The sequence below is a fragment of the Colossoma macropomum genome, unplaced genomic scaffold, assembly GCF_904425465.1.
Source record: "Colossoma macropomum unplaced genomic scaffold, Colossoma_macropomum, whole genome shotgun sequence".
Classification (NCBI taxonomy): domain Eukaryota; kingdom Metazoa; phylum Chordata; class Actinopteri; order Characiformes; family Serrasalmidae; genus Colossoma; species Colossoma macropomum.
In genome coordinates this window covers 40973850-41045938 of record NW_023494784.1, presented here as the reverse complement: position 1 = coordinate 41045938, position 72089 = coordinate 40973850, and the positions used below count along the sequence as shown (strand labels likewise).

General features: G+C 40.1%; 4 protein-coding genes across 10 annotated transcripts in view; 2 read left to right on the top strand and 2 right to left on the bottom strand.

Annotated features, from left to right (window-relative positions):
• The window catches only part of ptpn4a (protein tyrosine phosphatase non-receptor type 4a), a 94045-nt gene extending 76398 nt beyond the window's left edge, over positions 1-17647 (bottom strand). For 2 of the 3 annotated variants that reach the window (XM_036571629.1, XM_036571638.1), the window contains exon 1: positions 15745-16437. In XM_036571629.1, the coding sequence (XP_036427522.1) occupies positions 15745-15748 (4 nt within the window). In that variant the 5' untranslated portion in view covers positions 15749-16437. Of the gene's footprint in view, positions 1-15744; positions 16438-17246 lie in introns of those variants that run through there. The other variant, XM_036571640.1, reaches the window with a different exon arrangement.
• Positions 17648-23226: 5579 nt separating this feature from the next.
• On the bottom strand, positions 23227-32070 carry tmem177 (transmembrane protein 177). Of its 4 annotated transcripts, none has more exons than XM_036571598.1 (4): positions 31961-32016; positions 31269-31319; positions 30579-31082; positions 23228-25666 (listed from the first exon to the last, which is right to left on the bottom strand). In XM_036571598.1, the coding sequence occupies exons 3-4, from the start codon at positions 31056-31058 to the stop codon at positions 25214-25216; spliced, it is 933 nt and encodes a 310-aa protein (XP_036427491.1). In that variant the 5' UTR covers positions 31059-31082; positions 31269-31319; positions 31961-32016; the 3' UTR covers positions 23228-25213. The 4 variants fall into 4 exon arrangements, with proteins under 4 accessions (XP_036427510.1, XP_036427491.1, XP_036427500.1 ...); XM_036571607.1 differs by lacking the exon at positions 31961-32016 and adding an exon at positions 31733-31948; XM_036571617.1 differs by lacking the exons at positions 31269-31319; positions 31961-32016 and adding an exon at positions 31756-31948 and having other exon boundaries at positions 23227-25666.
• A 742-nt stretch (positions 32071-32812) lies between these two features.
• On the top strand, positions 32813-33646 carry LOC118810918 (putative proline-rich protein 21). The gene has a single exon (XM_036575076.1). It carries the CDS (start codon positions 32813-32815, stop codon positions 33644-33646), a length of 834 nt encoding a protein of 277 aa, XP_036430969.1.
• Positions 33647-35568: 1922 nt separating this feature from the next.
• Positions 35569-58878, top strand: si:ch73-116o1.2 (ras-related protein M-Ras). 2 transcript variants are annotated; one of them, XM_036571578.1, is made up of 6 exons: positions 35569-35750; positions 47746-47952; positions 50271-50424; positions 50546-50645; positions 54057-54136; positions 57063-58878. In XM_036571578.1, exons 2-6 carry the CDS (start codon positions 47760-47762, stop codon positions 57160-57162), a joined length of 627 nt encoding a protein of 208 aa, XP_036427471.1. In that variant the 5' UTR covers positions 35569-35750; positions 47746-47759; the 3' UTR covers positions 57163-58878. The 2 variants fall into 2 exon arrangements, with proteins under 2 accessions (XP_036427471.1, XP_036427463.1); XM_036571570.1 differs by lacking the exon at positions 35569-35750 and adding an exon at positions 42324-42796.
• The last annotated feature ends 13211 nt before the right edge of the window (positions 58879-72089 follow it).

Here is a 72089-nt window from a genome sequence, read left to right as displayed (position 1 = left end):
CTTTGGCATCTGTTATAACACAGAGAGGCTCATGTAAACGTGTCTGTGAAGAAGTAGCAAGTCATTTGCATGCAGAAAAGGTCACAGAAAGGTCACTCAACCTGATTTGACCACTGACAAACTGGTGTGAACTCGGTAGTCAGTGGGAAACTTGCAGCGACTGACAAAACAACCCAATAATGCAAGAATCTGGTGAAGAAAAATGCTAAAATCTACTGTAGAAGACGGTTTTGTGATAAAAGCTTTGCCAGGACTGGAAACCACTGTCATAGAAAGGTTATTCAACCTGATTTGACCACTGACAAACTGGTGTGAACTTGATAGTCAGTAGGAAACTTGCAGCGACTGACAAAACAACAAAAAAAACAACCCAAAAAAAAGCTTTGCCAGGATTGGAAACCACTCAACCCTCGCAGGGGTCGAGACGAGAAAAGTGCTGTAATTATACAAACCGTCTGACTCCCGTGATGTAAAAATGAGCGTAAATAAAAGGTGGCAACACATACTTTTGCTCTACGTTCAGCTTTCAGTCTTTAATCCAAAGAGCTCAAGGGTACGACAGTGAAAACAACGGCTTCACTACCGCAGCACTCGTGCAGGGCACTTGCATGTCGAACTGCTCTACTTGCCCCCACATTCATCTCAGATTACAAAACACACGGCTCGGCTTTCAATGGAATCGCGGTGACTCATGGGCGCAAATATTTCAGCAGCAGATACAGCTTCCTCTTTCCTTCCAGACATGAGAACTTCATTCATTTATACTTAAAACGTCTCGTTGTCTCACTGACTCATGTCACAAGCCCTGAATTAACAATGACAGGGGAAAAAAAAGGGAGGCGGGCTATTTACGTCCGTCTGAAACGCACGGCAAACTGGCCAAGGAAACCAGCAGGAAGCTCAACAGCATGTTTAAGTGTGTTTTTTCCTCTCTGAAATCCTGAATTGCCACCACACTTCATGAAAAACCTCAACACAAGAAAAACCTCTGAGATTTTGTTATTTCTGAACTTCCATCTGGGCCGTTTTTTAAAATTTCACAGTTCAATCCACGGCTGAAAACATCCAGGACCGTGCAGAAATCAGAGACCACCCTTTCATTTACTTTCATTCCAGTCAAAACGTTCTTTAAGTGAGTGACTCATTTGTCGGTTTTAGAAAACAAGCAGGAAACATAGAAAATTAGCCTCAAGGCTGTCAGTAACTAACTTGCATACTCTTCATTTTTGTCCACCTACAGTCACTTTAATGTTCTCATTCACACAAGCAACTACCAAACGCACCTTACACAGATCAGGCAAAACATTATGACCACCTCCTTGTTTCTACGCTCATTGTCCATTTTATCAGCTCCACTTACTATATAGGTGCACTTTGTCGTTCTACAGTTACAGACTGTAGTCCATCTGTTTCTCTGCATACTTTGTTAGCCCCCTTTTACCCTGTTCTTCAGTGGTCAGGACCCCCATGGACCCTCACAGAGCAGGTAGTATTTGGGTGGTGGATCATTCTCAGCACTGCAGTAACACTGACGTGGTGGTGGTGTGTTAGTGTGTGTTGCGCTGGTCTGAGTGGATCAGACATAGCAGTGCTGCTGGAGTTTTTAAACACCTCAGTGTCACTGCTGGACTGAGAATAGTCCACCAACCAAAAATATCCAGCCAACAGCGTCCTGTGGGCAGCATCCTGTGACCACTGATGAAGGACTAGAGGATGACCAACACAAACTGTGCAGCAGCAGATGAGCTATCGTCTCTGACTTTACATCTACAAGGTAGACTGACAAGGTAGGAGTGTCTAATAGAGTGGACAGTGAGTGGACACTGTTTAAAAACTCCAGCAGCACTGCTGTGTCTGATCCACTCAGACCAGCGCAGCACACACTAACACACCACCACCACCACATACGTTTTTCACTCATGTGCATCTAAAAACCAAACATCTAAAAAGGAGATGTTTCTAAGGAGATTAGACAGAAGATGATCCACTTGCGTAAGAACCTGGCAACCACCTGGAAGACCTGGTAGACCACCAACGCTGTCCCCATCAGACAAACAGCACTTACAGCTTTCATCTTTGAGAAAATCTAGCCCTGCTCTGTCTTCAGACCTGAAAACATCCACAGGTGTTTCTGTCCATCCTTCCACTGTGAGAAGACGACTCAACGCTGTGGGTCTGAAAGGATGTGTAGCTGTTCAAGAAGCCCTCACTAGTCATGTTTACGTGCAGCCTAACAATCTGTTAATAATCCGACTAATAGCTTAATCAGAATAGACTAGTCCAATTGAGGCCATTCGGAATACAATTCCTATCCAATTAAACGAGGTGGGTAATCCTGTAAATAATCTGTTAAATAGAAGAATAATATCAGTGTAAACGCCTGAATCTGATTACATTCCCTATCGGAAAGTTTAAGTCCGTTCTGATCATGTTCGTCGCGTCATAGTGAAAGTTTATACCGTTCAACATGGCGGAGCAGAAACTGGTCTGCAGAGGAGACGAAGTTTATGCTCTGATCTTTAAAAGACGGCGGTGGGACGGACGTCCAGCTTATGTGTCTCAGAACACGACGTCTTCCTCTCGGCCTTCTTTAATAAGGACACGTGAAGGACGTTTTCCTGAGTCGGACATCATTTTAAAGTAATTAAACCACAAGCACTGCTCACTGCTGCTCGTCTCACTCTGACTGGACTCACGTGATGCTGGTTGTCATGGTAACGTCTACACTAAGTGGTTCTCTAACATGTGCGTAGGTCTGGATAGGACTGCTTGTAGTGAGCATGTAAACTGAGATTTTCATCAGACTGTTGAGTGGAGTGAGAATAAACACCTCAGTCTTAATCTGTAATCGGAATGTGTTCAATCAGATTGGCAAACATTTTGCATGTAAACACAGACACTGTGGAAAAGATCAACTGTGTGAAAAACGCTGAAACTGAGACGAGTAAGGTTTTATGGACTGGTGAGTAAATTTGTAAATTTGTCATTATTTGGATTGTGAGAAGCAGAAAATGCAGCCAACTTCTAAGACTGAACTTTGGAGGTTGTGGAAAACTATCCCAGCAGATTTCTCTGAAAAACTCAAAGCATGGAAAGAATGGAAGCTGTAATAAAAGCAAAAAGGTGGACACAGTAAATAGTGAAAAAAAAAAAGAAAAAACTTATATTACTTATATGTAGCTGTGGAGACGTCAGTGTGATTTACCATTAAATAAACATTTCCTGCATTTTCCTGACGCTGAAAAGCTAATACTGGCTGTGCTGACTGGCTATTCTGACTGGAAGTTAATAAATGAGGGTGTTCTCTGACTTTTGCACAGCACTGTTTGTACACGTGTAGTTCCATTTACTCAGTTCTTCTCAGTACTTGAGTAAAGTTTTGATTCCATTTCAGTCTTTTTTTGTGTTTAATTTAACTCTGTTGTGTTGGATCAGCTCCTGCACTGCTTTGTGACTTTTCACACCGATGACTTTCAAGTTTTGTCGTTTTATTTTAGATCAAAAGGCTCTGAGAAAAGAATTCAACCAACTTCAGTTTCTAGACCAGGGGTGTCAAACCCGGCCACTAAAAAGGCCAGCTGTGTTTTATTTCATTTCTACTTAACATTTTGCCACTGTTTATTCAAAATACGCCAAAATTGCAACAGCAAAACGGGCATCAAATACTTGATAAAAATTCTTAATAAAATTCTTAATAAAAATCAAATTGTTTTAGGTAGTTTTTCTTAAAACTGCCTATTTGCATGAACTAGACAACAGGCAGCTTTTCTTTTTGTGTAAGCGCTGGCCAAAGATATCCATACCTAGATGCCGCATTGTCTGTTGTTCCCTATCTGAGGCGACAGGTCTGTGCGTCCGCCATATTGGAGAGGTCAAGATCCGCTTGTGAACAAATTCACTTGTATTGAGAAACGATGAGTCTCAGGATTAAATCGGCCACAACTTCCTTAATACTCAACCGATTTTCACCAAGTTTTGTTATAACCCTCAGACATGGATTAATCTAGGCTGCACGGATCTGCTCTCGGTAGCTTTTATTACTTTAATAACTGATCGCGCTAATTAGCCATCCAGACCAGCAGGAAAGTATTCAATTTCCACCTGACGTTAAAAACTGAGTTTAGCACGAGAAACACAATCAGACACACCAGCAAATCCATCAAAGTGTGAATCTCTTCTAATCTTAATACACATAAAAATAAAATAAATCCCCCAAAACACAGTAAGAAGGACGAAGCTAAAGTTGGCTTCCTATTCGCCAGCTTCTTGTTCGGGTTTTCCCATTCCACCTTAAATGGTGCAGCTGTTAGGAAATTCTAACAAGATGCTGGCTGATGCACCATTTAAGGTGGAATGGGAAAATTCAAACAAGAAGCTGGCAAAAGAAGCTTCAGCTTGGCGTAAGAAGGTCCTGAAGTTAATCTATGATGAATATCTACACTGACAAAGGAACGCTATAACCTACCAAGCTGCAAAGCTTTAACCATCACTGTAAATGAATAACTACTGCATAACGTTAAGACTCCTGTATAGACTATTAAATAAAACAAGCTTAATATAAAACCAGAGGAAAAACAAATCACACCAACAGGTTCTCTGTGCCTCACCAACCACACGACCATATCTACACATAAACATCACACATATATGAGCGTGGATCGCTGCGTTCCCTCCGTTATATAATCCAATCCCACTTTCTGAGTCAATATTCTTGAAATAGTGTCATTTCAGACAGTATCTTTCTTAAACTGCTGCTCTGTAATGCTACAGAATGCAGTATAGCAGCCCACAGACTGTTGTTGGGGGAAGGGGGTCAGAGCACAATGCATGCTGGGGACTGTAGTGCATCTCAGGGTGAAATGGGCTAATAGGAATAGCAAATTTAAATAATTTCGCAGGCCGAGCAGGACTGTGTCACGGGCCTGACTTGACCCGCAGGCCTTATGTTTGACACATAGGTGAGAGATGCTATGAAGTTCCACTGCAGTTCCTCAGTACTTAAGTATTTTTTTAAGCTGCTGCTTTTGTACGTCTACTCAAGCTGGTGTTGGGCACGTATAACAATGTTTTTACTAGAGTACGGGTTTTGGCTGCTCCTCCCAATTCACTGGTACCCAAGTACTGGAATTTCTGCTCCACTGAAGTTCTACCAGGCTCGTTTTTTTTTTTTGTTTCGTTCTCTGCAGCTTATTTACTCTCCGGCTGTTATGTCAGGGTTGGGTTACGGCTCACTGATAGTTACAGAAAAAGAAACAGCATCTGTTTCAGTGGCGCGGCCTGCAGCTCCTGACCTTTCCTGACTTCACCTCAGGGTGACCACGAGGGTCTGTAATCGGAAACCCTCACAGAAGTACAAGTACACTACACGACTTTTAAAACCCTCACCCATTTAAAAAAAAACACAAACAGCATTATAAACTTAACATCGTTTTTAAAAGACTTCTGTTATTTTGTGAGGAGCTGCACATTAGAAGAAAAAGTGAAAAGAGGACACAACACACGAGTTAACGTGACACAAACAAAACTAAACTGGACAGGACCTGTTTGTGTTTTTATGCATGTAAATGCGCAAACTGGAGACGAATATGAGGTTAAAACACAGAGATCACAGCCAGAGCTGGAGAAATATTTTATATGATCTGGCTGCTGACTTGAAATTGTAAAGAGAATGACGATTTAGTCTGAACTCAACGAGCAGCTCCTCGGTTTCCACAGCCCGCTGCTCACGCGGCGGAGCGCACGCACTTCTCCTTTCACTTTTTTGCTTCTCCAAGGCTGCGTTTACACAGCAGGTAAGAGGCCCAAATCCAATCTTTTTCATCATATGTGACAGATGTGAATCTGTATCAGTGTAAACAGATAAACACACTGAATCTGACATTTTCAATTCCGATTAGAGACGCTTTCATATGTGGTACTGAAATCCGATACGTATCCGATCTGCGGCGATGCGAATCAGTCTGAACAGCCAGATCGGAATTCATGCGACTTTTACATCAATCCAACTGGACATTCGTCATAATTTTGCGCTGCTGAGACTCGTAAACATTTAGGCTGATGTAGGGCTGGGCGATAAAACGATAACGATAAGTATCGCGATATAAATTTTCCTCGATAGAGCGATACGACATGTTCGATAAATGTTCGATATAATACACCGCTCTCACACTTCCACGTTCAGCGAAAGCCTTGGTGGTGTTTTCTACTGCAAGGAAAGCGATTTAAACTAAAGTAAACTGAGGAAGCTGTGAGGCATTGGAGAGCGGGAGAGCGCTAGCTTTCCAGGCTAGCTGTTTTTAGCAGCTGGCTAACTTGAAGCAGCGCTCCGTCACTCCACAACACGGAGAATTGATGATACTGTAGATCAAACAAGACACAAAAGCACCGCTTTCAGTTTAAACGTACCTAAAAGGAGGACTCCGTTTGTCTGGTGTTGATATTTTGCGGTTCATCCCTTAAACCACTACAATTGAATATCCAGTCGTCTAGCTGGTGTCTGAATACTGTGATGTCATGTGTAGCGGGGTAGCCGAGCGCTCGGCACCAGCTAAACATAATCTGTTTTCTTTCTTAAATTATGACTATTACAAAATAGCCGTGCTTTTCCAGCTGGTAAAAACAGCTCAGCAGACACTCTCTCCCACTCTGCCATGACAGATCTGTGAAATGTTCCACTGTTTGGTGAGTGTTTGTCGTGTTCAGACCATAAAGGATAGTTTAAAACAGCAATTAACCCCCCAGGAGCAAAAATCAGCCTTCAAACTTGAAAGAAATAATGATGACATTTATCGCGGTATGTATCGATATCGAACGATATGAATTTTGTTTATCGTGATAACATTTTTGGCCATATCGCCCAGCTCTAGGCTGACGTTTCTGTTCCAAAAAATCAGAAGAGACTCTTCAAACCGCTCCGTGTTCGAAGAGACCCATAGGGGAACGAGGCTGCAGCCTCAAGAAAAAGTTTCATAAATCTGAGGACACGAACCAAAGAAGTGGCCGTGGCCGAATAACGTGCCCTTCTTACGGTGAACACATTCTGAGCCCAGCTGCCAGTCAATGAAGCTTCATTATCGCTCCTGTGATGCTGGCGAAAACGAAACCGAAACCTCCGGGAGCGACTGGCACTCGCTGTCCGTCATGACTGTTTCCCTCCACGTGAAGCTCTCTTCTTTTGCATATGCGGGTCGGTTTAGGAGCTGATCTGTTCAGACTGATGTCGCATGAAGGTCACATTTAAAAGATGCTGTGAACAGCCAAACAAAGAAATCGGATTTGGTGAGAAAATCAGATTTAGGCCACTTTTACCTGCTGCGTAAATGTAGCCTAAATGCTGCTGACTTGCAGTAATGAGGGTATAACGTTAACAGCTCTTACTGAGCGGCATTCGCCATGTCTTTATTCTCTGCTCTGGTCGGCCCCACGAGCAGCCACTACGGAGGTGCTGACAGAGCTCTCTGCACACATAACACCCATGACAACACTACTAATCATACATCCTGTAACACCTCTGGAGGTTTTCCGTAGTAAGGTGAGGCAGAGAGAAGCGCCAGAATGACATTTCATGCATTTCCCGTGGTGGGCAAGTCTCCTCTTGATCCAGCCTACAGCTCAGTCTTTATTCGAATGAGCTCAGTCCTGATAGAGTCAGAGTCATCACTCAGCGTGAGGGGAGCTACGTAATTGGACAGGAATACCTCACTAAGGCCATTCAGCAAATCTCTAGCTAGCCTTACGGGTCCAGATGTGACTACAAACCTGTTAAAGTGGTGCTAAATAGCATCAGCTGCTCTTTTCCACCAAAGAAGGCAGCACAAAAAGACTACTGCAGCCGGCTAAAGGCTACCGCACTCCAGACGAGAAGCTCTGCGGCCCGGCGACAGAGATTCTCTGGGGTTGGGCAGCAAAAAGTGCAGCTATAGCACATAGAAAAGCACCAGTGATCATCAAAATCAAGGGCATTTGTACTCTACCTCATATAGATTTAATAGTATAAAATTTTCAACATCATTTAGTGAATTTTAGGTTTGGTATCAAAGTCTAAAAATTATTCCAGATAAAAAGTTAGTGAAATATGATGGCGCTAGACTAGTAATGTTAGCTGAGATAAAAACAGGAGATTAAAATTTAAGTTGATGTTAAAAGGCTGCATTATCTGCTCGAGACAGCGGCGTGTGGCAGCACTGAATGACCTTCTTATTTGCTAATGCTGCTTTAAAACATCTAAAGAAGTTAGACTTCTATACAGCACCAAAATGACCTTCTAGTGTTACAAGTTTGACATCGTAACAACAGCGGAACCCTTTTTTGGTGCTATTTAGAACCACATATATGAGAGAGTGGGACGGTCCTCTCTATTTGTAAGAAGGGAAACACACTGGATACTGTTTATCTAAGAGACTCTTGTCGGTCAGATGCCAGAGTATATTCCCTCCATGCTCACTGTAAAGGATACACGTTACAAAACCCGCTCAGATGATTTTATTTCACTTGAGGTTCCTCGAGTTTTCACTGAGCTGGTAAAACTGCCTTTAGCTATGGGGCACCAGCGAGCTGGAACAAGGTACAAGGTACCCTAAAGCTCGACTCGCTCGTTTCTCCCAGGGTTTCTAAAATTTTACTTTCGAATTACTTTAGTTCTGTTTGTAACTGTTTTAGCTGAATATTTTATTTATCAATTTATTTTTATCTTTATTTTTCCATTTTACATAGTTATTATTTTTATATATTTTTACTCAATTTTTTAACATTTTACTGTTTCTTCTTCTTATTATTATTATACAAACACTTTTATTGTTCTGTATTTCTTTTATATTTTTAAACATTTATTATTTTATCTTTACTTTGGAGTCTTAATTTTTTTCCATTTCATGTACTGTTATTATTTTTAGATATTTTTCTCATATTTTATTGTTTTTTTTATTGTTGTTTTACTGTTTCTTCTTTTTATTATTATTATTATTATTATTATTATTATTACATACAATTTCTTTTATCGTTGTGTATTTCTTAAATTTTTTAATTTTTTTTTTTTATTATTTTATCTTTACTTTGGAATCTTTACTTTAACAACCTTAATTTGTTGTGTATTTCTCGGCTACGTTAAAAATGAGGACCCCCTCTATGTAAACCAGAGCATAAATAAAGAATGATGATGATATACAACACATTCTCCACCAACCTGAAGAACCACTGAATAACACGGTTCTATGCAGAATGTCTGTCTTTACTAAAGAATCATCTTTTTTAAAGAACCTTGAAGAACTTTTTGAGTGTGGGTTAAAATTTAAAAACAAATTGCAGCTTTTGTGATGTGAAAATTGTATTAAATTGCATTTTCGTTATATAAACGCTTCATCTTTCAGTTTAGTTTAGTTTTCCATGACATGGGCTCATAAAAAGTAACTTAAACAGCTGCGCAAAAACGACATTAAGCACAAGACTATTCAGTCAATTTCATTAACGTATTGAAACTCGCTTTGTTCTCACTCTATGTCTACTTTCCCACATTTAAAGTCATGAATGGGAAACCACCACTCGTTCTCCTTTCACAGTAAACAATACATGAAATTTTGAAGTTTTGATTTCAGGCTCACTTCAAGCCAAATTCCCCCACGGTTATCACTAGATGTGTATTCCTGTTACAAAATGACATCTGGCCCCATCAGACTGACCTCCAGCTCTAGTATAACAAGCACTTTTAAAGCCATGACTTACACAATATATTGACTTGGGAAACAAAAAAGCCTGCAAAGCTGATCTTATGAACAAAACTCAATCGATTCACCAACCGTACCACCTCCCTCCGAAATGACAGCTGCTGTCTCATCGCAAAACATCACACGACTCATTTCCTTAAGTGTTTTTTTTTCAAACAGTATATTATTATATATGTTAGAATTAGAATAAATTAATTTCTGAATTAATAAATGCATTTGTTCTATTCTAACGTATGTAGTAATAAATGACCAATAGAAATCAGATTGTAGAAGCAACACAACACAACATAATCTATTTTAGACTGAAAAACAAACCGACAAACAAATAAACTAAAGTTCAGCCAGGCTAATTCTGGCCTGGTTATTACTGTGAGCCAAACTGTGCAAAACTACAGGGTGGGAAATACTCTGTCCAGCTCTGCTCTTCAGGACCAGTACAGTCTATAACTACAGAACCAGTTTCTGTAGGTTTACAAATACAGCAAAATCAATAAAATCTATAAAAGATATTTTAGCACAATAAACCAGCATCACCTGAACTTTCTGCTCTTCTGGAGTGCAATAAATACATCAAGGATCCATTTGAGTTATGGGTCAAATCTGAACAGTATCTGCCGATACCAATACGACTCTAATATTATTGTACATTCCTGTCTATAAGATTGTCTATAAATTTTAGATTTTAAATTCTGAGCTCCAATAGTTTATGATACCAGAGCTTTACTGACTGAAATAACGATCAGCTCTCAGGTATCATATTTCTTAAACTCAAATAAACAAACAGAAACTCAAACAACAAACAAAAATAACTAAATAACACACTGTAGCATTTTCACCAAAACAGATGCTTCAAGTTGTTCACATCAGCCAATACTACCAGCCAACATCCGTCAGGCCCTAATGTTTATGATATTTTCATACTATTTTATTACAGTATTCTATGGTAGAGTATTCTATGGTGTGGTACTTTATCTAATACCAAACACAGCCTTCCAAATTAGAGCTGGATGATACAGCAAAAATGTAATATCACGATACTTCAAGAACTTTTCACGACCCACAATATCTAAATCGAATATCTAATATTGATTTGGAGAAAATATCTGATCGCAATTTTCCTGATCAATATTGCGATTGTGATTTAAATGCAGTAATTTTCTATAAATTAATTTCCAAGTTTTTTTTTTTCCAGACTATCAACGTTTTCTGGCATAAAGTTTGAACGCTGAGTGCGCCAGACTATCAGTTAGTTATGGTTGTGATGTAACTTATACAGAACATGGGTGTTTGTTGCTTCTGATTGGTCTAACTCACCTACAGGCAGCTCACAAGCTCCATGTTATTAGTTTAAATTTGTTCAATTTAAAAGTTAAGACATCACTGTAGATAATGTAGCATATAATTAACATTGCAGCTCTTGCGATTTGAAAATTGCACTCGTTCAAACTGCGATTTTGATGTAACAACGATTAATCTTTCAGCTCTAAGATAAAGTAGTGCTGATGACGATAAACAGAGCGATTCAAAAGATTAATCCGATTTTAAACCACCGTATTTTTACACCATGAGGCGCCTAGGAACCAATCACAATCCTATTGTAAGAGGGGGTCATAGAGTCTCTGACTGTCAGTGGAAGACGACTCCCTTCAGTCTGAGAGGAGATGAGACCCCTGAGCGGAAAGCGTTCTGCGTTCTCCACTTCAATAAGAGTGAATCCGTCATAAATGTGCAGCTCAGAGCGTTCGTCGTTGGTTCCACAACACTGGATGATCTCCGAAATCGCACTGAAAGAGCCGTGAGTGCAGCGACACCCGACATGCTCAATCCAGTATGGGATGAATTTGACTATGGTGTTGATGTTGTCGGTACAGCTGGAGGAGGTTCATACTGAGACCTTGTAAAATTACATAATAAACTTTATGCCCATTTAAACCATTTACAGTTTACTGCACTGATCTGTAACGATTTACAAGGGAAATAAATCACTTTGAAATCGGATGAATCTTTCTGAATCACCCTGTATTGTCATGCTGCCCAACTCTACCCCAAACGGTCAACAGTTAGCAGTGCAGACCCCTCAGACAGGCTCAGTCAGACATTTAGGCTTCCAGTCTTAAAGTGGGCAGGTGTTACCCTCCCAAATGTCCAGACACCTGCCTTCATTTACCCTCTCCGCTCACCCCCCTCCAGCCGGCTCTACGCGCCTCCGGCTCAGGTGCATGTCAGTGTGCGCCAGGCCTCTCACCGCAGGCTATCGTCTTCCAACAGCTGACTCCCCAAAACCGCCAGCAAATGGTCCTGCATAAAATTAACCCCTTCAAAATGGGCTGGGAATGCGCCGTCAGCTCAAACGCAGGAGCACCCTGAATTTCAAAACGCTGACCAGCCAAGCTTTAAGTTTTAAAGGGCAATTCCACCTATTTTTAAGAATTTCAGAGTGATTTAATGTGAAGCGCTCTGATCTAAAGAAAAGTCATTGTTCACAGTGGTGGTGATGGGAACCAGACGTCCGAGGAGTTCAATGCCTCTAAAATCTACCTCACAGAACATCATTACAAGAAATTAGAGGTTGGAGATACGGCAGAAATGTATGTTTTTTTTAGATACACAATTTTTTTTGACATCTAATAAGTTGAAACAGACAAAGTAGTGCCACCTTTTAAAAATACTATCAGAAACTAGAGAAACAATAATTCATCGGTTAATCGATCAGTTGTCGACTATTAAATTAATTGTCAACTGTTTTGGTAATCGATTCATCGGTTTGAGCGATTAAGAAAGAAAAAAGTCAAATTTCTCTGATTCCCGCTTCTTAAATTTTAATATTTTGTGGTTTCTTTACTCCTCTGTGACACCAAACTGAGCATCTTTGGGGTGGGGACAAAAAATAAATAAATAAATAAATAAAAGACATTTGAGGACGTCGTCTTGGGCTTTGGAAAACACTTAACATTTTTCACCATTTTATAGACCAAACAACTAATCGATTAATCTAGAAAATAATCTCGAAAATAATAAGAAAATAATAACCTATGAATCCAATTATTTTTATTTTACATTTCACACACTGTGCTTCACTGAATCCAATTAAACAAGCCTAATTAAGATCTTTTTTAATAAAACGTACAGTTGAGAAGTGTCTTTTCTTACTGACGAGGTCAACAATACGCTCAGAAAGGCATGATATATAGTGACGTAATTTGCCACAATAATAATAAACACCGCCACGCTGCCCAGCCATTCATGAAACGTTATAAATAAGCTGCCTGAGCTCTGAGACGTTGTTTTATGATAGTTTAGAGATCAAGTTTTGGCCTATATGTATATTTTCTTCAATCCATTCACGGCAGAGAGGTACACACGTCACCAACATTAGATATAAAAGCTCAGAAGACGTTTAGGTTCTCTGGTGGTTTTAGATAGTAAATAAAATGGCTATATTTGTGTTAGAAAACATCATGACCCCTGGTTCCTATCGCCACCACTGTAAAGATATCTTAAGACCTATTCGGACGAGATTAGTTTTACATACGGAGGTGGGGTGATGTTAATATAATGGTGAATTTAATCCTGTTAAAATCCCACTTCAGTAACGATTCTGGGGCCTCTTACCTTCCATAAAACAAGCTGCGGAAATAACCTCAGCTTATATTAATCCAGTGTGAATCGACATGCCATAAAAACGGTGTCATATTCTGTGCAAAAGGAGTTTATTAACCTTCTTAACTCCTTGGAACCACCGGTGGTTCCAAAATGCACTTCGTCATATTTTTAATAACTTTCATATTTCATAAGCTACATTCTAAAGGTGGGGGTCGTATGAGAGCTGTAACTGTCTTCTTTCTAGTCAAATAGATGGGTGATGTAATTTTAAACCCTTATAATAAAAGAAGCTGAACTCACAAGTTTTTGTCTACTGAAAGTCGACCCATTTTTCCACAAATCTGAGCTATAAACTATAAACAGACGGCGTCTCTTCAGTGATCTGCTCTGTAAAAATTATTTTTATAAAAAAATACAAAGAGTGTCTAAGATTTTTGGCTTTCAGCAGTAAATTGTAAGCATATAGCGATATGTTTGTGATCATAAAACACATTTTCTATTAATTTGAGGGGAGATTTTACAAAAGAAAAAAATCTACATTTATTTCATGCAGTTACTGAATAATTTGCCTTACGATTTGGGCATGTAAATTCAGATGGACAAACCGAAATATACCCACGAGCATAAGTATGGAGGCTCAAAGAAGCGTTAGTCATGTTCTCTGTGGGTCAAATCAAGCCGATATGTAACGTCACTTAACAATAAACAATATATAATATTTATTTTTCAGACATCTGATCATTTGGAACAGAGAAAAGCGAGCCAGTAGTGCTACGTCTTAAAAAACACGGTCAAAAACTGTGATTTTTATTCAATATTTTACATACTGTGTTGCTCTAAATCCAATTAAATGGGACTAATTTTGCTCTCTTCACAATGAAACAGGCAGTTGCTCAGTTGAGTCCAGTCGAGATCCACAACATATTCAGAAAAGCATATTAAATTATACTGTGACCATTTATCACAATAATGATATCCATCATCTAAGCTGCTCATCCTTCTGGGTCACTGGGGGGAGCCTATCCCAGCGTTCATCAGGCGGAAGGCAGGAAACACCCTGGACAGGTCACCAGTCCATCACAGGGCACAATAATGATATATATTATTACACTGCCCGGCAGTAATGTTACGGTCCTATCTCACATGCACAACTATATGTAGAGCTCACTTACATCAGTTTTAAAGACATATTACACATCCATTTTCATGTTTCGTTTAATTTACTCCAAGTGATAAAGTGAGGTTGGAAAAATGGTCTGAATTCTGACTGTATTTGGCACATAAATCCAGAAAATGTTATAAGTGGAACAAGAAAAGTGAAGAATATGGGCCCTTTAAATAGACACAGTCCCTTAGTCGGTCCCTAAATACACTCCAATACAAACCAACCAAGTCAAACCAACCACTGCATTTCAAAGCACCCACCTCACTTCAATAGCTGAAACATAACTCAGCCTGCTTTCCATGTAGTTACTGAATAATAAGCTTTGAGGTGCATTAAGTCTAGGATTTCAATGGTGCCCAACACCAGCTATGGAGATCCACCACGCTGCAGCGTTGGGTTCCAGCGCCGAATCAGGGCAAACAGCCGAGGTCTCATATTAAAGTTCACCTGACATTAAAGTTAAGGATGATGTCACCTAAACACAGCCAGGAACTGACTCAATCGATCAATCAATCCAAATCAATGAATCATCTCTTCCCTATAAACACACCTTCAGCATTTCCAAGGGTCACCGACTGCCACTGCTCAGGGCGTGCTCTCAACACGGACTTAAAAAAGGACATTTTTAGGCCTGTGCCAGGTTAAAATAGCCCACTTTCCCAACAAACAAGAAACACAATGCATGGAAATCCATCACACAGTGGCCGAGCGAGCTGACAAGCTCAGGGTAAGCAAGTTCAAAGGATCCATATCATCAAAAACTAAACTTCTCACATCACATCGCTGTTGAGTACAATGACTTGTACTCAATATTTTACACGCTGTGCTGCACTAAAACCAATTAAACTCCAATGAAAGACAAATTATGCTCTTTTTAATCAAACATACAGTTGGGAAGTGAGTTTTTAGTATTGATGATATCCATGATATGCTCAGAAAAGCACAGTGCGACATACTGTGATGCGGAACAAAACCTCGTACCTCCAAAATGGTAACTTTACAGGAGAAGGAAAAAACATACTCTACTTTTAATGCAAGTCAATGGAACCAGAAATTTTTCTAAGTCATTTTCAGCCGTTTCTTTTGGTCCATTCTTCATAAAATTTAAACACAATGTAAAGAGCAACGGGCATTTTCAAAATATGTCGAAAACTGAAAAACAAAAAATGAGATACGAGGTTTTGTTCCGGCAGCAGCGAAATTTATTCACAGAATTTATTCCGTCAACTCAGCCAAGAGCAGTTTAGCCCCACCCACTCATAATGAAGTTACAAGGAGTGTTTCAGCCCGAGCTGCTTTGCATTGCTTTGCGTATGAAGCCCAGTCGTCTCTTATCGGCTGACGTTCCGTCAAATATTCCACTCTGTTAAACTTTTCCAGCGGACAGCAGAGTCATTTTCATGCACTGTGCTGGTATCTGTCGCCCGTCAAAGCTTCGTTTGCACTGAAATCAATGGCGAGACGTGTTTTGACAGATACAAAAAGCTTAAAGCAAGCAGAACAGAGGTCATTTACACGTATCGGTCTTAAAGGCACAGTAACAAAAACAGGCTATTTAATTCCAAGGGATAAAGAGAGGTTGGAAAACGTTCACGGCCCTTTAATGAGACCAGCCGTCCAGTCTGCCTCTGTCACTAACATACTGTAACTGTTTAAAGGGGAACTCCACTGATATTACCAAAATCCTACATCATTTCATGGCAGAGATGTAAACAAAGGCTTTCAGAGCGGTTTGGCGTGAAATGCTCAGTTACAGAGAACCTACAGAGTCAGATCTGTTCACAGTGGTGGTGACAGGAAACAGACGATCACCTTTAAAACCTCCCTCACAGAAAGTTACGACATCAAACGGTTATGAATTCACCGCCTGATATCTAACACGTTGTTTTATCACAGTTTTGAGACGAAGGTTCGGCTTGAAATGCATTTTAATCCATTTATTTTAATCCATTTATGGCAGAGGGCGGTGTAAGGCAAAACAGTCCACGAAGAAAACTTACTTTTTTCAGATTTTTCACTATTTTACCATCATCAACATTACATGTAAAAGCTTAGAAGACACGTGTAAGTTCACTGGTGGTTTTGGAAGGTACATAAAATGTGTTGTGGTCACTGTGACCCCTGGTTCCCATCACCAGCACTGTAAAGAGAGTCTGTACGTTTCTCTACAGTGAACCGTTTCACACCAAACCACTCCGAATGACTCTGTTTACATTCAAGTTATGCAGGAATTTTGAATTTTGGGTAGAATTCCCCTTTAGAAACGTCGCTAGTGGCTAACTTACCCCGTGTGTGTGTATATATATATATATATATATATATATATATATATAATATAATACAGCCCCCCATCCCACCGTGTTGTTTTAAGGCAGCTGTCTGTTTTTGTTAAAGGCATAAATGCTGAATTATCGCCCAGAGTAACGTTACCGGAGAGCCTGCGGGTCGAAGACGAAGCTGGTCAGTTTCTTATTCGAACTGTCCCGTTCCACCTTAAATAGCGCAGGCGCCAGAATGTAACTGCTGCACCATTTAAGGTGGAACGGGACAATTCGAACAGGCAACTGACTTCAGCTTCTTCAGCTTCGCGTTTCTCCGTGACCTAAAAACTTTATTAACCTGCGCAGCTGGCGAGGTTACGGTTAGCCAGTTTAGCTTAGCTTAGCAGCCGTTTCTCCCCGATACTGACACCGAGAGAGAGGCGAGCAGCCCGACTTCAGCTTCTCATTCCTTCGAGTTCACTTCAGACAAAACCTTACCGTCATAAACTGCTCCAGGGGTGTCCAGGATTGAGGAAACTGGTGTTTTATTTCTTTCCGAGGCGAAAAAATAAATGAATACAAATTCTGGGGGGAGTTCCCGGCTCAAACCGCCCACAGCGAGCACAGCGAGCCCCAACGAGACTTCATCCCCGATACGGTCGCCCCGAGGCGGCTACACGTCGCTTTAATCCGCGGGGCCTCTCGGTGAAGAATATGGGAGGAAAATAACACGTAAAAACACAAAAAATAATATCCGGCATCGGCTGAACCACTCAAGCAGCCAGGCAGAGCGAATTTACAATCCACAGCGAGGAGAAAAGCGACGAAAAAGAGGCTGAAGGAGGAGGAGGAGAGAGACGCGTCTCAGACCGCTGGCTGTTGTTTCGTGTGTCCGCTCGCCCAGCGCTCTGAGGCGGATAAACGTGGAGCAAATCTCCGCAGCGCCGCCAGCGCACGGGGGTGCAGTCACAGCCCCGGGATGAGTCCCAGTCAGAGGAAGGGGGTGGGTTTATGGTTTTAAAGGGAAAACCCACCGAATTTTCACAATTTCTGAATAATTCAGCCCTTGAGATGTAAACAAGGTCTTTCAGAGGGGTTTGGTGTGAAATGCTCCGTTCTAGAGAAATTTAGAGTCGGAATTGTTCACAGTGGTGGTGATAGGAACCAGACGTCCACCTCTAAAAGCTCCCTCACAGAAAGTTATTACATGTAATTGTCACATATATGCTGCCTGATGTCTGAGGCATAGGTTTATAATGGTTTTGTGAAAAATATTTGACTGAAAATGTATTGTAATCCATTTATTTTAATCCATTCGCGGTGGAGGGGTACATGCAGGGCGTTGTGAGGCAAAATAGTCCCCAAAGAAAACTGAATTTTGTCAGATTTACCAGCATTTTACCATCAACGTTACATATAAAATCTCAGAAGACACGTGTAGCTTCACTGGTGGTTTTGGACAGTATATAAAGTGGCTATTTTTATGTTGTAGACATTGTGACGCTTGGTTCCTATCACCACCACTGTACAAAGGGTCTGTACGTTTCTCTGCAAATGAAGCATTTCACATCAAATTTGGAAAATCGGTGGCGTTCCCCTTTAATTAAGCCGAAATTCGCCAGGTTCTTATCCCAGTGTTCCGTTCCGCCTTAAAGAACGAGGCAGTTCCATTCAGGAGCATGGACAGGCGCACAGGCGCCAGAACGTAACCGCTGCACCATTTAAGGTGGAACGGAAAATTCGAACGAGACCCGTGAAAAGTAAAGACAGCACGTGGAGAATGAGAGAAACCCTTCCTGAGAAGAGGAAATCGCTTCAGGCAGTGATGAGAAAATTATAAAAATGTACAATAAGAGCATAAAAATAAATAAATAAATAAAAATATCTGCTCTAAAATTGGCTGAAAGTGTCCCGATTGGTCTCTGCGGATAACAGTGCCACCTAGCGGACGAACTGATTATTGCAAGCAGCAACAGTCAGACAGGAGGGGATTTCAGCCTAGGAGGATTTTCCAGTGAGCTGCTACTTTAAAGGGGAATTCCACTGATTTTTCAAAATTTCTGTATGAGTCAGTGAGATCTAAACTAAGTAAATCAGATTGGTTTGGTGTGAAATGGTTCATTGCAGAGAAACGTTCACAGACTCTTTTTCCAGTGACGGTGATAGGAAGCAGGGGTCGCAACGTCAACAACACCAATATAGCCATTTTATATATTATCCTCCAGCGCACCTACACGCGTCTTCCGACCCAGATAACACCTGCTCTGTGGTGGTCCTGTGGGGTTTCCTAACTATTAAAGAACAGGGTGAAAGGGGGCTAAGTAAGTATGCAGAGAAACTGTCTGTAACTGTAGAACTATACAGTGCTCCTATATGGTAAGTGGGGCAGATAAAATGGATGAGTGTAGAAACAAGGAGGTGGTTTTAATGTTATGGCTGATCAGTGTATGTGGAGTGCATGCTGGATTTTGTATGAATGAGAACATGAAAATTGTGAAATTGTGAATTCTACTACCTAATATGACAAAACGTATCAAAAGATATTTAGCCAAAGTGTCTCTTTAGGCCAAAAGAGTGGCCTCGTATCCTGTTGGACAGGCTAAACGTTTGGACTAACCAAGAAATTTTTGCTTTGTGAAATGGACCCTACATCAGTATTTCCCAATCATGGCCTTAAAACCCATCTGCATCAAACATTTTAGAGTTTTCTTGCTATAATACACCTGTTTCCATTCTCATAATCCATCCATGAAGCATTTCATTAGCCGAGGCCTACTGTATTCGGGCTGTTCAGATTTACCCAGCTGCTTTTGTTCTTGAGCGATGAGTTGGTGACCTGGTTGTCTTCACGGTGCTAAATAAAGTACCTGCGCTGAAATTTTAAAATTGTAGTTGTTTATTCATGGGCTGCTGCTACGTTCTGACTTTAAATAAGCTCTGATGTCAGCGCTCAGCGGCTAAGTCTAGACTGCTAGCTGTGACTGCAAGGCCAGACAGTATTGAGCTTCTTGAAAGAAAGATGAAGTGGGAAGGGGAAAAACGGAGTAGCGCTGGAAACTGTCTACACAAAGGGAAAATTCTGAAATATGTGATTAACTACGACTTGTACACCACTCATTTCCTCATTTTGTGCTTGAAGACTCTCCCCATTATACACTGCATGTTCAAAAGCATCCAGACAGTCTGTCTAATTGGTTCATTCCACAGAAACGTCCAGAAGTGTCCCTAGCGTTTACAGATGTATTACACTTAAAAAACATGCTAGGGTTACAATTTATTTATATTTTTAAATAAAACAATATGTTATTTTAACGGTTACACCTTCTTGAGCCTCAATTTAGCAATATTGGTTTTTAAATCAATCATATAGAATTCCAAACACCACAGAAGAGCTCGTCCCCACAGTCACGTGTAAACGGTGAGGACAAAAAACACATTTTTTGCTATTTTAACTACAATAATCTATACATGACTATGAAATATATGATTTAAATGAATAAAGAAAACAAATGGGAAATAAATATTATAAAATATATAATGAAAGTTCCCCAGGAGTCGTATCACTGGTGTTAGCGCATAACAAAAATCTCTTATTTTGTAATAAAAATCACACTGATGACATCACTCGACTTCTTTCACCTATTTTCTGAGGATCTATGAAGAAAAGCACATGGTGAGTCCACTGAGTCTTTCAGTTATCAGAGATTTTCTCATTTAGCTCATGATTTCATATGGAGCTTTTAGCTGAAGTCACTGGTGTGACCGACATTTATCTGAGGTCATTGTGAAAGAATAGAATACAAATGGATTAAATTCCATATTTTAGTGGATATTCCATGATTGACAACATGTGGTTTGATGATCTGTAGCAGCCATTCGGTAAAATGCATTTTTCATTAAAAATGTCTCTGGTGTTACTTTTTGGGTTCTGCGTCCTCTGGAGTGATGGAGCTCCGATACCTTTGGGATGAGCTGCAGATCCAGAACTAAATGCCCAAGATCAGTACCTGACCTGACTAATTTGCTTACCATTAAGACTCATTAAAGAGCCCACATTATGAAAAAGTAAATAAAGTATGCAAATTTTATTAAAGAATCAAAAAGGACCCCGCTCTCAGGTCGGTAAGTCCATATGTGGAAATGAAGCTTCAAAAACAGCTCGTTTTGAATTCACTGTTTTTGTGACATCACAAAAACGAACCTTTACGTATACACTGATCAGGCTTAACATTATAACCTCCTTGTTTCTACGCTCATTGTCCATTTTATCAGCTCCACTTACTATATAGGTGCACTTTGTAGTTCTACAGTTACAGACTGTAGTCCATCTGTTTCTCTGCATACTTTGTTAGCCCCCTTTTACCCTGTTCTTCAGTGGTCAGGACCCCCATGGACCCTCACAGAGCAGGTACTATTTGGGTGGTGGATCATTCTCAGCACTGCAGTAACGCTGACGTGGTGGTGGTGTGTTAGTGTGTGTTGTGCTGGAACAAGTGGATCAGACACAGCAGTGCTGCTGGAGTTTTTAAAGACAGTGTCCACTCACTGTCCACTCTATTAGACACTCCTACCTTGTCAGTCCACCTTGTAGATGTAAAGTCAGAGACGATAGCTCATCTGCTGCTGCACAGTTTGTGTTGGTCATCCTCTAGTCCTTCATCAGTGGTCACAGGACGCTGACCACAGGACGCTGTTGCCTGGATATTTTTGGTTGGTGGACTATTCTCAGTCCAGCAGTGACACTGAGGTGTTTAAAAATTCACACACACATTTAGCCATAAAATTTCACATGGTTGTCCCCAAGATCACATCTGGCCCCGTGAATCTTTCTCCTTTTATAGGTGCAACTTTTACGGCCCAGATCAACTCAAAATGCCACAAAGCCACTTATTTCACTCTTAAAACTTTAGCAGGATGTCAGGTAGATTACTTTTTCAGCAAAAAGCTTTCTCGTGACAGCCTTGAGGGCTGATAATTCAAAAAGCCAAATGAATAATCTCATCTATGCCACTGAGACACTGTAAAAGAGAGAGTGAATGTGCTCACTCGTGTACTCTTCTGCTCCCTCTGGCAGCAAAACCTCATTAGTAACAGGGACGACTTCACTGAGCGTCTGACAGTTACAAGGCACTAACACAGCAAAAACAGAGTTACAGTCTTAATTATTCGGCTCTATTTCTGGACCACATTCAGGGTAAGGCAGAGGAGATGAAAGGCGATTAAAGCTACAGGCCTATAAATTAGTCCATTTCAAATAAAGAGAAAATGAACTGGCCCTAAATTAAGTTGTGGATTGTCCTGTAGGCTATGAAAGTGATAACGTATGATGAGGAAATAAAGCAGGGACACAGTTAAAAAAATGTCTTGAACAAAGTAATTCTTTTGTTTAGCTGTTACACAGGAAATGTAGCACCGGGTAGAGGTGGGCGATATGACAAAAATATTGCATCATGATACTTCGAGATATTTTCACAATACACGAATCACAATATTTAGTTTTCTAACATTTAAGTTGGAACAGACAAAATAGAACATGTAGTGCAGCATAATAATAATGATAATAATAATAATAATAATAATAATAATAATACATTTACAACTATAATGATTTTTTTTCAGTGTTTTACAAACTGTACTGTGCTAAATCCAATTAAACAGGTCTGATTATGCTCACTGTAATGAATCATGTGGTCAGTGTTCTTTAAGTACTCAGAAAAGCATATTGAGACATAATTTATCACGACAGCGATAACATATCGCCATATTGCTCAGCCCTAGCACTGGAGCAGTGGAGACGTGTTCTCTGGAGTGACAAATCACGCTTCTCCGTCTGGCAATCCGATGGACGAGTCTGGGTTTGGCGGTTGCCAGGAGAACGGTACTTGTCTGACTGCATTGTGCCAAGTGTAAAGTTTGGTGGAGGGGGATTATGGTGTGGGGATGTTTTTCAGAAGTTGGGCTCGGACCCTTAGTTCCAGTGAAAGGAACTCTTAATGCTTCAGCAGAACAAGAGATTTTGGACAATTTCATGCTCCCAACTTTGTGGGAACAGTTTGGGGACGGCCCCTTCCTGTTCCAACATGACTGCGCACCAGTGCACAAAGCAGCTCCATAAAGACATGGATGAGCGAGTTTGGTGTGGAAGAACTTGACTGGCCTGCAGAGAGTCCTGACCTCAACCCGATAGAACACCTTTGGGATGAATTAGAGCGGAGACTGCGAGCCAGGCCTTCTCGTCCAACATCAGTGTCTGACCTCACAAATGCGCTTCTGGAAGAACGGTCAAAAATTCCCATAAACACTCCTAAACCTTGTGGAAAGCCTTCCCTGAAGAGTTGAAGCTGTCATAGCTGCAAAGGGTGGGCCGACATCATATTAAACCCTTTGGATTAAGAATGGGATGTCACTCAAGTTCATATGCGTGTGAAGGCAGACGAGCGAATACTTTTGGCAATATAGTGTATTCAAGATTGGGGAAAGATTTATAAAGAAATCTATGGAGAGAATTTTTAGTTCAAAAATTTATTCACAACATTTGATTTGTTTCCAGTATATTCTGACCTTCCGGAACATTCCAGTCCTTGTGTCTAAAATGGGAATTCCACTGATTTTTCAAAATATCAACATTATTCAGTAGCTGAGCTGTAAACTAAGTCCTTTAAAGTAATCCGATGTGAAATTGTTTGTTGCAGAAAAACGTAGAGACTCAGATTTCTTTACAGTGGTGGTGATAGGAACCAGGCGTTGCCATGTCTACAACACAAATATAGCCATTTTATTTACCATCCAAAACCACCAGCGAACCTTTGTGTCTTCCGAGCTTTTTATGCAATGCCGACGATGGTAAAATAGTAGTAAATCTGAAAAAATACGTTTTCTTTGGGAACTGTGAACAATTCTGACTCTGTAAGTTTCTCTAGAATGGAGCATTGCACATCAAACCACTCTGAGTTTACATCTTAATGATGTATTATGCATAAAGTTTGAAAAATCTGTGAAATTCCCCTTTAATTTGCATTTATTGTTGTTGCAGCATCCACATGAACATTAAAGGAATACTTTTTCAACCTAATCTCTATCTGCCATACCTGTGGCATATTGTCAGTTACTGTTAACGATAATCTTGACGTGTTTCCTTAAACTTAGAAAATCTAATATCAGAAGCCATTGGCCAGTTGCTGAATTCTGTCAGTAAAAATTGGTGTTGCACTATCATGCATTAGGGATATTTATTCATGGACTTCAGTAACTGCCCAGTGGCTTCTGCTGTAGACCACTGAAGTCGTGTCGTCATTCTAGAGTCGGTGCCATGCTCTTACATCCTCATAAGGAGCTGCAGGTCTTAAAGGAATTTCTCTATGAGATGAATGAATTGTGTTTTCAAAAATGACCCCTGTTGCATCCTGTGATAATCAAAAATGCTCCAAAGCTGATACATTTTGTCCTATGAACATTTTTCTCTGCAATATCACTGGATCCTCTGGACTACGAGGCAGTTAAAGAGTCGAAATATGAATATTGCTATATGTAAGCTAACGCTACTACACACTGAATTGACGCCATGAGACTGGTAGCCTCCTTGAAAACCACCTAAACCTGCATACTTTGTCAGTGTGGGAGCCGTACAGGCAGACTTGTTCTCAGGCTACACTGCTCAACAAGTCCAGACTCAAAGTAGTTTTCACCTCTTCTAATGCTCTTCTGGTCATCCTTGAAAAAGGCTGACAACCCACAAAGTGATACGACCGCGAATGAGCAGGCGCACATCTTTAGTACACTGTAATGTTTTATTGTGTTTTTAATGTTAAATCAGAAAAGACTTTATTTATATTAATACTACTACTTACCCCCTGATAAGTTGATTTAGCGTATCAGAATATTCTGATTATTATTTTAATGCTGGTAACATTTTCTAATAAGGACATTCACCACAAATTTTCCTGTTCCACCTTAAATATTGCTGCAGTTACATTCTGGCACCTGCTGCATTTAAAATAACCGCTGCACTATTTAAGGTGGCACAGGAAAATTCTAAGAAGAAGCTGGCTTCGTAGTTTTAATGCTGGTAGTATTTTTTCATTTAATTATCATTTAAGCTATCAAAATATCTTACTGAGTTTTTATGTACAGAGCTACCTATAAATATGAGATATACCCAGGACAAAACGTATTGGGGTCTGAACATTTTTATTTATAACAGGGCATGACAGAAGTCATTTTTGAAAATCCCATTCATTTTTGCCATAGAAAATTCAAGCTTAGGTCCGGAGCTCCAAATATGGGCATAACACAGACTACTGGATGGCGCATGACTACACTGGTCTATAACAGTGCTGGGTGTCAATTGGTTTTGACTGTCCATGGTAACTGACAAATGGAAGTGCTTAAATACTGCAAACACTCAAAACGAACCTAAATCACAGTCCTTTAGGTAAGTCATTTAAGTCCGACACCAAACACGTCCTTCATGCTTTCTCCTCCTTCAGCAAACTCAGAATTCCGTCTCGTCTTGACGTGTACGGTGCGTGTTTGAGACTCAGCACATTGGCCGGGAACAGATTTCCGCTGGGCGCGTACATCTCCTCCCCTTTAGGACCCATCAGAACTCGCAGGATTTTGTTCCTGGACAGGATCTTCTCATAGAACTCCACTCCACCTTTAGCGTAATCACGGGACAGGCTGGCAGCCCGCTTGTCCGAGTGATACTCCAGCCACTGGCTGACGGCATCGGAGGCTAAAAAGTATGACACAGCTCCCAGACTCACAGCAACCACATTAACTCCAGCTCTGAGGATGAGGGAACCAGCGAGGAGCCCAAAGATCTGTTTGAGAGCCACGCTGTAGATACAGGCCCCAGCCAGACAGGCTGGAGCAACAGCAGCCTGAAGCAGCGGCCCACCACCGTCCAGCCGAGTCACCTGTTGGATCATAAAGTGGAGCACAAGATCAGTATGAGGTGATCTGGTCACTGGTCAGAACTTCTATTTGTTTTATCATGTTAAAATGAACACAATAACCAGATTAGCATGGGGCAGACAATTGGTGATTAGAGGTGCCCAATATATCAGATGCATCAGCAGCTGAGAACTTACTTGCCAACTATCAGTTTGATATTGGAATTACAGCAAATAATTACATGGGTAATCATTAGTGGTGGGTATTTCCATACTTTGAAACCTCTATTGCATGAAGTTGCCTCAGGGCAACAAACTAATTCTCCTCACTTTACTTCACAGTTGCAAACAAAGCAGCCACATGAGTGAACAGTGCAGTCAGTGTACATGTTTTCCATTTAGAGAGATTCCCCAGGCAAGCTAGCACACCAGTGACTATGTATGAAGCCCACAAGTGCTATTCCAAAAAGGGAACGGCACAATAGTGGTGGGTGATATGGCAAAATGTAATATCATGATACTTCAGGAAGTTTTTATGATACACAGTGAGTGACAATATTTATTTTTCTGACATCTGATAAGCTACAACAGAGAAAGCAGTGCTACATTTAAAAATACTATCAAAAACCATAAATCCAATTCTTTGTACTCAATATTTTACACACTGTGCTGCACAAAAATCGAATTCAATTCCAATTAAAGACAAATTATTCTCTTTTCAATCAAACATACAGTTGGGAAGTGAGTTTTTAGTATTGATGATATCCATGATTATATGCTCAGAAACGCATAGAGCGACCTACTGTGATGTGGAACAAAACCTCGTACCTCCAAAATGGTAACTTTATAGGAGAAGGAAAAAACATACTCTACTTTTAATGTAAGTCAATGGAACCAGACTTTTTTCCAAGTAATTTTGGGTTGTTTCTTTTGGTCCATTCATCATGGAATTTACATACAATGTAAAGGACAACAGGCCCTTTCAAATTATGTCAAAAACTGAAAAACGACAAAAATAGGGATACAAGGTTTTGTTCTGACAGCAGCGATATATTGTCATATTGTCCAGCTCTATGGTACAATAACAGAATCTACAGTGTTCATGATTACTCAAGTAAAAACTGATACTTGTCAAAAAATGAATCGATTAAAATTTATGTTCTTGATGAATCAATTAGTGATCAGTTTATAATCTTAATGATAAACAGATTAGCAGCCATGTGTAGCAGATTCTCCATATAGTGGAGCAAATACATGACTGAAAAGATTTTATGTACATTAAGAAAAATGAAATGTTTGCTGTGATATATTTTGTGCTCAGGCTGCTGCTATACAATAGTATGAGCGACTGATACAAGTTTGTCTTAAAGCAAAATTAATGTGACTTAAAAAAGCATTAAACTGATCTTGAGGATACCCGCAGATACCCTTATACTACTTCAGTTATACGTAAACTTTTTACTTGATCAGTAATATTATCAATAGTGACAGCCCTAATAGTGTCCAGTGACCACAGGCGCTTTAACCTGCTCGTGGGCCCTGGGGTTACAGGTGGTCCTGGGGCCTAAGGGTGTAGTTACACACAGGGTCCAGCTCAGAACCTTCGTTTTATTGAAGCTACTGACTTCCAGTACTGCCATTTATCATCTTTCCATTACTGCACAAAGCTGAAGTTAGATTCTTATCCATCAGGTTCTTTTTCAGAGTTTCCGTTCTACCTTAAATGGTGCTGCAGTTGCATTCTGATGCCTGTAACTGCTGCACCATTTAAGGTGGAATGGAAAATGTGAATAAGAGTCTGGTAAGCAGGAAGCCAGTTTCAGCCTCACCAAACACGCACCCAGTACCAAACCACTAAAAGCCATAGAAAAGCCACAGTCGGCCATGGTTTGAAATGTGCACTGAACTTCAGATGAACTTCAGCTTGAGCTCATACACCGATCAGGCATAACATTATGACCACCTCCTTGTTTCTACGCTCATTGTCCATTTTATCAGCTCCACTTACTGTATAGGTGCACTTTGTAGTTCTACAGTTACAGACTGTAGTCCATCTGTTTCTCTGCATACTTTGTTAGCCCCCTTTTACCCTGTTCTTCAGTGGTCAGGACCCCCATGGACCCTCACAGAGCAGGAACTATTTGGGTGGTGGATCATTCTCAGCACTGCAGTAACACTGACGTGGTGGTGGTGGTGTGTTAGTGTGTGTTGTGCTGGTCTGAGTGGATCAGACACAGCAGTGCTGCTGGAGTTTTTAAACACTGTGTCCACTCACTGTCCACTCTATTAGACACTCCTACCTTGTCAGTCCACCCTGTAGATGTAAAGTCAGAGACGAGAGCTCATCTGCTGCTGCGCAGTTTGTGTTGGTCATCCTCTATTCCTTCATCAGTGGTCACTGGACGCTGTTGCCTGGATATTTTTGGTTGGTGGACTATTCTCAGTCCAGCAGTGACACTGAGGTGTTTAAAAACTCCAGCAGCACTGCTGTGTCTGATCCACTCAGACCAGCACAACACACACTAACACACCACCACCACGTCAGTGTTACTGCAGTGCTGAGAATGATCCACCACCCAAATAGTACCTGCTCTGTGAGGGTCCATGGGGGTCCTGACCACTGACGAACAGGGTAAAAGGGGGCTAACAAAGTATGCAGAGAAACAGATGGACTACAGTCTGTAACTGTAGAACTACAAAGTGCACCTATATAGTAAGTGGAGCTGCTAAAATGGACAATGAGCGTAGAAGCAAGGAGGTGGTCATAATGTTATGCCTGATCGGTGTTATACTTTTTACTTGATCAGTAATATTATCAATAGTGACAGCCCTAATAGTGTCCAGTGACCAGAGGCGCTCATCTGAACCTTCGTTTTATTGAAGCTACTGACTTCCAGTACTGCCATTTATCATCTTTCCATTACTGCACAAAGCTGAAGTTAGATTCTTATCCACCATATTTTCCGTTCTACCTTAAATGGTGCTGCAGTTGCATTCTGACTCCTGTAACTGCTGCACCATTTAAGGTGGAATGGAAAATGTGAATAAGAATCTTGTAAGCAGGAAGCCAGTTTCAGCCTCACCAAACATGCACACAGAACCAAACCACTAAAAGCCATAGAAAAGCCACAGTCGGCCATGGTTTGAAATGTGCACTGAACTTCAGATGAACTTCAGCTTGAGCTCATATGTGCTAGTTGTGCGCGACGCTTCTCCAGCGGTGTGCGGTACAGTTTACTCTGTAAAACCATCATCACCATAACAACCAACATCCATGACAAGCTATAGTCTATCGTCTGACTCAGAAGTAAACTTGTGTGCAGGCCTGCGAAGAAGAGGAACACAATACATAAATGCACGGCCCCAAAGAAGACGACGTGAGTTGTACAAAGACGAGGAAAAATAACACAGCAAACTTAAAAACCTTAGCCTAATTCATCGTATGTAAAGCATGCTGCCATGACTGGCATGAAAAATGTTAATGGTCCATTCTTTTCCTACCTTTGATGCTTCGAAGTAATATTAGATGTCTGAGTTGACATTTTCTCAAATCCCATTTCAGCCTTTGTACTAAATTCACAGAAAACTGACGGCAACAATGCTAAAAAAAAATATTTAAAAAAAAAAGGGGGCCCTGAATTCCCTGGGGCCCCTGAGCTTCAGTACAGGTAAGCCCGTGCATTAAATCAGCCCTACCAACGACACTTCTAATGATAAATTCACCATCTGTTGTGAATGGCTTTAGAACTGTGATAAATAATGCAAAGCTTTAATGGTAAAATCAATTAAATTAACATAGTTAATTAAATTCATTAATAAAAAATTAGGTACTGATATCGATATCGCCTCGGTAAGGCATTAATTAATGACCTAGAACAGGGGTCGGCAACCAAAGTGTTAAGAAGAGCCATTTTGTCCTTTCAATAAAAATTAAACCACTTTGGAAGCCACAACATTTTATGACCATTTTACCATCTTGGCTGTAAATACGTCTCAGTATGTGCTGATGTCCAAATGTAGACTAAAAAAATTTAATACGAACGAAAACGCAGACTTACTTTGCTCTGCTTTAAGCTTTAGCTCAGCTATAGCTGCTTTTCTCGCATCTCTGGCAGGAAACCTTTCCTCAAAAGTGGAATAGTAAAATGTCTCTCAGCATGCAACTTTTCATTTATTCACCAGCTTCTTGCTCAGATTTTTCTGTTCCACCTTAAATGGTACCTGAGGCGCCAGAATCTAACTGGTGCACCATTTAAGGTGGAACAGAAAAATTCAAACGAGAAGCTGGCGAATGAGAAGCTGACTTCAGCTTCATGACTTTTTAGTGTTTGACAGTTTCTCGTTGCAGATTGAACATATCAGTAAATCATCTGAGAGCTTAGAAATGCAAATAAGTCCGTTTGTCTCCAAATCATTCTCTTTGTTGTTTCGTTCGCTACTAGCTAAGCGAGGTTGTCAGCGTTGCTATGGTGACCAGCAGTCTGCATGGTGACCTTCAGGGTTAAAGGGTGAATTAGCAGTTCTACATTAACTCCAGCGTTTAAGACCATTTATTGTTAAAACGACCAGCAGAGCTTTATTTTACTGCAAAGGAGGATTATTTTATTTTTACCTTAGAATCTAGTTCTGATGTGGAGCCGCAACAGGGCAGTAAAAGAGCCGCATGTTGCCGACCCCTGACCTAGAATGTCCATACTCGTGCATGCTCTATTTGAGATCTCATAACAACTCAAGCAAATGTGTGATTTAGGCATGTGACTGTAAGCTTCTAAACTGTGTGTGAATTTTTGCTTTAACAAAAAAGCAACTATCAATATTCTGGCAGATCTGCAGTCAGACCCCCAACAGAATGCAGACCCTACTTTCTGAAGTTTGAACGTTAGTAACAGTAAAGAAAACATATCTAGGGTGAAAAATAACACTGAACTCATCACACCTCGCGCGCCACGGCGAACTTCTGAGCATCCCGGGACAACAGCAGGGCGTCTTTCAGAGCCGTGCCCACCTCGCTGTCCCACTCCACCTCTTTGCCGTTGATGAGGATGGTTCGGTTAGTGATTCCCGATGGGTCGTCTGCAGTGCTGTTGAAGTTGGCGGGGATGCCGATCTGTGCGCCCAAGGGGAGCCACGGGACCCCCGCCCCGACAGGATGGAAGCCGTAGGCGGCGAAAGCGCTGTATTTGCTGGGGGAGCCCACAGACGAGTCCTTCAGCACCTGCTGAAACACATCCTCCAGTTTGTCTGACAGCACGGCCGGCTCTCCTTTGCTCCAGGCCTGGTACAGTTTCCTGTAAGTGTTTTCAGGAAAGACGTGGTAGAAAATGTTGGCAGCAAAGACGCCGCCGCAGCCAGTGAGGAGGAGAGGGGTCCGATACTTCTGCACCAGCACCGAGAATTTCAGGAAACCAGACGCCATCGCTTTCTCTAGCTGGTGGATTCTCTGAGAACGTATAAAATGTTATGTTAGTAAAAACAAATAAAACTAAATGATGAACTCGAGAGAATATAAGACATCATTATTAATGTTTAAACAGGAAATATAAAGACTTTGCATAATTCCATCACTGAGATGTAAATAAAGTCATCCAAAGTGGTCTGATGTGAAATCCTTTATTGAAATACTTACTGACTCAGATTTCTTTACAGTGGTGGTGATGGGAACCAGGGGTGGCGATATCTACAACACAAATACAGCCATTTTATTTACTATCCAAAATGACCAGTGAACCTACACAAATCTTTTGTGTTTTTATATGTAATGTTCATAAAATAGTAAGAAATCTAAAAAAATAAGTTTTCTTTGGGGACTATTTTGCCTCACAGCACCCTGCATGTACCTCTCCACCTACATATGGATTTTAAATCATGTTGACAGCCAAAACTTTACATCATAACGATCATAAAACAGTGTATCAGGCATCAGGCTGCATATCTGTTATCATTTTGTGTAATAGCTTCCTGTGAGGTAGCATTTAGGTGCTCTTCAGACGTCTGGTTCCTATCACCACCACTATGAACAATACTCACTCTGCATGTTTCTCTAAAACTGAGCATTTCACAGCAAACCACTTTGAATGACTCTGTTTATACCTTAATCTTTGCGTTATGCCTACGTTTTGAAATATGGGTGGAATTCCCCTTTAAGTCAATGTCATAGCTGTATTACACTGATTAATCAGTCAAAACAGGAAGATCGAGCTCCTCCAGAGCTACGAGGCTGCACGTTTATACATAAATACGCGTTCGTAGCTCACAGTCAGAACGTACACGCTGTTAAACGGTTAAAGCTGAATTATATAAGTTTTAACAGACACGCACAGCTAGAGAGTCTCATTTCCACAAGGACGGCATGAAGTCCTCCGTCAAAGCGCGCTTGTCGCGGCAGTTTTACGTCGACTACGCGCAGCAGAGAGGGAGGGGCGGAGTTTACACGTCCTATTCCGTTTCCAAATGAACATGTCTGTGCTCTACTCCCTGCACCCTACTCCCTACTCCCTACACCCTACTCCCTACTCCCTACTGTCTACTCCCTACACCCTACACCCTACTGTCTACGCCACACTCCATACTCCCTACTCCCTACACTCTACTCCCTACTCCCTAAACCCTACTCCCTACTCCCTGCACCCTACTCCCTACTCCCTGCACCCTACTCCCTACTGTCTACTCCCTACACCCTACACCCTACTGTCTACGCCACACTCCATACTCCCTACACTCTACTCCCTACTCCATACTCCATACACCCTACTCCCTACACCCTAATCCCTACTCCCTACTTCATACTCCCTACAACCTACTCCCTACTGTCTACACTCTACTCCCTACACCCTACTCCCTACTCCCCACTCCATACTCCCTACTCCCTACACCCTACACCTTACTGTCTACACCTTACTGTCTACTCCATACACCCTACTCCATAGTCCCTACTGTCTACTCCATACACCCTACTCCCTACTGTCTACTCCCTACTCCATACTCCTTACACCCTACTCCCTACTGTCTACTCCATACACCCTACTCCATAGTCCCTACTGTCTACTCCATACACCCTACTCCCTACTGTCTACTCCCTACTCCATACTCCCTACACCCTACTCCCTACTGTCTACTCCATACTCCATACTCCCTACACCCTACACCCTACTGTCTACTACCTACTCCATAATGTCTACTCCCTACTCCCTACACCCTACTGTCTACTACCTACTCCATACTCCCTACTGTCTACTACCTACTCCATACTCCCTACTGTCTACTCCCTACTCCCTACTGTCTACTCCCTACTCCCTACACCCTACTGTCTACTACCTACTCCATACACCCTACTGTCTAGTCCCCACTCTATACTCCATACTCCCTACACCCTACTCCCTACTCCCTACACCCTACTCCATACTCCCTACTCCCTACACCCTACTCCCTACACCTTACTGTCTACTCCATACACCCTACTCCATACTCCCTACTCCATACTCTCTACACCCTACTCCCTACTGTCTATTCCATACTCCATACTCCCTACACCCTACACCCTACTCCCTACACCCTACTGTCTACTACCTACTGCATACTCCCTACTGTCTACTCCCTACTCCCTACACCCTACTGTCTACTACCTACTCCATACTCCCTACTGTCTACTCCCTACTCCCTACTTCCTACTCCATACTCCCTAAACCCTACTCCATACCCCATACTCCCTACACCCTACTGTCTACTCCCTACTCCATACACCCTACTCCCTACTGTCTACTCCCTACTCCCTACTCCCTACACCCTACTGTCTACTGTCTACTCCCTACTCCATACTCCCTACACCCTACTGTCTACTCCCTACTCCATACACCCTACTCCATACCCCATACTCCCTACACCCTACTGTCTACTCCCTACTCCATACACCCTACTCCCTACTGTCTACTCCCTACTCCCTACACCCTACACCCTACTCCCCACTGTCTACTCCTTACTCCCTACTGTCTACACCCTAAAATTTAATGCATTTTCTCTTCTCTATAGTTTTTATGCCCTACCCTGTCTATTCCATTTAGGATTATCATGCATCTGTCTTCCTCCCTAATGTTTACACCTACCTATTAATGCATTTTCCCTTCTTCCCAGTGTTTATGCCCTATTCTGTCCATTCCATTTAGAATTATCATGCCTCTACCCTACTCCCTCATGTCAACACCAGACATGTCAAACTGGGGACTTTCCGAGCCAAAGCCCTGCGGATATTAGCGTTTACCCTCATCTAACACTTTGAATTCAGTTTGTGAAGGCCTTGCTAATTAGCTGATGAGCTGAATCAGGTGTGTTTAATGAGGCAGCGGGCTAAAGTCTGCAGTGTTTTGGCCCACAAGGACTGGAGCCTGACACATGTGACTTAAACACTGACAGAAGGGAAAATGCATTAAAATGAAGGAAGCCACAGTTACATGGCCTATGCAGTGCGCTATGTAGGGAGTAGCAAGATGTTTGAGACCGAGACCCAGAGTTGAGAACACCATCCTGACTTTTTGAGTCAGAATTCCCAGTTGAAGGAGTGGTTTCTTTTATTTTTTGCCTAGCCCAAGGTCAGAAATTCCAAGATCCCAAGTTGAGGGCAGCGTATGTATACACGGAGCAGAGAGCAGGAGAAGGCGGAAGGAAAAGTAGTTCCTGCCCTGCTCAGGTCCCATTTACTACTTATTTATTTATTTTTTCAGCATCAAAGACACACTTGGTTTAATAAAATGATAAATATAACGTTTATTCCTTAATCAAAGTGATTAGAATGGATATTTTCACAAGAAGATCGATTCTCAAAAGGCATCAAGGTATCACAATTGTTGGTATCAATCCGCCCACCCTTAGCGTATAACGTAAGCATAGACTATGGTATAGCACTATAGCCTCGTATTAGACTGTAATAATTAAATTTAAAAATAATTGTGTAACAGACAAAAACATGTATATTTCTACATTTACATTTTCTCTTTATTGCCTCCACTGAAGTCAATGGTTTGTATTAGTCTTTGTTTGTTTTCTTTGAGGCGTTCAAGCAGGGGCCACGTTAAAGGGCAATTCCACCGATTTTAAAAAAATTCTGCATAATTAAATGGTTAAGATGTAAACAAAGCCATTCAGATTGGTTTGATATGAAATGGTTTGGTGATAGGAGGGGTCCCGGTGTCAACAACACAATTATGGCCATTTTATTTTCTATTCAAAAACATTATCGAACCTACACGTGTCTTCTGAGTTTTTATATGTAATGCTGATGATGGTAAAATAGTCATAAATATGAAAAAATAACTTTTCTTTGGGGCCTATTTTGCCTTACAACGCCCAGCATGCTCCCCTTCACACTGAATGGGTTAAAATAAATGGATTAAAATACAATTTAAGACAAAACTTTACCACAAAACTGTCATAAAATATGTCTTAGACATCAGGCGGCGTATTCGTAACCATTTAATGTGATAACTTTCTATGAGGGAGCTTTTGGAGGTGGACGTCTGGTTCCTATCACCACCACTGTGAACAATTCTCACTCTGCAAGTTTATCTAGAACAAAGCATTTCACACCAAACCTCTCTGAATGACTTTGTTTACATCTCAACCACGTCCTTATGTGGAATTTAAAAAAATCGGTAGAGTTCTCCCTTAAACTTGAACGCTTTGGTGTGGCGGAACAGACCACTTCCACAAGCTGGGGGGAAGATGGAGCACTTTTTTTGAAAAAAACGCTGCCCAGGCCATGATTTCCAAACAGATACTTGTTCAAACAGCTCTTACTTAACTCTACAGCTTACATTACAGTCTGTAAGTTACATTAAACCTCGGGTAAAAAAAATCCTCTCACGATTTAGCCGAAAGACAACCCTCCATCAGGCGAGGCCATTCTATTTATAGCAGCAGCAGCAGCAGCTGCGATATAAAGATTGTCCGTTATAGTGTTTTATGGCGGCGGAGTGGCGAGCAGAAGGAGAGCACAACGATGTTTTTACTCACTTCATGAGGAAAACCTGTTGACTAACTTCTGTCTGCTGCTGTTAAAGGGATGTGGGGAAGGTTTTGGGAGATATTCTCTCCAAGCAAGGCTCCAAACCCTTCAGCGGTAAGCTGCTGCTTCTTCCTTCGTCCTAATCTGATAAAAATGTCGTTGCTAAGCGAACCGTTTAGGTGATAAACTCCACAACTGAAGGGGTTTTTCTGTTTGCAGAGAAAAAGGAGGACAGAAAAGGTGACCGTCAGTGCTTTTTTGGTTAAAAGGCTTTGAATAAACGAAGCAGAAGTCGCCTTCTTATTTGAAGTTTCCCGTTCCACCTTAAATGGAGCAGCTGTTACGTCCTGGAGCTTTAGGCGTTACAACGGTGACTACGGCGCTATTTAAGGTGGAACGGGGAAATTCGAACAAGGAGCTGAATAGGAAGCCAACTTCAGCCTGAATAATCAGTCAGGTATGCTGGACACCAATGAACAGTCCATATGGCTGAAAACAGGCACATTTAGCCTTTTCTGTGTGTCATTTGTCACTGAAACATGAATAAGCGTCTCCTCAGTGCTGGCTGGTTGTTTGGCATCTAAGGGGAATGTCACCAGTTTATCAAAATTTCTGCTGGAAAAATGTCTTCTTAGGATTGTCTCAAAGAAATAAAGCACATCTCAATATTGTATTACTGGGGGATCACTGATTACTGAAATCTTACTCATAAACCCCTCTTTAGGAGAAAAGAGGAGATTAACATGAGCATTTCTTTGAAAGAAGTTCTGGTGATGAATGAGGAAAGAATGAGTTCTCCTTCTACACTGATAGACTCCTGGAAGAGTTCTGAGAATAGAGCTATATAAGAAGACGATGATGATCTTATGGTTTTCCTATGGAAATATTATTCAGCTAAGACTGGTGTGAATGGTGAGATGAGTCAGACACTAAAAAGTTAATCCATATGTGTAACAATAATTTAATCACAGTGGGGAAATATGAGGACTGTTTCTCAGAAGCCAAAATGCAGAAACAGGAGAAAGTGGCTTAAGTCTCACTCCGATTTCAGACAGGGCTTAACCACATCTAGGAGAAGTACCTGAGATTAAGGCCCAAACCCATTTCTTATTTTTACCCCTGCCCCCTGTTTTCGAGTGTCACTTTGCACCTTGGAACTGAGTCAGAAGGGGTAGTGGTTGAAATCTTCTCCTACAAAAAGTGGAACCTCAAATAAAAAAGAGCATTACTTCTTTAACAGCTACCAGCGCTGCTCTGTAGGCGACCCTGCCAGTCTGCAGTGACAGCAGAGGAGGGTAAAGTTCAGCTCCTCACTGCTGGGCTTTAGTTACATTTAGGTCATCATATGCCTTCAAAGAGGGGGATGACAATTGTTTATTATCACCCACCCCTAATTCTTCAGTGATATGAAGCTGAAGTCAGATATTCACCAGCTTCTTGTTCAAATTTTCCCATTCCACCTTAAATGGTACAGCATTTCTGATGCCTGAGGTGCCAGAATGTAACTGCTGCACCATTTAAGGTGGAACTGGAAAATTAGCTAGCTAGCTACTAATCATTAGCATACTACTAGCAATGTTTTATGCTTGTTGTGAAAAAAGGACCATAACACACGGAAACGACATTAAACTAAGATAATACAGTGGTTATCGTAATTTTTTTTACAGAGAAATTACTCACATTTGTGGGTTTTTTTGGTTGCTTGTTCAGCCATCGTACCAGTTTTTCTTTTTTTCCAACACTCAGTTTGGAGTGTGTCTCTGAAAAACCTCCGTTTGGAGGGCCATGTAGCCCTAAACCTTCGCCCTACCCCTCTATCTCAACAAAATCAGGACACCCTGCCCCTAGATGTGAACGCGCAAAATGGAGGGGTAAGGGCTGAGTGGTAGGGGTGAGGGGTGAAAAGTGATTGGGCCTAAGAGATCTCATTCAGAATATTTCATTCCTCTGGGCAGTTCAGTCATTCACTGTGGTTTTATGTGAAACGGTTCTGCGTAGAGAAACTTCCTGACTTGGGTTTCTTTACAGTGGTGGTGATAGGAACCAGGGGTCGCAGTGTCTACAGCTACAAAATATGGCCATTGTCATGTTGAAAATCTTGTGTCAAAACTATCATAAAACAGTGAGTTTACATACGCTACTCTGATAACTGCAGAAAAACAGATTTTGCCAGTAATTTGTTCAGTGCGTTTACATGCAATTGAGTAATCAGATAATGGGTGAAACTCTGGGTCTACATGATTCAGGCAGTAATCGGATTTCTGCTTTACAACCGGCCAGTAAACTCACAGAAGAAGACGTGACGTAATGTAATACTGAAACATGATGCTGCAGGTTTTTTTCTTTTTAAACATCGAGCCGCTTTAGCTGAAAATATGAACATACAGCATGTAGAAGATGAAGATATTTAAATTCTTCATTTCAACAAGCATGTAATTCGCTTCAGCATCGCTCCAGAAGTATTTTACTGTCATCTTGTAGGTGCTGTGTTCAGTGCTGCTTGCTGTTTTGAGGACAGCGCTCATGTGCAGATTGAGAAAAGCGAAAGAAATCAGAGTAAGAGTTTACATGCACTGAGAAATTTGATTACTAAGCAAAACCTTTGCCCTCTGTATAGTATTTCTCAATTGGATTTCTAGGCCTTAATCTGACCACTTGAGTAATCGGATAACTTCCTGAATCTGATAATGATCGTTTTATTAAGTGCATGTAAACGCGCTGAGGCATCAGGCAGCAAATTCATAACCTTTTCACGTGACAACTTTGAGTAAGGTAGGTCTTCAGACGTCTGGTTCCTATCATCACCACTGTGAACAATTCTGACTCAGTAAGTTTCTCTGGAGCGGAGCACTTAACACGAAAATGAAAAGAATGACTTTGTCTGCATCTTAACCATTCAATTAAGCAGAAATTGTGAAAAATCAGTGGAATTTCCTTGTAGTTTCATGACAGCATTGTGCACTGAAAACATGGTGCCTTGGAATTATGATTCAAAGCTATCAAGTGGTTTCCTTCTTGTTGATTTTATTCCTATGTACCTGATTTGCACGTTTGAAGAATGAAAATTAAAAGCATATTTTTTTGCCAGTTTGTGTTGTTTTGGTTTTGGGGGCTTCAAAGGGGAATTCCACCAATTTTTCAGAATTTCTGTATAATTAAATGGTAAAGATGTCATGTGACATGTGGTTGAAAGAGAAATGGCAGATTTGTTCACAGTGGTGGATGTCAGAGATGTTGTTTTATGATGTAATGAGATCAAATTTTGGTTGAAAATGTGCTTTTTGTAAAACCTTTCCTGGAGGAACGGTGCATGCTGGGCATTGTAGGCATAAAAGTTTCAGATTTACCACTATTTTACCATCAACAACATTACATATAAAAGCTCAGAAGACTCGTGCAGGTTCAGTGGTGGTTTTGGATAGTAAATAAAATGGCTATATTTGTGTTGTAGACATTGTGACCCAGGGGGCCACATTACAGCAAATTCTTAAGCCTGAGATCATATCTTATCTGCTTTGTTGTCATGGTAACTTCAGTTAAGACTGAATTTAGGACATAAGCTATTACAGAACAACAGTTCTTAAGTCTATAATCTATTTCCAGATAAGAAAACAGTTTTACAGAAACATTCTAAGTTGGCAAAATATCCTAAATATTTTCTTAACTTTAAGATAAACCCCAGAGCATCTTAACTTCTGTTTTAATCGTCTGTTTCTATTGTTTTATGCAGTGAGAGGCAGCACAGTTCACTATAACCAGCATAGTGACACTACATTTATCTACACTGAAACCGGTGCTTTGACTTGTGAGTTTTTTTTTTTAACTGCGTTATTTAAAACCTCAGACTCTGCACACACGATCGCCACCGTCCCCTCTTATCATCTTCAGGTGTTAATGTTTGATAATACTTGTCAGATGCAATATTACAGTGATGGTGGTGAATAATGAGGAGACAGAGCTGAACGTGTGTCTGTTTATTAGGAGGAATAACATTAGCGCGCTCGGCTAAAGCGTTTGGGAAACTGAAACTGAAACTGTGGAGCGGCTCTGAAAACAACACAAAGCGCTGACACAATATTTTTACCTTTCAGTTTATGGGATTTTAGTTTTGTTTGACCTTTTTTACCTCAGTAATGGTAGCTAACGTTAGCTGTCTGGCTAACTAGCTTGATCACGTGTTTACGTTTCAGCTGTGTATGGTCAGTTGCTAGGTAACAGACACGACAGTTGATTGTCGACTTCAATCGAGAAGATTTCCTAACTCGAGATAAGAAAAGATGCTGTAAGAAAAGATAAGATTCTTAAATTAAGATTAGATTTGCTTCTGTAATACGAATTTGTGAAAAATCTCATCTTGACCTTTCAGATCTGAAGTTAAAACAAAAAGATAGGGAGTTTCTGTAATACAGCCCCTGGTTTCTGTCACCACCACTGAAAGAAATAAGAGTCGGTAAGTTTCTCTACAAGGAACAGTTTCACGCCAGACCACTCTGACTGACCTTGTTTACAACTGAACGGCTGATTTATGCACAAAAAATCAGTGGGATTCTCATTTAAATATTGACACTGAATATTGTGATGTTGAACTTTATCAACATTGCCCAGCACTGCTAATATGAAGCACGTTTGAGTTATTTCTGTGTCAGTGGTCACTGAAACGTGGAACAGCTGCTCTCCAAGGCTGAAGTGAAGCCCCCTCACTCGCACTTTTGAAAGGCAGCGGCCTGTTTCGAATGGCACCAAATGGAGCTAATTACACAGCCCGTCAGCGATGGTATCTTCACTCACGATGATGACAGAGCTGGATTCGAATGAAAAGCACAATACAGCATTCAGTTCCAGCGGCTCCCAGTTCAGCTGCTCCAAACAGAGAACGCGCACTGGGACGCAGTTGTGCCGTACAATAGCCGCGTTGTTCGGTGGAAGTGTAGTGACTCACAGAGACACATTCGAGCTGTTAATGAAGTCACTGTACCGCTCTATAACTTGCACCATATAGAGAGAAAGTCCCTCTGAAAACAGTGCTACGAGTATTCTTGGTCTACATGACGAGACCTTTTGTCATTGTCTGATTTATTTATTTATTTATTTGTTTTTTATATTGACACACACCTAATACCATTTTCATATACTGTTCTTGAGTCTTAATTTCTAAGCTTATTATCCTTTTTTTAAGGATTAGGCTTATTATTCATTTATTAATCTTTACACCTAACTACTATATGTAACTACTATGAATTATTTAGTAACTAATAGGAAACAAACATGTACAGTACTGTGCAAAAGTCAGAGACCACCCTTCATTTATTTAATTTCCACTCCAAACTGCCATTAAGTACAAGGTATTCATCTTTCTGCATCAGACAAAAAGCAGAAACATAAATATGGTATCATTATTTTAGTATTTACCTTCCATTCTGTTTAGGAGACTTGCTTGTATCTTCACTCATTGTCCATTTTATCAGTGCCACTGACCACATAGGAGCACTGTACAGACTGTAGTCCATCTGTTTCTCTGCATACATCCTGTTCTTCAATGGTTAGGACCCCCCACAGAGCAGATATTATTTGGGTGGTGGATCATTCTCAGCACTGCAGTGACGCTGACGTGGTGGTGTGGTGTGCTGGTGCAAGTGGATCAGATACAGCAGTGCTGCTGGAGTTTTTAAACACTGTGTCCACTCACTGTCCACTCTATTAGACACTCCTACCTTGTCAGTCCACCTTGTAGATGTAAAGTCAGAGACGGTAGCTCATCTGCTGCTGCACAGTTTGTGTTGGTCTTCCTCTAGTCCTTCATCAGTGGTCACTGGACGCTGCCCACAGGACGCTGTTGCCTGGATATTTTTGGTTGGTGGACTATTCTCAGTCCAGCAGTGACACTGAGGTGTTTAAAAACTCCAGCAGCACCGCTGTGTCTGATGCACTCAGACCAGCACAACACACATTAACACACCACCACCACGTCAGTGTTACTGCAGTGCTGAGAATGATCCACCACCCACATTTTACCTGCTCTGTGAGGGTCCATGGGGGTCCTGACCATTGAAGAACAGGGTAACAAAGTATACAGAGATACAGATGGACTACAGTCTGTAACTGTAGAACTACAAGTGCTCCTATGTGGTCAATGGGGCTGATAAAATGGACAGTAGGAGGTGTTCTTAATGAAGTGGACAATCGGTGTATATGTGTGTGTGTGTGTATATATATATATATATATATATAGGAATATTAGAAATATTTAATGAATGAATATATATATAATCCAACAAGTAAATGTCATTCATTAAAGCTTGGTATGTTTTATTTGTAATACAGATTTAGCAAAGTTAAATGTTTAAGAAGTAGATCTGTATAAATATCAGGGTTTATAAGCTAGTTAGGTTAGAGTTAGCATCAGTATTGGTCAGTGCTTCAGGGTCTGGTATCCGTATCAGAAAGGAAAAAAATGGTATTGGTGCAGCGTTAGTTTAAGATATGAACCGCGATTATAACTTTACAAAATGCTTCTAGAAATGAAATATTAGACAGTAGAAGCTGAAGACCTCAGACTCCCCCCGAGTAAACGACTGGTACAAGGAATTTTAGCCAGTCATTTAGGTTGTTGCTTCACTGTCTCTTATCTCGTTTGCTTAAAGTTGAGAAAATCTCAACTTGATTTTGCGCTCGTCACCCTGCCAGCGTTGTTAATCGCAGCTACAAGTCACACACTCCCAGAGAAAACGGTCACCTCTCGCTCTGTCACGTTCGAATGTGAACGACTTTGTCGAAACTTGCTTGAGCTCAGCAGCTGTTTGCTCAGGAGTGAGTCCTGTACGAGCTGTGACCCGTGGCGAGTCTGGGTTTAAGTGGGCAGATTAACATCGCTGTCCTGGACGTGTGAGAGTGAGGCGTGATCGGGTTCCCTCGTGAACGAGGGTGCTCTGGTATGAAGTGGCCGGAATTAGGAAGGAAACTCGCTCCTTCCTCGTATTGTGGACCACAGGAAGGGGCGGCCGTCTCCCTGCTGACGGTCGCTTCCTCCCAGAGCGGCACTGGCAGGGTCTCCATTCACAACCTGCCACGGCCGCTGTCCTGCTGGCCTCATCGGTGTCAAGACAGTGTCAGTGGGTCATCTCCAGCATTTAGAAGAAAGAAAGAAAGAAAGATACATTTAGGTAAGAATGCATTTTGTGTGTGTTGTATCAAAGCCTTGTAACATTTGGAAAGCCAGCTGTCCTTTGCATTGTGTGACCATTTCATGAACAGTAGACCAATAGAAGTGGTCTGAAATGTTACTGTTTCGGTGATATGAGGCTTAATTATGATGACCAGATACAATTATGTTTTCTTCTTGCTACATCACAAATGATATCTTAACAAGCGAAAATATATTAAATGTAGTCTATATTTAATATTTCTCATTTTGAGATTGCTGTAAGCTTATTATAATATTATTTCAATTATGTCTAGATGTTTTACTTAATTATGTAATTTTATTAAGTAGAAAATTGTCTCACTATATTGACCGATAACTTTGCTGGTTTCAAGCATATTTCTTGAAATAAGCAAACTTATCTACCAATATAGATAGAATTTCACATAATAAAATCACTTAATACAAGTACAAAATGTCAAGAAATAAGTGAAATAATCTGATAATAAGCGGACAGCAATCTCCAAATGAGAAATGTTAGATTCATCAATTAGATTTAAGATAATTTCACTTTCCAAGATGCCATTTTTGCAGCGTAGAGGATCTACATGAAATATCAAACAAGACGTGGCACTTTTGCTCACTTCAAGTCTGTAAACAAACAACCAATGTAGAATAACTATATGAACTGCACAGTAACAAGTAGGTGATCATTGAATAGACCATCATACCACTAGCTTATTTTATTATTTATTTGGTGACGCTTTTTTTTTATTGTAGTCATGTTCATATCCATAGAACAGCTGGCATAAACCTACATAAACCTTAATGAATGCTTATTCCGATAAGCCGCAGTTGTCACAAAGGCTGCTTTTGTCAACTGTGTTGTCAAGTTGGCATAACGCCTACGTCAAGGGGGTTTTTGCTGACGTTGTGTTGTTATAACACTGTCTGGGGTGAAATGCATGTTTTGATATTTGGCTTTAGCTCTGTGTATTTAACATATAATGGTGATTAGGTTACACAACAATTGAGGGTCTTTGTAAAATCAAACAAAGTTGAATACTTCTAAAACATGCTTTGACACTGTGCTAACTAGGGTTGTTCCAGTACCAATACTGGCATCGATACTGTGCTCATTTGCTCATACTCAACCACAAAAATGCACCCATACCAACATCCGATACCAGCAGATACCATATTCCGTAAACTTAGTGTATGCTTCTGTACTAATGAACACACGACTCCAGCTGGCAGTGATCGAGGATCTGCTCACACAGAGAAGTGTTACTGACTCAAGTTGCTGGTAACTTTAAACATTTCGCCTTGTATTCCTGCCAGGAGTGCACTGTGTGATTTTTAGCCCGTGTTGAACAGACAATCACAATCACAACCACTTCATAAATATGGGTGGACACACGTAGGCTAAACTAAAACTAAACAGAGGCGAAAAAAGTTGACATTTCCAGTACAAAAGGCCGGACATACCGACTTTACTCTGACTGAACAGAATTATGAGGTATCAGTGTTAATATGCTGATTGCTTTTGTAAAATCGGCTGTAGGGCGACTGTATTGTCCTACCATGTACATCAATACCTGCTTTTAGTTTCCATGCACAGTGCGGTACAAGTTAGCAAAGCTGCTGTAGCTCAGTTTCTCAGCATGTTTGCTCAGTACTCGGTGCACAATGTGCAATTTTGAAGTTTTATTGATAATTGTCCATAGACAGAGCTGTCTGTAGAGGCTTTGCTTCACAGAGCATATCAATCAGACCCAGTGTTTTCGTACGATGTGAGTATATAAATCTAGGCTTTGTCTGTACATGTAGGACTGTTCAAACGTACAATGCGAGTCACCAAAGAACAAGGTGTAAAACCCGAAATATGAGCGCCTCAGATGTGATTCTAGCTACAGAGACTGTTGTTAAAGGGTCCAATGAGGATCGAAACTGTGAAATATACTTTAGTTACAGTAGTTCTTAATAGCTCTTCTGGCGTGGGAAATAAACCTCGCTCTTCTCCACTGCACTCTCTCACTCACTCTGTGGTGTTGTCACCTGTGGGGTTGATAGTGTTGAGTAGTTTCAGTATGATGGTCTACTTCTAGATGCTTGTCTTAAGTGAAGATCTTCAATTGAAAATAGCTCATTTTAAAGCTTAGCAGTTTTTAAAAGGAAGAAATAATGGATCGGATCGGTATCGGCCGATACGCAAGATTCTGATAACGGTATTAGTATCGGAAAAGAAAAGTGGTATCGTGCCATCTCTGTGCCCTCTATTCTAATGAAGTTACAGTGATGATTTCACTACTACTTCAGCGAATCGTGTCATTTAGGGAAGTTTTGGGAAGTTTTGAAGCAAAACCTACACATTCTCCATTTCTATTAGCAGTGAAAGATGAAAGAAGCTCCTCAGTGACACTCTTTTGGGCTTCCGCAGTTTGTCCCTATATAGAAACCTTTTTTTGGCTCTTTCTGGCATCAGAGTGTTGTGAAAACCCCAACAATGAAGAGAGACATTTGTATGTATTTTTGCGTCCCCCTGTGGGAAAACCCCTTCGTGGCCGACGAGAAATTTAAATGACAGAGGATCATAGATTTCAGAGCTTGTCTTATACGGTTTGCTGTGCAATAAAAGGCTTCAAACTTGTGGCTTGGTTAGAAATGTGAAATACTTGTGAAGTGAACCACTGCTACTCCCACCCTGACTTCCGCAGTTCATTAACCCCTTAAACTCTAGGCCTGTTTTTCAGTTATTAGTCTTAAGATGCATTATGTAGTAACTACTGTGGAGCTGATATTAAATTTATGTTATTATGAGAGTAAGGAATTGAACTGTGCACAACGCAGTGTATTTTGTTGCTGTTGGAACAAAAGCTTCTATCTCCAAAAGGGCAACTTTACTGGAGGAGTAAAAAACATTGTTAACTTTTAATGTAAGTTTTTGTAACAAGTCATTTTGGATCCTTTCTGTTGGGTTGTTTATTATGAAATTGTAACGCAAGGCAAAGTGTAACTGGGATAAACTGGAGCTCCTCTTTGTTTTTGCTTTTGTTAGTTTGCTGCTTGTTGATTTGTCTGTAGTTCTCCCACGAACACTGTCCAGCATAGTGCTGAGAGTGCTGAAGGTATCGCTTTAAAAGACAATTAAAAGCTGTTTTTGAACGAGAGGGATACAATCGTGGATTCTGTATGCCGTCAAATCCACTTTAAAATTCGCGAGCGAGGAAAACTACTCTTGCACACGAGGAAAATTATCCTGACTGCTCTTTCCGCTTGATATTAAGCTTCTGCTCGCACAAGAGTTTAATTCATTGTTGACAGCTGTGGGCGGGTCCCGATGTACGATTGGTTACTAATGATTTCTGGAAGTGTCTTGTGACTGGCTGGCTGTCAGTGGCCGTCAGAGCTTTTGCTGCATATAAGAACCAGGAACAGGACTTTCACCCTAGAAGACAATAGCCGAAACATGGCCTACAATCACTGATTTCTGTCTTTGTGAATGTTCAGTAATCATGATTAATCACTCTCAGTCTGAAACCAAGTCATATTGTTTTGGGAACTTGTCCTCTATCAGGTTAATGTGAGTTTGACCAGCCCAACATGGTTTAACCCTTTGTTTTGTGGTTCTGCACAGCCTCAGACAAGAAAGGTTTCATACAAAACATCATGGTAATTTTAAAGGTAGAGATCATACATACATAAAGTACATCAACTAAACCGCTTATCCTTCTGGGTCGCGGTGAGGTGGAGATCATGTTATATTTTTTAGAAAGTGCTGTTCAACTGTAGCAGAAGCTTAATAGCGAGCAGAAAGAGTCGAGTGTTGGGCTGATTTTCCCCAAGAACGGCTTTGAATTGCGAATTTTGAATCGGATGCGATGCCAGAATTCTGTCATAGTAATGTACAGTGCGCTGCAGCTGAGCTTCAGCCTGGGCTACTATGGACGGTTTGAAGGGTCAAATTAGGAAAATGCATTATCAACATTTCATAAACCAATGATGTTAATAATTTAATGCATTAACTAAGCTTGAGCTGATGGATAGTATCAGGAATTACTGATAGTGTACATATATAATGTTGGCTATCAAGTTGGACGATTTATGTCTCAGAAACCACTTTAAGTTGCACAAAAGGAAAGCATATGCATCTCATAATATTTTTGTTTTGTTTTGTTTTTTCAAATATGTAGTATTTTTCCTTTACTTTTGCACAGGCCACATTTCATGTTTTAGTCTTCCAGTATGTTATATTCAGCAAATAAACAGTAATTGTGGAATGAAAAGTGCAGAAATGTGTTCTCTGTAGAGGATGTGGTCATTTATTTTCAAATAGAATTTAACAAAACATGTAATTTGATCAGGAGTGGCCAAACTTTTTCATGTGACTGTAATTCTCATGTGTAATTTACATCTATCATTCTCGTTCTCACAGCACAACTATATCTCTCTTTGTGTATATATATATATATATATATATATGTGTGTGTATGTGTGTGTGTGTGTGTGTGTACATGCATATATATAAGACTTCTAGACAGATAATGAGCATCGTAGATATCTGGTGTCTTCAGCTTTTGGCTCTGAATGTACCAGTTTTCATTTCATGACATTTTCAACAAAATAAATGCTGGAGAAAATCTACGATGGTTGAAAAAACGGTGTCTATTCCACATCTGGTGCCTTGCAGGAAACCGACATAATTAAAGTGAACCTCAGTGTGAGAGTCTAGAAAAGACCACACTTCCTCTGTGGTTGTTTGGCTCGTTTTAGCCTTTGCTCAAGTAGAATATCACACTCAAACCTCAGCGTCTCCTCAGAAAGCGCATAGCTTTCCCTCATTTAAACCTTAGACGCTTCAGTCTTCATGCTGAGCCTGGTTCACATATGACCTCCTGCTTTTCAGATGCTGGAGGAAGCAGTCAGCAGCAGCAGCAGGTTACCAACAAGTTCTCCTTCCCTGTTTTGCAGGTATAGCTGTTGTCATGGCGACCAGCGCGGTCCCTAGCGACAATCTCCCCACATACAAGCTGGTGGTGGTGGGGGACGGTGGCGTGGGCAAGAGCGCTCTCACCATCCAGTTTTTCCAGAAGATTTTCGTGCCTGATTACGATCCGACCATTGAGGACTCCTACCTGAAGCACACGGAGATCGATGGACAGTGGGCTATTTTGGATGGTAGTGTCATATTAATGATCTTTTTCTCTATATTTAGTCCTCATTTTTAGTGCAGATATCTGCATAATGGCAGGTATTAATAGTACATTAATCTTTTAATGCTGTGGCAAAAAAAGAGGCTTCTTCTCTTCAACAGTTATAAGTTGATTTCTCTAAATCTTTACTTTGGGTGAAAGTAAACATATAAATTTGAATGTATTTTAACACTTGAGTCACCTTTTATTGTTGCTGTGATGAAACAAATCACTAAGCATTTCGATAGCACTGTAAATTTCATTCTACATGTGCGCATTATGAAGTTATCAGTTCATTTTAGTGTTGGACTGAGCATTATGTACAGGGTGATTCAAAAAGATTCGTCCGATTTCAAAATGATTTATTTCCCTTGTAAATCATTACAGAACAATGCAGTAAACTGTAAATGGTTTAAATGAGCATAAAGTTTGTTATTTAATTGTACAAGTGCTCAATATGAACCTCCTCCAGCTGTACAGACGACATCAACACCATAGTCAGATTCATCCCATATTGGATTGAGCATGTCGGGTTGTCGCTGCACTCCCGGCTCTTTCAGTGCGATTTCGGAGATCATCCAGTGTTGTGGAACCAACGACGAACGCTCTGAGCTGTTGGAGCTTCACTGCCCACGAAAATCACGCTGCACAGTTCTGATGGATTCACTCTTATTAAAGTGGAGAATGCAGAACGCTTTCTGCTCAGGGGTCTCATCCCCTTGCAGACTGAAGGGAACCATCTTCCGGTGACAGTCAGAAACTCTATGAGCCCCCTTTTTCAATTGGTATGTGATTGGTTCCTAGGCGCCTCACGGTTGTAAAAATATGGCGCTTTGAAATCGGGTGAATCTTTTTGAATCACCTGTATGTCCCAGAAATCTTCTCTACATATAAATAATGTTGTATGCATGATGTAATGTATAATATACAGACACTCTAAACAAGAAAACGGATCAAAGAGAAACAATGCATTAAAAGGACTCTGTTAAACTTTAAGCCAGATACAAGGAACTAACTATTTCTGCTGTTTTATCAACTTTTTTCTGTTAATAACTCAATTTCTCAGTGATGGTGTAGCGTTTATTTAATTGGTTATTTGAAAATCTGATCCAGCAAAGCTGATGTTTATTTAGTTTATGTCACAAACTACATTTATGATTAAGAAAACACGTGAATAGAATAGAGTCACCCTTCAGTTGTGCTTTATCCCTTCTCTCATTAAACAGATCAGTGATTTTTTATTTCAAAAAAGTTCAAGTTTCAAAGTAATTGTTACATCATGCCACCCTCTACGTTGTTAGTATTTCAGATAAACATAGACAAACAAAATGTCGGTATGCAACGAAATCTATTTTGCAGTCATGCAGTAGAAGCTTTTTTAACCCTTGTGTGGTGTTCAGGTCTGGGGGACCCATTTAGAATGTTTACCAAAAGAAAAAATATGCGATTTATTACTATTTCAACCTCAGATTCTTGGGCTTTGCTCATTATATGAAGAACATATAAAATAATCCATTTTCAGTGTCTTCACTCTGTTCACCCCCCACACATTTATATTACACATGTGGTGTTGGGGTGAACCTGCGGGGAGTAAAAGTGTGGAGGTGCTGTGTCCTTCACTCTGTTCTCCTCCTACATGGCCTGCTGTTAGTATGTCTGTGTCTGTGTGTGTGTGTGTGTGTGTGTGTGTGTGTGTGTGTGTGTGTGTGTGTGTGTGAGGGTGGACAACATGGACAGGCTACTGACTGGCTACAGCTGCTAAAGGAAAACCCTACGCTGGCCACTTGTGATACTTTAAACATCTGGTATTGTTACATAAATTGTTATGGTTATGATTTAAAACAATAATGTGGTCAGTCCATCAGACCCACTGAGTAACAAACACATCAACACCACACAAGGGTTAAGAAATCTGTCTGCTAATTTATTTTCCCACAACATGCAGCATGTGCCAAAAATGCGGCCAGTGCATAGTGATGCATATTAAAGAAAGACCATAAAGACCACATGACTTGACCACTATGTTAATTAATATAGTTTTCTAGCCTTGTGCGCACCACGAGCAGTGCAGTAGCAGGCAACAAGTTTATTTTGCAGGATGATTGATTGGTGGGGTATTGCCCCCGTAAATGACCCCTTGATGCTGAGCGTGTACGCTACATTGTGTTAGATAAAGTGCTGGGTCACTAATAATCTGCAGTTGGTGAACCACCCATGCAATTAGTAGTAGTGGAACTCAGTTTAATATTTGGTTATATAACCTTATATTTTTTGTTTCTAAACCCTGATCCAATGTTGTTCCAGTGCTGGACACAGCGGGACAGGAGGAGTTCAGTGCCATGCGAGAGCAGTACATGAGGACAGGCGACGGCTTCCTCATCGTGTTCTCCGTCACGGATAAGGCCAGCTTTGACCACGTGGACCGCTTTCATCAGCTCATCCTCAGGGTGAAAGATCGGTGAGAGCCTCGCTGCTGTGATGTATCTGCAGCCGATATATTTTTCACTGATATTATTATGATATTATAATCATTCCTGTGCTTGTTTTCATTCCATTCTGTCTTGTTTGCTTTCCAACAGAGAATCCTTCCCCATGATCCTGGTGGCAAACAAAGTGGACTTGGTGCATTTGAGGAAGGTCACGAGTGACCAGGGTTGCGAGATGGCTGCCAAACACAGTGTGAGTCTTCCAGTCAGATAGACATGCATGCAATTCCCACTGGTCTTTTTTGGCTCTGAAAACCTGGGCGACTTATGAAATGGAAAACATTTGAAGGGAATTTTTTCAAAATTACAACATAATTCAGTCTTTGGGATGTAAACAAAGTCATTCAGAGTGGTTGTGATGTGAAGTGCGCCGTTCCAACTTAACAGCTGAACTACTTCGAACTTAGCAACTCAGATTTATTTACATTAGTGGTGATAGGAACCATGGGTCACATGGTCTACAACGCAAAAAAAAGGTAAAAATATATTTTACCTTATGATCTTATTTCTAAATGATCATAAAATAATATCTCAGACGTGTATTTGTTAGCATTTTGTGTAATAGCTTTCTATAAGCTATTAACTCTTCAGACATCTGGTTTCTATCCTTCTGTCCCTCTTTTGTGGGTCTGAATTTGTGTGAGCTTAGAATATTTCATCACTGCTGTTGTATTTTTTATTGCTGTGACAATGAAATGACTCAAATAAACCTAGACGTGTTTAACAGCAGGTGTAAAGTCTTAGGTGAAAATATAGCATCGCTCTCTCATTAGTATGCAGAGACATTAACGTCAAGACTCCCTGCAGGTTTCATGAGGGTTTTTTTTTTTTAACACTTTGGCTTCGCTTAAAACAGCAGCCTCACCCACAACTCAGATGCTGAAGCTTCTGTCGACTCTCAGCACCGTCTTTAATTAGAAAGTGATGAACAAGCCCAAAATCCAGGCTCCCTTCTTTGGCAAATGTGAAACCAGCACAGGAAGACGTCTGTCTGGAGAGACTGAACAGCTTTCTCTCCGAGGCCGGACACCAGTGGGATTGGCAGCCATTGAGACCATGTGTTATTTTGGTGTGCGTGTTTGTTTTTGTACAGTTTCTGGACAGAAATATCCTGACTAGGACAAAAACAGGGCTGATATAAAGGCCCAAAAAAGAGTTTGTGTTGCATTTATTGAACACTGTAAATGCAGAACCATTTCTTATTGGTTCCTAGGGTTATGTACATACAACACTGTGCAAAAGTAAAGATTTAAAAAGCTGTGTATCTGGGCAGTAAGCATTTATTTGCGCAGATAAATTCTAATATAACAATAAATAGATATAATGTTGATAAAACAAGTGATTTTAGGTATATGTGGTATTTTTAAAAGCAAAAACACACTTATTGCCAGGATAAATGGCTTTAAAAAATGTGCTTAAGTGCCTAAGACGTTTACACTGTACTGTACATATAATAAGTATGGGGAATATTATTATTATTATAATATATATTTACTTACAGTAGTGTGCAAAAGTCAGAGACCACCCTTAATTTTTTTTAGATTTCCAATCAAAGTGGCCATTAAGTACAAGTTGTTCATTTTCCAAGAGATATTTCTAAGGAGATTACTTTTAAGATATCCTCTTACATAAGGAAAGAGAATGTGAAAGGAAAATAATTGAATAAAACAGGAGTTTCCAAAACAGGAGTATCCAAAACTGGAGTTCATAAAATGATTAAATGGAAAATGAGACTCCTAACAACCACCTGGAAGACCTGGTAGACACCAAAACTGTCCCCATCAGTGAAACAGCACTTAAAGCTTTCATCTTTGAGAGAGAGGAGAAAATCAAGTTCACTGAATGTGTTTGGGATTATTTGGATCGTGAGAAGCAGAAATGCAACCAACTTCTAAAAACCCAATTCAGATTGGATTCGTTTATCAGAGTGATCTGTAAAAAAAATAGTAAAAAAAAAAAAAGTACCTCTTTTCTCAGGTTACGTTCACATCACCAGGTTGAAGTGGCACAAATCCGATTTTTTGCCCTAATGTGACTCAGATCTGATGTTTTCAGGGCTGTGTGGACACAAATCTGATCTTTTTAAATCAGACCTGAGCCACTTTCATATGTGGTCGTAGATCGGATACGTATCTGATTTGTGGCCATGCGACCTTAATGTGATGCTCAGATCGGAATTCATGTGCTGTTTTTCCACTGCGCGTTCGCCATCATTCAGCGTTACCATGGCAACAGCGCCGAACAGAAGTTAAAGCCTATAAACAGTGGAAAAGAAACACATCTCACCTTTTTCTCCTTCGTCTCGCTCTAATAATGAAGCTGAGAGCTGATCAGAGTTAATTATCTTCTCAGCGAAGCTCGTTCTGACCGTTAGTTTGTGCTGATGATGAACGTGATTCATTCACGTGACGTTACTGAGTAGGATGAGCTCATGAGGGTCATTTCAGGACGCCGGTTCGTTCACATTAATGACAGATTAATGAAGAGTCACTTACTTAAACGAGTGTGAACAATCGTGTCAGAGAGATCGGATTTGAGCAAAAATCAGATTTGAGCAATGAGGCTTGTAATGTGAATGTAGCCACAGTGATAACTCGTGCGTCCGAACGGCAATAAAATGACCATGGGATGCTTGAATGCAAACCTGGATGTTTGGGTCACGAGAATATAAAGTACTGTATATAAACATGTCGCTGTCATTATAATTGCTCCTTTAATCACCCTGAGGGATCTCGCTTCTGTGATGGACTTTTTTTTTGTTTATTTCTCCTCCTGCTGTTTCTCACCAGTGTAGAGTTCTACTCCCCAGATCAAGTAAATGGTTGACTTCCAAAACATCCACTGTTTTGCGATTTGGAAAATGTTTAACACGGACAGGCGTGCTAGAAGAGTAAATACGGTGAGTAACAGTGGTCAAAAATAATTCTGTCTGGAAAATACACCGAAATCACACAGATTTGTATCCAGACGGGGCTAAATTTATCAGACAACCGCTGAGTTTGGTGAAAAAGCAGCAGGAAACTCAGCCTGTAATTTTCTCAGGAGAGGAGGGAGAAAAACACCGACATGGCCGATCCGGACAGAAATAAAATCACAGGGGAGCTTCTGTAAATGAGGAAATTACCACAGGACCTCATGTAAATTTAATCCAGTTTACTTGAAAAACTGAAAGCTGGTCTTCTGAATAAAGTGGAAGCTGTAATAACAATAAAAAGTTACTGAGAAAAATCTGATTTTTTGTTAAATGTTTTTTTTCCTGATGCCAAAAAATTACTTGACTGAAAATTAATTAAATGAAGGGTGGCCTCTGGTGACACCCATTACTGTAGATATTCACATGTATGTAATACATGTGGGACATTTGTGACACCATGTCCTGACATTGTATAAAAACCTGTGTGTCTGTGTGTTTGTGTTTGTTTGGTGGGTTGCGGGCTCTAGTGTTGACTCACCCCTAGAAACAGGCTGTGATTAAAGCCAGCTCTAGCCATGTGATGAGCCAATCAAAGCTGTGGTATTTTGGGGTGTCCTATTTAAAGATTTTGTGAGTCACAAAGTTTGAGCCCTGCATACATGATTTTTTTTTTTTTCATTCACAAAACAGATTACTTACATAGAGACAAGTGCCAAGGACCCTCCGATGAATGTGGACAAAGCCTTTCATGAGCTGGTCAGGGTGATTAGGTATGTAAAATGATTAAACCATCCATAAATATATAACCAATACTGTTATTACTGTATTCCTATTACACATCACATCTCTGGCTTACAGGACAGGCACACTGTGTCACTGTTGTAATAAAACCCTGCATATAGGCCTGTCATGATAATTACATTGTCACAATGTTACTGTCACAATTATTACATGATCGCCCAACTGTAACTTTTCAAGATAATCACAGTTTTTTGGGATGATCGCAGTTTAAATTTAAGCTAAGTGTAGTCTTTTTCCACAGCTGGTAGATTTCACAGTCATATTACACAAACAGAATGTAAATTGGGTTTGTTGGGTTTAGGCAAATAAATGTAAATAAAAGAAGGCATTAAATATGTACATTGAACATGATGGGACTTCCAAAAACACAGAACAGTTCTAACTTCTAACTTGGTGCTCTAACATGTTCAAAGGACGTCACAGAGTAATGTTTACTTGTTAGCTGTGTAGCTAATTCTAACGTTTTTTGCATGTATGTTCACTCTAGTGAGAAACATGTAGCTTTGATCAGCTCTACACATGATTCTGTGTAACTGTGCACACTACTGATTTCACAGGACAGCCAGTGTTAGCTACTAGCTAGCAAGTAAGGTGGCTGATCAGTCAATTTGGCCACTTTGGACTTGTATATGACTTGAATTTTAGGAGATCAAAAAAACGTTCTTAATTTTTAATGCATGTTAAGGTTGTAGTAAAAATGTTAAATTCGGAATACTCCTATGTTAAACATTATAAATGCTAACATCTAATCTTGTGCCTTACACTGATATGTTCATGTTTTTATGTACGGTTAATTAACAAACTCAGTACTGTAAAAGTACAATATTTGAAACAAAAGTTTAAATTCGAGTCCTAATTTATGCTCTAGTTAATATGTTAACCCAAGCTAACACACTAGCCACAGGCTGTGATACAATATGGGACAGTATGATGTGTCGTATCATATCGTACCATATTGTTGTATCATGACTTGCATGTTAGGTGCAATATATACTGTAACGTGTAACATATATAGAGTCGTATGCAAAAGTTTGAACACCGTCGAATGAAGTTAAAAACTAGTTAACACGTCCTCTACAGCAGGGGTTCTTAACCTTTTCCGGAGTGCACCGCTTTCCTAGGGTTAAAATAATATTTCAAAACATTTTGGCAAAAATTTAACCTTTAATTTTTTTACTCAGTAAATTAGCAAGGATTAAACAAATAGATAAAGGAACTTAGTATGCAATAGCTTTAAATGTTGACGTTTTGTGTGTAAATCTGCAGACAGTCTTTTACAGAAAGAAGAGTCAGTATTGATCCACTCAGCATTGACGGCTCCATTGCTGAGCCAGTTTGTGTTCCATGTGAGGCCAAATATGCTCTATAGGGTTTAAATCTGGACTCTGACCAGGTCAGTACTGTCTGTAAAAAGCATTATATTGGGCTTGGCCCATTTTATTTTTTACATGGGATTGTATATTGGCTGAGGAACATTTCTCTGTTTAGTATTTTTTTCAGAAAGAAGACGCCACAACTCAGACTTTAGTTTTTTATTGGCTGGCACTTCAGAGGTTCGCAGATTTGTGGCGTTACAGTCCACCAAGCAGGTTAAGAACCCCTGCTCTACAGGGAACACGCATTTTTCTGCTAAATTAAGTGCACATACAAAATTTCAAATATAAAATATGCAGCGAATAAGCAGTATGCAGTGTGCTTAGAGCATAAATATGTTCTGTGTGTGTTATATTCAGCAAAACGTAGTTTGACTAGACGCGCCCAAACTCTTGCATATGTAATGACTGAATTTAACGTTACTAATGTTAATGTTACAGGATTTTATTATGAGTCATTTTGGACTGTTTCTGTTTGTCCAGCTGCTGTTTTCATGAAAACATTGCATTAGAGGGTTTTGACAGTGAAGGTTTGAAATAATGGATAGTTTGATAAGAAGTTATTTCCTGACTGAACCCACATCGTCAGTTGTGTGGAATGCAGAGTGCAGTAGGAACTGAAGTCACATCCTGTGTAGAGTGTTTAACCACTGTAGGAGCTCTTTAAGGACTGAAAGGGAAAGCTGCTTATCTCACTGTTACCATTTCCTCTCTCAGCCTCTCTCACTCACTTATCTCTCAGTCCCTTTTATCTTGTTCCTCTTCTCCTCCTGTGCTTTTCTCTTTCTCGTTTTCTCCTGAATTTTATTTTTATTTCTTCTTTTCTCCTCCTGCATTTTCTCATTTTTCCTTTTCTTCTCCTGTACTTTCTCTCAGTTTCTCCTTCTGTATGTTCTCGCAATTGCTCATTTTCTTCTCCTATATTTTCTCTCCATCTCATTTTCTTCTCCTCTGTTTTATCTCAATTTATCCCTCTGTATTCTCTCTCAATTTCTCATTTTCTTCTCCTCTATTTTCTCTCAGTTTCGTCTTTATTTTCTCTCATTTTTTCCTTCTCGTCTCCTGTATTTTCTCTCATTTTTTCCTTTTCGTCTCCTGTATTTTCTCTCAATTTCTCCTTTTCTTCTCCTGTATTTTCTTGCAATTTCTCCTTTTCTTCTCCTGTACTGTCTCAATTTCTCCTTTTCTTCTTCTGTATTTTCTCTCCTTTTCTTTTTCTGCATTTTTCTTTCTTTTCTGCTCCTTTGTTTTTCCCTGTTTCTCCTTTTCTCCTCCTGCATTTTTCTTTATTTCTTCTTTTCTCTCCTGCATTTTTCTCCCCATTACTCCTTTTCTCCTCCTCATTTTCTTTTTCTTTTCTCCTTTATATTTCACTCTTTTTCTCTTCCTGATTTTGTTTGTCATCCTTTATGTTTCCCTCTCTTATTGTTTCTCTTCTTCCCCCCTTGTGTTTTTTTCTATATTTTTGTACGTTTCTTTCTTTTCCTCCTTCTGATTTTTTTCTTCTTATCTTCTCCCACAGGCAGCAGGTTCCAGAGAGGAGTTTGAAGAAGAAGAAGAAGATGAAGTGGCGTGGAGATCGAGCCGCCGCCTCTCCTAAACTCCACTGCAGTATTTTGTGATGATTTCCTCTGTTGGAGTCCGGTGAAGTCCAGGACGGGACAGTTCCTTCAGTCTGACTCAAAAGCTCTCCCTCAGTCTCAGAACGCTGCAGTCGGCAGAGGAGCACTACAGAACCAGCCGGGCCCGACAGGAGCTGCAGCAAGAGCTAAAGAAACTAACAGAGACGCTACAGTTTTGCACACACGCAAAGACGACCACAGTCAGCATCATCCAGAGATCCAGAAGTTGCTCTGGCTGCGTTGTTCTGCTGGTTGTCACAAGCGTAATTGGTGTTGGTCAACTTCCAAAAGCTCCGTGGGAGTGGACCGAATGTTGCCTTATCGGTTCGTGTCTTTGGGCACAATTTGAAGTATTGTCACATTGTAGCTCGGCCAAAGTAGAGCCAGTCGTTAGCACCGTCGTTTGTATTGAAGCTTTTTTTGGTGCATTGGGAATTTTAATACCTCCTCAAAATGGCCTTTACTGTTAAGCACAAAAGCACAGGCGTTACAGAAACGGAAGTTGTCCCTTTGCACTAGGAAACGAATCCTGAAGACTTTTTTTGCACTTTTACTTTGCGTCAAATATTAAAAATTAGGGTCTGAGTGTTAAAGTGATATATCTGCCTTTGCGGAAGGCTTCGGTTATAAAAGGGTTAAAAATATTCTTTTTTTATTGTTATTATTTGTTGCACTTGTACGTTGCACTCATATAGGCTGCTGAAACCGCCCATTTTTATTCACTTCTGTCTTCTCACCTTTCTCTCATTCTCTATAGACCAACATTCATTTGCTACACCAACAGCTTTCAAGGTCCAGCTCCTAAGTGTGCAATGCTTTCAGCTGTGCTGACCTGAATATCCGCATTACCGTTCAGTATTTTTACGTTTTCATCTTTATCAGTCAAACTTGAAACTTTCTGGGCCAAAAAAGCTATAAAATATCCTTTTCTTGTAACTTTCAGTACAGATAGATAGCGCCAGCACACCTTCATGTCCTAACACAGTGCAGTACAATGCAAAAGTCAGAGACCACCCTTCATTTATTTATCTTCTTGACCATTTTCCAAAGCTAGAGTTGAAGAAATGATTAAAAGCTACAGAGTAAATGGGACCTAAGACCTAACAGACCACCAGAACTTTCACCATCAGATCAGACAAAGAAGCTACTGGTGTTCTCTGAACAACGGACTGACCACCCCAGAGTCCAGACCTCAACATCACTGAATGTGTTTGGGATTAATTGTATTGAGAGAAGAAGAAAATACAACCAACTTCTAAGACTGAACTTTGGAGGTGTGGAAAAATAGCCTGAGTCTGCTGAAAAGAATGGAAGCAGTAATGAAGAAAGAGCACTAAATACTGAAAACTTTTTACAACCCCATTTCTGAAAAAGTTGGGACGCTGTGCAAAATGTAAATAAAAACAAAATGCAATGATGTGCAATTCATTTAAACCCTATATTTCATTGAAAATAGTACAAACACAACATATCAAATATTAACACTGAGAAATTGTATTTTTTTTTTAAATATTTGCCCATTTTGAATTTGATGCCAACAGGCTGGTAAAGCTGTGTAATGCTAAAAAATCACCTGGTGGTTGATTGGTCAGCAACATGACTGGTTATAAAATCTTTCAGTCTTTCAGAAGTACAGATGAGGAGGGGTTCACCACTCTGTGAAAGACTGCATGATCAAATAGTGCAACAATTCAAGAACAACGTTTCTCAACATAAAACAGCAAAGAACTTTTGTTTTTTATCATCTACAGTAGATAATATCATTAAAAGATTCAGAGAATCTGGAGAAATCTCTGTATGTAAGGGACAAGGCCGAAAACCACTATTTGCTGGCCGTGATCTTTGGGCCCTCAGACGGCACTGCATTAAAAACAGACATGATTCTATAGTGGAAATCACTGCATATGTTGTTGGCATCAAACTCAAAAAGGGGATATATTTTTCAAAAAACAGTAAAATATCTCCGTTGTCTTTGTAGTATTTTTCTTTAAAAATATGGTTTACATGCTTTGCATATCATTGCATCCTATTTATATTTACATTCTACACAGCGTCCCAGCTTTTTTGGAAATGGGGTTGTATATTTATATTTAGTTGTTGAGGCTTCTGTGTGATTTATCTGTTAAATTTTAATTTCTCTCGGTTATATTTTTTCCTAGAAATTAGATAAATGAAGGGTGGTCTTTGACATTTTAACACAGTACAGTAAATTTAGTATCTCATAGCTTTTGTCTGTAACCGCTGGTGTCTGTATGACTCTGATAAGAATCTGATGCTTATTTCCAAGCATCTGGCTCATTCTCCACCCAGTTTGGCAGTCATTGAGGAAGGAAAAACTGCCTCCGTCTCAATAATGTTTTTAATGTTAACATGCCTTCGCCGTATTGTGTAGCACCTGCGACTTTGTGGTCACATGGAGGGTGAGGGGACAACCAGGAGCGGATTTTTCAGTAGGAGTGCACTCTCTCGGCTAGGCTAGCTAATTTTGTAGTTGGCAAACATTTTTGAGAAGCTTGAGACATACATTAACTTTTTCGAAAAACTGCTTTGTTTGGCCAACAGTTTCGGATGAGAACAGCCTTTTTTTGTTGTTCTAGCTATGAAGCCCTTAGCTTGCTAACTGTCCAGCTAGCAGAGTAGCTGAACAGTTATGTTTGCTACATAAATCCTAGTTTGAACACAACTAAATGAATGTCATATTTTTTAAAATATTAAGTACTTTTATCTTTTTTTTTTACTGTCCCTACACCGTCCCCTTCCTTCTTCTTTTTTGTTGGTTCCAGCTGTGAGGCCCTTAGCTTGCTAACTAGCAACCTGACAGACTAGGAGACCTGAGTTTGCTATATAGAGCGTACTTTGAACATGCTAAGTCTCCCTCTATCACACAGTGCTACCAAGCTAGGAGGGTGAAGGCCTCTGAGACATGGGAATCTTTTCAAACTGCCGCTAACATAATGTCACCGGACAGCTCAACATGTTTAGAGGAGAATGCTAACTGCTAATTCTGTTACATCAGCCACCAGACGCCTGTGTTGGCTAGTGCTGCACAATGCTAAATATTTTGAAGTATTTATTGCTCTGGCTTTTCCTGCCATTTTTCAGGCTAGAAAAGGGAATTTGTGTCAGATCACAAGGGCCTCTTTTCCACTGTATAGCCGAACGGTTCTGAACACGGGGAGTAACTGTATCAATAGCATTTCCACACAGATACGGTTCCTCTCGGAAGGCTTACAAACCATGCTCAGCATTGTTTGCTCAACAAGGTGAGCTAACCATGCTCAAGGCTGCAGAACCCCTCGTTGGTGTGACTTACTAGCTATTGGTTCTATGTTCTACCTTAGTATTGTGCCACCACATCCTGCAAAACCAAAAACAACCAAATAAGATCAGTTCACGTACACAATCGGGAAATAAATGAAAGCAGTCTGCAATTTTAATCCATAGTTCAGTCAGTGTGAAATCAGATTAAATGTTAAAGAGTGCTGTTTCTAGGCTAGGCTAATGCTAGGCGGCTCCTCTTTCCTAGTCAGCAGCAGTCCTAGGTAGCTTAGCCAGTGGGCTACAGATCCAAACCGTTCCATAACCCACAGTACAGGATCGACTGTAGCTGTAGGTCAGGTGTAGATGGAATCCAACTTGTTCTGTGGCAAGTGTAGCTGTTGGCCTGCTAGCTGTTGCTGAGCCACTGTCTTGCGTAGTTTTGCTTCTGCATTTCTCAGTCATAATTTGGACAGCGGATTGAAGTACAGCCTTGGGAACCATATGGCTCTACAGTGGAAAAGATCTTCATAAATTTTGTCTGAGTATTGATACTGAAGTTTACATTTATGCTGATTAGATCCCTCAACACCTCCATATTACAAATTTCACTTGAGCTAATACAGTAATGAAAAGGTGGTGAAGGCAGAGTAGGGCATTCTCACAAGTGGAATCGGCAAGGGCATGTTAAAAAAAGTATTGAAAGTGAGGGCTGGTCTCAGCTCAACACATAAGGGTTATATCCAGCGGCTGCCCCATAAACATTAAAAAAGGTTGTTATATTTTGTTGGTGTATTCCAAAATAGAGTATATGGTAATATATTTTCCGTATTTTACCCTTTTATACAGGCTGGGGTCCTAACACTTCAGCCCAGGCTGCAAAAAGGCCATAATACTGCCATATGCTCCTCTGATATAGGGATACAACAGGTGCAAACAGTCCATAACCAGTTTCAATATATATGTACTAATCTCCAATACATGTGGATATTCATATCAACCATCAGGTCTAAATATGGAGAAGTGAAATGTATGGAAATGTATGCTTGGCAAATACATTTGTTTGCTCACTCAGTTTACTTTTGCACATTTTATGAAAGGCAGGACGTTTAAAAAGCAGCTCGACAAGCGTACCGGCTTTAAGTTATGAGTTCAAACAACATCTCAAATCAACGTGGACCTGCGCGACCCTAAGCTCCCCTTATCAGCGGACAGATCAGTAGAATTGTGTAGGAAACGGAAGCCTTTACCGCCTGGTGCAAGTCAGTGATCTCAGCTACGTTACGTGCGCAGACCCAAAGACTCAATGCCTTACACATTAGCCTACATATTAACGTCCAGTGTTTACATCTCGCATTCATACACGGAACAGTGAAGTGCATTATCACATACAGGATATTACATGCCAATATGATGTAATTATGTACGTTTCAACTCATTGGTTAACTCAAACGTGTTTCTTTGTTGTGAATGTGTGCTCAAGGCTGAATTATGATATTTGCTTTGTTAAAACAAGATTTAATTTGCAGGGGTTCATATCAGTTTCTTTTTGGATTGAGACTTGCGTAATTTGTTTTGATACAGCCATGTTTATTTAATAAATCCTCATGTATTGAACCTTTTTATCATTGTTTCCAGTCAATAGCAATATGAACATTTACCCTAAGAGCTGAGAAGGATCTGCTATTGCAGTTGTTTTTATCGTTACTTGTAGAAATTGGCCATAATTTGGATTCTCTACACCTCGAGATTGCACAATATCACTTTTATCATATGAAGCTTTAAATTTGAATGGTATAGTTTTTAAATCCAAACCCAGGTCCAAAAAAGTTGGGACAGTATGTGAAATGCGAATGAAAACAGAAGCAGCGATTAGTAAAGTCTGTTTGGCCTGTATTCAGTTGAAAATGGAACAAAAACACAATATTTTATGTTTTACCTCAAGAACTTCATTGTTTTTGTAAATATGTCACTGTTGTCAGAAAAAGGAAAACATCTATTTTACTTTTAATGTAAGTCAATGGAACCAGACTTTTTGGGTCATTTCTTTTAGTCTATTCATCATGAAATTTTCAGACACTGTAAAGAACAACAGGCATTTTCAAATTATGTAAAAAAAATGACAAAAATGACAAAATGGAGTTAGAAGGTTTTCTTCCGACAACAGCGATACGCTCATTCCAAATTTGATGCCTGGAACCATGTTCCAAAATTGTTGTGACAGGAGCATGTTTACCATTGTGTTACATCACCTTTCATTTTAACAACTCTTAATAATCATTTAGGGACTGAAGTCACAAACTAATCCACTTTTGAAAGCATAAATTTTGCCATTCTTTTTTTTATACAAGTCTTCAGGTGTGTAACCGTACAGGTTCTTCACTGTTGTATTTTGCACAGGTCAAACTCATATGCTGGTAACAATCTGGATGGTTCTTTTCCTCTTTGGCCTGGAGAACACAGTGTCCATTACTTACATAAATATTCTGACCGGTTGACGATTTTAGATGATCTTGAGCCCAGAGAAGTCGGCAGTGTTTCTGGACGTTGCCGACACGTGACTTCCGCTGTGCATAGTACAGTTTTAACTTGCATTTGTGCAGCGATGGGCGTGTTTATTGGTGATGGTTTGTAAAATCATTCCCGAGCCCATGCGGTGATCAAAGGTCACAGTCATTTAGTTGTGGTTTTCGGCCTTGCCCTTTACGCACAGAGATTTCTCTAGATTTCCTGGATCTGCTGATCATATAAACTATAGAGGGTAAAATACCTAAAATCCTTGCAATTGCTTGCAACTTTATTTTTAACCTAATGTATTTTTTGCTGAATGTTCCTGTCCCAACTTTATTGGATTACATGTTTTCAGGATGAGCGTTTATTTACGAAAAACAATGAAGTTGAGAAAGTGAAAAAGTATGTGTCTTGTCTTTGTACTGTTATTGTTCAAATGCAGGTCAAAGTAGATTTATAAATCACTTTTCTGTTTTTATCTGTGTTTCACCTCCCAACTTTTTTGGAATTGGCTTTGTATTCAGTAATGTAGAGTATTTTATTTGTCTGCCATTGTTCTCCATTTTCTTCACGTTTGAAAAGGGAATTAGGCCAGATTGCAATGATTTCTGGGTAAGTTCTTCTACTGAAGTCTACATTAATGTTCACACAGTCCCTCATTTCTCCCAGGTGCCATCTGACAAACTTCACTTGAGCTCATCAGGTGTCAGTTATTTCCACAAGGGGGAAATGCCAACAAGGGAGGGCATGTTACTGAAATGCTGGCCTCAGCTCTGATTGGCTAGCCTAATCCTGCACTCTGATTGGCTGCCTGAATCTTGCACTCTGACTGGCTCCTGCAGTCCAATTGGCTATCTTAATCCTGCGCTATGATTGGCTGCTTGAATCCTTTACACCAATTGACAAGTTGAATCCTGCAGTCTGATTGGCTAGCTGAAAGTTGTCCTCTGATTGGCTATCTGAATCCTGCACTTTAATTGACCACCTTAATTCTGCACTCTGATTAGCCTGCTTAATTCAGTGCTATGATTGGCTGCATGAATACTTCTTTCAAATTGGCCAGTTGAATCCTGCATTCTGATTGGCTGCTTTAATATGGCTGCGGGTTCACGCATCCTGTTGATGAGACTCAGTATTGTCCCTGTTCCTCATAAGTTTTCTCCAAATGCACTCACAATCCTAAGTAAGGTAACCAGATGTTGCTTTTGGCAGTCAGCTGTAAATTAGATTGATTCATGTCATAATCATATGTTTTAGGAGGATTTTTTCACTGATTATGGCATTTAACAACAACCAATAATAATAATATACACTAATAATAATGACACTGTAATGGTTAAAATGGTTAAAAAAGACAATATTACTGATAGTGTTGCTAGAAACTGCATGACTGGTTGTCACCACTAGAGGGCAGCAGTGCATTATAGGTCCTGTACTGCTACAGCCTGGTGCATCCACTGGAGTCGCCAGTATATTTACAAGATGGAAGTGCTGGGGTGTTCCACAAAGCTCTATTTCTCACTTAGCCAGATAATTCAGCCTAAATAAGCCCAAAGATGAGGATTGTCAAGCTTGACTTTGGGCTTAAGTTATCTTACTAAACTGAGAAATCCTGCTTTGTGAAACCCCCCCTCTGGAGGAAAACACCTTAAAAGTCTTGAACGGCTGAGCGCATACAATACTGTAGAAACCTGATGGCCTCTAAGCACAATGTTTGAAGCCAATAAGTGTGTTTTTGCTTGTTAAAACACTGTGTGATTAGAACAGATGCAAGTAAACTTAAAATACAGTAAAACATAACAAGAATTGCTTTTTTAACCAGCACTTCAGCAGCACTGCTGTGTCTGATCCACTCAGACCAGCGCAACACACACTAACACACCACAACCACGTCAGTGTTACTGCAGTGCTGAGAATGATCGACCACCCAAATAGTACCTGCTCTGTGAGGGTCCATGGGGGTCCTGACCACTGAAGAACAGGGTAAAAGAATGCAGAGAAACAGATGGACTACAGTCTGTAACTGTAGAACTACAAAGTGCACTGATTTTCAGGACATTTTTCTGACAGAAAGTGGTTTACTTAAGATGTTTGGCTTTTATTTTCTACTAATTGTGTTATTCTAAGGTATAGCATTCTCATTCTCATGTATTGCCATTCTCCAATCATGTATTCTCTATATATCTATATACATCTATATGTTTTTAATGACAAATGTTTTCTTTAAAGTTCTGTGACACAGAATAATGTCAGAAAATGAACAGCATATTAAAAAACACATTACCTTTGCAACTAATGTCACTTACAGAACTCTTAACATACTTTTTAAGGGTAAATTGGTTCCTTTTGATATGATTTTCATATGAAATTATATCAATAATAGTCATGAGATTCTTTTTCATTCAACAATCCTCGTCATGCTGATCAAGGTAACAGCATTAAATGTATTAGTGTTAAATTAAATCTTGCAGAATCCAGTTTACCCTGCAGAGTGAAGCTGGACTGCAGTTCCTTCATTCAACATAGTATTTTATCTTGAAGACTAATTCTGAACAGCTGCAGCAAACACCTGGACCTAAACTTTAGGCCTGATTCTCTCGTCTGAGGTTGAACTGATGTCTACTGATCTCTATAAAACTCATAAACTGGTTTATTACATCTCATGGCATTCAAATCAGATCATCAGTCTATAAAGGTTCTCGCTAGGCCCACCAGGACCTGGTGGCCTTTTCTTGTGAATTTTGCAGACTGAAGTGATTGATTTCTCAGTGGCTTTTCTCATTATTTGCTGCAATATTTGCACAGTGGGGATTTTCCTCTTCCTAACGGCTTATTAATGTCATGGAATAATCCCCTGTTTTCCCACATATCTGCTCCCACCTTTGTACTTCACTGTGGGATCATACACACAACTCTTCGATCTCCATACACAATGAGCTGAATTGTTGCCAAAGACAGGGCCATCGGAACCACAGGGGGCGAGGGGGCATTTCACCCACCACTTTTCAAAGTATTGGGGTGACACCCCACCACTATTAGATTATTAGAGAGTTCAAATAGTGAATCTTAGCTTTGTGTGTGTGAAATCTTTGTTTATAAGGCTTTGTGGAAGTCTGCAATCTGATTGGCTGCTTTAATCTGGCTGCAGGTTCACGTATCCTGTAGATGAGACTCAGTATTGTCCCTGTTCCTCAAGTTTTCTCCAAATGCACTCACAATCCTAAGTAAGGTAACCAGATGTTGCTTTTGGGAGTCAGCTGAAATTTAGACACGCTGTTGATTTATCTGTCATAATGTTATGATTTAGGAGGATATTTTGACTGATTATGGAATTGAATCTTAGCTTTGTATGTGTGAAATCTAGAAAACTACACCTCTGCATATCATTGTTTCAACGCGCATGTATACCGTATGCACAACCAGCCTTGCGGAAGCACTGGAGACGGTTAATATGCATGTCCAGTCTGGTGCCTGGACCCCTGCTGCAGGAAGACATGCGGGGAATGAGGTGATGAGGGGCTACAGGTGAAAAGGAAGCGCTGAAGGACCTGTGTTTGTCTCATTACAGAGTAATTGCACTTGGAAGAGTGTGGGCACGCAGCGCTACAGCTTCACGAGGACCTGAAGCCGTTTCCATACAGCGCACATGCCAGCATCCCAATTAGGTTTACATTCGGCTTCCTGCTCAGCTAAAACGCGAACATGTGAGCAATGCTAAACTACTACTTTTATTAAAACAGTGGATTTTAATGAGTTAGAGCCTGTATGTTGTCCCCAGCTCTGCTTATGTTCTCCCAAATGATTGCTCTGTCTGTATACATGCAGGGAAGACTGGACAAAGAGCCAGGAATCGAGGGCTTGTTAGCATTGTTAGGCATCCGAGCCAGATGCGTGGCCTGTTTTGAAAAAAATGCCTGGAGGCTTTTTGACTTAATTTCAGCTATAGGGACATGGAGCCACATTCATAAAACGCAGTGCCAGATTTGCTAAGTCGTTAAGAGCAAATAGAACTTTTCTCATCCATAAATGAGGATAACATGCAAGTTTTACAGCTAGCGTGATGTGAGGCGTGGCAGCGTGTGTCCTTCATTTAAAAATCACAGCTGTGATTTATAACATGACGTGAAAAAGAAAACACCTGACGGTACCTATCCCGTTTAAAAACAGGGGTGGGTTAAATGAGATTTTGTACAATGTATCTAGACAAGTTACGCACATTCATCCACTCAGCTGATTAACCACATACACACATCATCTAAACTGCTTATCCTCCTGGGTCGCGTGGAGTGCTGGAGCCTATTCCAGCTGTCATTAGGCGGAAGGCAGGATACACCCTGGACAGGTCACCAGTCCATCGCAGGGGCTGATTAACCAACATATTTAAAAGAGAGTTTGAAACCTTTTTCTTGCTTGACAATCCAGATCGGCAGATTTAACTGGCTTTGAACTTAGAACAGCCTCTTCTTCCTGCATTAAATTCCATGTTTGGTATTCCCCTCTTATCTGTGGAGAGTAGGTGTAGTTTGTAATCCAAATAAATGAAAAGTAATTTGACATGTTGAGATTCTAATTTCATGTTGCAATTGATTTTATTGCACGCAGTTTTGCTTTTAATACTGTTTTTTAATTTGTAATGAATTTTATGAAGAATTCAATTTACACGTGAAAATTACGTTTTACTAGTAAAAGGTCATTTCTTGAAAGTAAAAACTGGATTTTTACTAGTTGAAATGTAAGATTTACTAAGGAAACATTTTTACATGTGCTAAACAAATTCTTGAAATCAAGAATTAAATATTTACTAGTTGAAATTTAATTTTCATGTGTAAATTGAATTCCTGAAATCAAGAAAAAAAGAAGCTGACATTCTGAAATTCTAATTTTTAATGGCAAGCTGTTTTAGCTTCAGTTATTTTCTTGATTTCAGGAATTCAATTTACAAATGAAAATTATATTTTACTAGTAAAAAGTCATTACTTAAAAGTAAAAACTGGATTTTTACTATTCAACATGTAAAATTACTAAGGACATTTTTTTTTACATGTGCTAAATAAATTCTTGAAATCATGAACTATTTATTAGTATTTACTAGTTGAAATTTGGTTTTCATGTGTAAGTTGTCTTTCTGAAATCAGAAGCTAAAACAGCTTGCCATAAAAATTAGTATTTCAGCTATTTCTTTTTTAATTGTGTGGGAAACAAATGAGCATGTTTTAAACTTCATGTTAAAATTCATGTTAGTAAAAATTCACTGTGATTTTAACAAACTGCATTCTTACTAATTGAAAATGAAATCTTACATTCTAAAATATGAATCCTAAAATTAAAGGTAGAATTTTAAGATGTCTTAATTTATAATTTTTTTCTAGTATAAACAACATTTTCTGATAAAGAATCTTTGTTTTCTTTAAGTTAAAAGCATATTCATCAAAAAAAAAAAATACTGTTATTTAACAGCACTTCCCTTAAATTTCATAGCTCTGTTTCTTAAAACATTTCTTTGTTTTCATTTCATTTCTTTTGGCAGCTAACTGGAGTTTCACTTGACAGATCTTAAATATGTATGACCTCATTTACATGTGAATTTTTATTGGCTCCTCCCAGGGACCCTGTTACCACTGAGTTTTATTTATCTGGCCCAGCATGTTGGTGGTATGTACTTGTGTAAACGTAGGGATGCTGGTGTTAATTCTATTTTGCTTCCTCTCTACAGAACTGCTTTAAAGGGGAATTCCACCAATTTTTTTAAAAATTCTGCTAAAAAGAATCTCAAGTAGCAATAAAAAACTTTGTCGTACAAACTGAACAGTGTGATAAGAATGCCTTAGCTGAGGCTCAGATGATGAATAGATGGCCACTTCCTTTGGGCTTTGTCCATGTGCTCTGGCAGTCCAGCTATCCATACATATAACAATATTGTTATTCCTCTTGCAGCTGTGAGCAAACACTGCCAAGCCATTACAGTGCCAAAGAGCATGATTAATGTAGTCAACAAAAGCTGTACGGCAGCAGGCCAAAGAGTCATTTACGCTCCCCTGGTGCTGAAAATGCCACAGAAGGAGATGTCTTAATTTCCATGAGCAAGTGTGTGTTATGGTTCTAGATTTGCTACTTGCAAATTTGAATTTTCTTCTTCCAACAAGCCACACTGTATATTTTTTGGAATAAATTGCTCTAATTTGCATGCTCAACCCATTAATTTGAAGCTGAAAGATTTCCACATATTACACGTATGTAAACTTTTTGAGGGGGTAGCACTGGTGCTAGACAAAATGTGCAAATTAAGATGTTGTAGCACTGAGATAGAAAATATGTAATAATACTTGTCATTTTAACTATAAGCAGCATTTAACATTCATTTTGTGAACAGTACATATAATAATTTTTCCCACTACAATAACTCAGATCCCCCACAAGGGGCACTATTAGCACTCAAGTAGCGTTTTTGTGCATCATTGAAAGGGAGGAAACCCACATCCACAGAAATGCACATATACGCTTCATCTCATTTGCTTTTACTTTTATTTACTGTTTTATTTTACTTAATTAAAATAAAACAGGCAAAAGCAGGCTAATGTTGCTAGCTAAAGCTAAATCTAAGTTACACAGCTGACTGTGGAGGGGCGGCAAACAGGGAAAGTCACTAACGTCAATCCAGTCTGTGCAGTGATGGTTCAACTTCAGTTGTGAATTTGTAGTTAGGAGCAGAGAAAACAGGAACAGTTGTAAGGCTTCGTGCTGAATCCCTTCACAGCTGCAAAAATACTGCAGGCTGTGGATGAGATGAGTCTTGTTTCATTCGTTTAAAATCCTCTCTCTTTTAATTTACCTCGATATCTGCCTTCCTCAACTCTTGCTCACTGTTCAAACACCTCAAAGCTGAGCGGGGGTCAGGAGTTGCGACGCTGCTGCAGTTCTGAATTCTCAGTAGGCTGTTTCATTTGGCACTATAAAAGCAGATGAGGCTCCTCCGCAGGCCGCTGCCGCTAAGGATGCACTCTGGTCCTTTAAATGAGATGCACTGATCGTTGCTGTTGCAAATTTCGAAACTGGAAACAAAATTCAACTTGAATCAGAAATCAAAACGCATTTTACTTCTTTAAAGTAACGTATTTCCAAGTGAACCTAGACTAGATAGATAGACAGACAGACAGACAGACAGAGAGATAGATAGATGAGTAGGTGGATGGGTTGGTGGATAGATAGATGGATGGATGGATGGATAGAACTTTATTGATCCCAAAGGGAAATTGCAGTGTTTCAGTAGCAAGACATATAATTGCACATAAACATACATACACTATGCAGAAAATAAAAAAACAGAAATAAAAACAGACATAAATTAGGCAGAAATACAAAAAATAGACATAAGTTAAAATATAAAAGAGTAGAAGTAAAAGTATCTCTATTTGCATATTTACATAGCATATAAGACAGACTATGTAGACTATTCCAGTGGGAAATAATTGTGGGCGGGACATGATTTTATTCTTCAGGATTCGATTGGATCATTAAAAGCGAAACAAACACGGAGTCAGATCCTGACGGTCCGCAGAATCCATCGTTTTACAGAAAAGCGAAAGAAATATAATCAATAAAAACAACCATATTTTGTCAAAAAATACGTGCCACAATATTTTGATGTGTATTGTCTGTAGTTTCTGAAACACAAATTCATGAATTGTTGAAAGTTCGATTTAATATGTATTTGATGCTGGTTAGCAAGCTAGCCTGCTAGCATCCGCATTGCTCTCGCTTTTCTTACACTTTCACTGCAAAAGCAATTGAAAGGACTGACCATCACGCCGGAAACCCTTCATTCTTCATTCAGTCCACATCGGAGACTCATCTGAAATGGTGTGCAGAGAGTTAACAGCTGCTGAAGTTGCTGCAACAGTTTTGGAAAGTAGTGATGAAAATAACGGAGCATTTTGATATGAAACATGTGGGTATCATGTTATAAGCAAGTGGCTTTAAAGGAGAATCTAAGATGATATGCACAAATCGAGAAAAGGCCCTCAGACCCCAGAGGGTTAACGTTCTGCTAAGGCAAACAAAGTGAGGCAGGGGGTCCCATGGATGTGGTGGAAGTTCACGTGTCTTAGAGCAAGCATGTGCTAGCCACCCTTACAGCCCGGTAGCATTGTGTCATAGAGGGAGACCTAGTAAGTAAGAACTGGCTATGGCTAAATAGGGAAAAATTGGGTATCAAAAAAACAAAGGGTTTTGATTTATGAATATGAATCCACATCATCACTGCATGAGTTCTGCATCTGTTGTATTTGACACTGATGTGAAACCTAACCTAAGAAACAGACTGAAAACACTGAATAAAGTTCCACTCGCAGTCCTGAATGACTGTATTTTGGTGCGGTGGGGCGCCTACCACTTCCCTCTAGCGTCATCAGAAAAAGACTAATCGTATCATAACCAGACTTCAAAGCAGTCTCGCTCCAACAGAAGGTCAAGTGTTAGTTATTTTTGATGCAACGTGTAGCTCACTGGGTCTAGAGTGATTACACTCCCTTATGTATCTCACTCAGACTGATATTCAGCTGTCTGCTCACATCTTGTAGCAAAAAGATGCAGCTGAAAAGATCAGCGATGGAGCTGAACACGTACAAAGTGTAGTGAAGGAAGCCAGAACTGGGACTAAAAACCTTACACAGCTAAATCTCTTGTTTTGCAGCTTTTATGAAGTGATTTTGTTTTCGGTGAAAAATATTCAAGTATAAAAGAAATATTTCACACCAAAACTTTCTCATTATGACTGTATTTATTACATATTTGCCTTTAGAGCTTCCAATCTTTTCAGGAGACTCGCTCACAGTTATCTGACATCTTTCCGCACCTTAAAAGTTCAGTCTTAGAAGCTGGTTGATCATTTTCTGAAGTAATCAGACACATTCAGCGGTGTTGAGGTCTGGACTCTGGGGTGGTCAGTCCATTGTTCAGCTTCTTTGTTTGATGTGTCCGTCTCCTTTTCTCAGTGAGGTTCTTCTTGAACAGCTACACATCCTTTCAGACCCACAGCGCTGAGTCGTCTTCTCACAGTGGAAGGATGGACAGAAACACCTGTGGGTGTTTTCAGATCTGAAGCAGCTTGATTTTCTCCTCTCTCTCAAAGATGAAAGCTTTAAGCGCTGTTTATCTGATGG

What these genes read in the sequence shown, in the direction of transcription:
- si:ch73-116o1.2 (XM_036571570.1), top strand. Translation starts at nt 42,568, where the DNA reads ATGAAGTGGCCGGAATTAGGAAGGAAACTCGCTCCTTCCTCGTATTGT. An exon ending in ACAGTGGGCTATTTTGGATG is followed by an intron (nt 47,953 to 50,270) that starts GTAGTGTCATAT and finishes ATGTTGTTCCAG; the next exon opens with TGCTGGACACAGCGGGACAG. An exon ending in AGATGGCTGCCAAACACAGT is followed by an intron (nt 50,646 to 54,056) that starts GTGAGTCTTCCA and finishes TTCACAAAACAG; the next exon opens with ATTACTTACATAGAGACAAG.
- LOC118810918 (XM_036575076.1), top strand. Translation starts at nt 32,813, where the DNA reads ATGTCTACTCCCTACTCCCTACACCCTACTGTCTACTACCTACTCCAT.
- tmem177 (XM_036571589.1), bottom strand. Translation starts at nt 31,058, where the DNA reads ATGGCGTCTGGTTTCCTGAAATTCTCGGTGCTGGTGCAGAAGTATCGG. An exon ending in AGTTCGCCGTGGCGCGCGAG is followed by an intron (nt 25,667 to 30,578) that starts GTGTGATGAGTT and finishes ATGATCCAACAG; the next exon opens with GTGACTCGGCTGGACGGTGG.